The following is a 72,089-nucleotide window of genomic DNA, read 5'->3' on the forward strand; positions in this document are numbered from 1 at the left end:
TTATAATTGACAGGAATGAACATCCAGATCTCAAACCATCCATGGAGTTGTCCGTTCTGGGAGAACAGTCCTGAACGTAATATTTCTATTATTGAAATGATATCAACTGTTGCAATAGATAATAGAGTTACATTTTGAATAACTACGAGGGAAGCTTTCACGTATTGTATGGTCCACATGACGCATAACAAAGACAGGATACGTGAATGGAACATTTCTGTAAAGCTGTGTGATGTTTTTAAGGCACTTAACACCACGTTTTGAAAGAAGAATTGTGCATTCAAGGTCAAAGATATCGTTGTGCAGAACTTTGGATCAACTCCCTTGACCAGTCTGTAACCTGGAAAAGAATGTGTCCAGCTCATTTCGGTCATATATTGTTCTTTGAAATCCACTGGCAAGATTTACACAAGCAATTGAAATAACAGTTTTGCCTTAGAGACAAAACTATCGTTGTATAGAGGACCAGAATGATGACAATGAACATTCTGAAATTGAACAATAATATGGATAATAATAATACCTACAGCGAGCCTACATCTCCGATGGTAACTTCTTCAATGGATTCAATTTGATCGAAGTGAGGTTTGCTTTATAAAGTATAAATAAATATTACGTTTCATTCTGATCAGATATAGTAAGTCAGATTAAATATTTGTGGTGACCAAAGAAATTGAGCTTCAGTGGAATTACCGTACTACTTAAACAACAACGTCATCATGTGTTGTCAGTAAAACTTGCGTGAATTCTGAAGAGACAAACAAATGTAGATACTTGTACTGGGTGCTGCACCAGCTCAACTGAACAGAACATTGCCTCTTTAATCAGGCAAGAAAAGTATAAAGCAATGATTCTGTGCTCATTTCGGCACAAGAACTAACATGATAACACGTTCATATGAATCTAGTTGTAAATAACTGTCTTTCATTATGCCAGATAATTGCCTGAAAAGGGCAATATCAGCCACAGCCAGGACAGGCTATTCAATCCGTGTCCACTGCAGCAGGCTCCCGATATAGGGCCTGGGAAACGTCGAAACCATCCTCTACTCCCTAGCGATCACTATGGAAATACCAGAACATAACGTTTACTATCCATCGCTGGCGAAGTCACATTGTGACGAAGACGAGGAGCCTCCGCTTCCATATACAGCCGCCAATACCCTCATCGTGGATTCAAGCAAGCGCTTTCAAAAACCAAGAACCTCACTGCCACAGAAGAGAATTCAGTTTACGGAAATGGAGGAAGATGAGGGCACAATTGAGCAGGTGAGGTTTCTAATCGGTGTTAAATACCAACATATCCTTGATCTGACAAACCTGTTGGTAATATTCAGAAAATTGATAGATATCGCCGTGCATGTTTTATTCATGTTATCACATCAACTGATAGCCTTGTTGATAGTGTAATCTCATTATTTCTTATGTAGAGAGTATACGTAGGATCAGAATAGTGGTATGAATCTACTTGTAATTGCATGTATGTCATTATATTAGGTACTTAAAATTAGTATTGCTAGTTTCACTAATGATGGTTGGTTTGATGCCTTATCACTGTAGACACATTGCGCAATGCAAGCCTGAGTTTAATATATTCTGAACATAGACTGTGGAGGATGCTCGGGGATGATGATGCAAGATGATGACAGCGGTATTGATAGTGGTGGCATTTTTTGGATTGCCAATCCCTTAAGTAAATGAATTAAACAAAGAAGATCACTGATCTTTCAAGCCATGACTTTTAACGCCGCTGTTTTCATTGTCACCATATCAGGGCGTGATATTCAGGCCACGTGCCTGTGTAAAGTTAGAAAACATATTGATTACCACAAAACAGCGGCGTGTACAAATATTGTTTCTTGTCTAGAACGGTGTATATTTGGTGGGAGAATATGCTTCCTATTCACTCGCACCTTCGACCTATAGTAATGTCAATATTGACAGTCACACGCAGCCACATACCTTTTGTCACGGTGAGTCATGCAGCCACAGATCTAGAGTCACGGTGGGTCATGCAGCCACAGATATAGTGTCACGGTGGGTCATGCAACCACAGATCTAGTGTCAGGGTGGGTTATGCAACTACTGATCTAGAGTCACGGTGGGTAATGCAACCACAGATCTAGTGTCACGGTGGGCCATGCAGCCACAGATCTAGTGTCACGGTGGGTAATGCAAACACAGATCTAGTGTCACGGTGGGTCATGCAAACGCAGATCTAGTGTCACGATGGGCCATGCAGCCACAGATCTAGTGTCAGGGTGGGTCATGCAAACACAGATCTAGTGTCACGGTGGGTCATGCAGCCACAGATCTTGTGTCACGGTGGGTCATGCGACCACAGATCTAGTGTCACGGTGGGTCATGCAACCACAGATCTAGTGTCACGGTGGGTCATGCAGCCACAGATCTATTGTCATGGTGGGTCATGCGACCACAGATCTAGTGTCACAGTGGGTCATGCAGCCACAGATCTAGTGTCAGGGTGGATCATGCAGCCACAGATCTAGTGTCACGGTGGACTATGTAGCAAAAGACTTGGTGTCACGGTTGGTCATGCAGCCACAGATCTAGTGTCATGGTTGGTCATGCAGCCACAGATCTAGTGTCAGGGTGGGTCATGCGACCACAGATCTAGTGTCACGGTGGGTCATGCAACCACAGATCTAGTGTCACGGTAGGTCATGCAGCCACAGATCTAGTGTCACGGTGGACTATGTAGCAAAAGACTTTGTGTCACGGTTGGTCATGCAGCCACAGATCTAGTGTCATGGTTGGTCATGCAGCCACAGATCTAGTGTCATGGTGGGTCATGCAGCCACAGATCTAGTGTCATGGTGGGTCATGCAAACACAGATCTAGTGTCACGGTGGGCTATGCAGCCACAGATCTAGTGTCACGGTGGGTCATGCAACCACAGATCTAGTGTCATGGTGGGCCATGTAGCCACAGATCTAGTGTCACGGTGGGCTATGCAGCCACAGATCTAATGTCACGGTGGGCAATGCAACCACAGATCTAGTATCTACGGTGGACTATGCAACCATAGATCTAGTGTCACGGTGGGTCATGCAGCCACAGATCTAGTGTCAGGGTGGACCATGCAACCACAGATCTAGTGTCACGGTGGACTATGTAGCCACAGCTCTAATGGCACTGTGGGCCATGCAGCCACAGACCTTCGTGTCACGACGGGTCATGCAGCCACAGATCTAGTGTCAGGTCGGGTCATGCAGCAACATATCTAGTGTCACAGTGGGCTACGCAGCCACAGATCTAGTGTAAGGGTGGGCTACGCGGCCACAGATCTAGTGTCAGGGTGGGCTACGCAGCCACAGATCTAGTGTCACGGAGCCACAGACCTAGTGTCACGGCGAGTCATGCAGCCACAGACTTGGTGTCACGGCGAGTCATGCAGCCACAGACTTGGTGTCACGGCGAGTCATGCAGCCACAGATCTATTGTCACGGCGAGTCATGCAGCCACAGACATGGTGTCACGGGGACTCATGCAGCCACATATCTAGTGTCACGGTGGGTAATGCAAACACAGATCTAGTGTCACGGTGGGTCATGCAAACGCAGATCTAGTGTCACGGTGGGCCATGCAGCCACAGATCTAGTGTCAGGGTGGGTCATGCAAACACAGATCTAGTGTCACGGTGGGTCATGCAGCCACAGATCTAGTGTCACGGTGGGTCATGCGACCACAGATCTAGTGTCACGGTGGGTCATGCAACCACAGATCTAGTGTCACGGTGGGTCATGCAGCCACAGATCTATTGTCATGGTGGGTCATGCGACCACAGATCTAGTGTCACAGTGGGTCATGCAGCCACAGATCTAGTGTCAGGGTGGGTCATGCAAACACAGATCTAGTGTCACGGGGACTCATGCAGCCACAGATCTAGTGTCACGGGGACTCATGCAGCCACAGATCTAGTATCACGGCGAGTCATGCAGCCACAGACTTGGTGTCACGGCGAGTCATGCAGCCACAGACTTGCTGTCACGGCGAGTCATGCAGCCACAGACTTGGTGTCACGGCGAGTCATGCAGCCACAGATCTAGTGTCACGGCGAGTCATGCAGCCACAGACTTGGTGTCACGGGGAGTCATGCAGCCACAGATCTAGTGTCACGGGGACTCATGCAGCCACAGATCTAGTGTCACGGGGACTCATGCAGCCACAGATCTAGTGTCACGGCGAGTCATGCAGCCACAGACTTGGTGTCACGGCGACTCATGCAGCCACAGACTTGCTGTCACGGCGAGTCATGCAGCCACAGACTTGCTGTCACGGCGAGTCATGCAGCCACAGATCTAGTGTCACGGCGAGTCATGCAGCCACAGACCTAGTGTCACGGCGAGTCATGCAGCCACAGACTTGGTGTCACGGCGAGTCATGCAGCCATAGATCTAGTGTCACGGTGAGTAATGCAACCACAGACCTAGTATCACGGCGAGTCATGCAGCCACAGATCTAGAGTCACGGTGGGTCATGCAGCCACAGATCTAGTGTCAGGGTGGGTTATGCAACCACTGATCTAGAGTCACGGTGGGTAATGCAACCACAGATCTAGTGTCACGGTGGGCCATGCAGCCACAGATCTAGTGTCACGGTGGGTAATGCAAACACAGATCTAGTGTCACGGTGGGTCATGCAAACGCAGATCTAGTGTCACGGTGGGCCATGCAGCCACAGATCTAGTGTCAGGGTGGGTCATGCAAACACAGATCTAGTGTCACGGTGGGTCATGCAGCCACAGATCTAGTGTCACGGTGGGTCATGCGACCACAGATCTAGTGTCACGGTGGGTCATGCAACCACAGATCTAGTGTCACGGTGGGTCATGCAGCCACAGATCTATTGTCATGGTGGGTCATGCGACCACAGATCTAGTGTCACAGTGGGTCATGCAGCCACAGATCTAGTGTCAGGGTGGATCATGCAGCCACAGATCTAGTGTCACGGTGGACTATGTAGCAAAAGACTTGGTGTCACGGTTGGTCATGCAGCCACAGATCTAGTGTCATGGTTGGTCATGCAGCCACAGATCTAGTGTCAGGGTGGGTCATGCGACCACAGATCTAGTGTCACGGTGGGTCATGCAACCACAGATCTAGTGTCACGGTAGGTCATGCAGCCACAGATCTAGTGTCACGGTGGACTATGTAGCAAAAGACTTTGTGTCACGGTTGGTCATGCAGCCACAGATCTAGTGTCATGGTTGGTCATGCAGCCACAGATCTAGTGTCACGGTGGGTCATGCAGCCACAGATCTAGTGTCATGGTGGGTCATGCAAACACAGATCTAGTGTCACGGTGGGCTATGCAGCCACAGATCTAGTGTCACGGTGGGTCATGCAACCACAGATCTAGTGTCATGGTGGGCCATGTAGCCACAGATCTAGTGTCACGGTGGGCTATGCAGCCACAGATCTAATGTCACGGTGGGCAATGCAACCACAGATCTAGTATCTACGGTGGACTATGCAACCATAGATCTAGTGTCACGGTGGGTCATGCAGCCACAGATCTAGTTACAGGGTGGACCATGCAACCACAGATCTAGTGTCACGGTGGACTATGTAGCCACAGCTCTAATGGCACTGTGGGCCATGCAGCCACAGACCTTCGTGTCACGACGGGTCATGCAGCCACAGATCTAGTGTCAGGTCGGGTCATGCAGCAACATATCTAGTGTCACGGTGGGCTACGCAGCCACAGATCTAGTGTAAGGGTGGGCTACGCGGCCACAGATCTAGTGTCAGGGTGGGCTACGCAGCCACAGATCTAGTGTCACGGAGCCACAGACCTAGTGTCACGGCGAGTCATGCAGCCACAGACTTGGTGTCACGGCGAGTCATGCAGCCACAGACTTGGTGTCACGGCGAGTCATGCAGCCACAGATCTATTGTCACGGCGAGTCATGCAGCCACAGACATGGTGTCACGGGGACTCATGCAGCCACATATCTAGTGTCACGGCGAGTCATGCAGCCACAGATCTAGTGTCACGGGGACTCATGCAGCCACAGATCTAGTGTCACGGGGACTCATGCAGCCACAGATCTAGTATCACGGCGAGTCATGCAGCCACAGACTTGGTGTCACGGCGAGTCATGCAGCCACAGACTTGCTGTCACGGCGAGTCATGCAGCCACAGACTTGGTGTCACGGCGAGTCATGCAGCCACAGATCTAGTGTCACGGCGAGTCATGCAGCCACAGACCTAGTGTCACGGCGAGTCATGCAGCCACAGACTTGGTGTCACGGGGACTCATGTAGCCACAGATCTAGTGTCACGGCGAGTCATGCAGCCACAGATCTAGTGTCACGGGGACTATGTAGCCACAGCTCTAATGTCACTGTGGGCCATGCAGCCACAGACCTTCGTGTCAGGTTGGGTCATGCAGCCACAGATCTAGTGTCAGGTTGGGTCATGCAGCCACATATCTAGTGTCACGGTGGGCTACGCAGCCACAGATCTAGTGTAAGGGTGGGCTACGCGGCCACAGATCTAGTGTCAGGGTGGGCTACACAGCCACAGATCTAGTGTCACGGAGCCACAGACCTAGTGTCACGGCGAGTCATGCAGCCACAGACTTGGTGTCACGGCGAGTCATGCAGCCACAGACTTGGTGTCACGGCGAGTCATGCAGCCACAGATCTATTGTCACGGCGAGTCATGCAGCCACAGACTTGGTGTCACGGGGAGTCATGCAGCCACAGATCTAGTGTCACGGCGAGTCATGCAGCCACAGATCTAGTGTCACGGGGACTCATGCAGCCACAGATCTAGTGTCACGGCGAGTCATGCAGCCACAGACTTGGTGTCACGGCGACTCATGCAGCCACAGACTTGGTGTCACGGCGAGTCATGCAGCCACAGACTTGCTGTCACGGCGAGTCATGCAGCCACAGATCTAGTGTCACGGCGAGTCATGCAGCCACAGATCTAGTGTCACGGCGAGTCATGCAGCCACAGACTTGGTGTCACGGCGAGTCATGCAGCCATAGATCTAGTGTCACGGTGAGTAATGCAACCACAGACCTAGTATCACGGCGAGTCATGCAGGCACAGACTTGGTGTCACGGCGAGTCATGCAGCCACAGACTTGGTGTCACGGCGAGTCATGCAGCCACAGACTTGGTGTCACGGCGAGTCATGCAGCCACAGACTTGGTGTCACGGCGAGTCATGCAGCCACAGATCTATTGTCACGGCGAGTCATGCAGCCACAGACTTGGTGTCACGGGGACTCATGCAGCCACAGATCTAGTGTCACGGCGAGTCATGCAGCCACAGATCTAGTGTCACGGGGACTCATGCAGCCACAGATCTAGTGTCACGGCGAGTCATGCAGCCACAGACTTGGTGTCACGGGGACTCATGCAGCCACAGATCTAGTGTCACGGCGAGTCATCCAACCACAGACTTGCTGTCACGGCGAGTCATGCAGCCACAGATCTAGTGTCACGGTGATATTTTTCCGTGCTAGCCCGCTGATATACTATGTCAAAGTTTAACATGGATACCCCATTCACTGAGACACAGTATACGGACTGTGAGACCAGTACTCGTCTTATACCCTCATTGCCCGGCGCCAGGCAGGGTATACAATAAGTGCCAGTTTCTAACGTATTTTGTTGTATCCGGAGTGAAGGGAGTAGTATTTCGGTACCGTAATTTGTGCTGTATCAGCAGAGATCTCGATAAGCGAAGGATCGGTTGGGTGAAAAGCCTTGTATATACGTTTATAACAGGTTTATAACTTAGGTCGTTTGTTCCACGTGTAATAAAAAAGAAATTATTAGTCCGTTATTTCCCAAAGGGGCATTTTCGAGGGCTTTTGTGTACATGGAAAGTTTCAACAGAGCAGCGAGGGCCCATGGACACACCATGCGTATTTTGACATGTATGAGTCAAAAACTTTGGAGAATAAAACATCAGCTTTTTTAATGAAACCAGACGGTTAATTTGGGAAACGGTTTACATTCCATGCTCTTTGTTCCTGTGATACTTGAAACGTTGCCATGCATTCTTCTAGTTTCTATCTGAACCAGGTCTCTGTTTTGTTAAAATGGGTCAGACAGTTGAGGTTTAAGTATAGGCAATGTGTTGTTTTAGAAAACAGACAATAAAAATACTCGGAATCAGTTTATTTAACACAAGGAAGCAAAGTAGGGCACAACCGTACTGACGGGGATAAATTGTATATGTATCATACTCACAGATATGAGTCTGGACAGAATGCATCGATGTTCATGCTGTCAGCCATCGGTTTGTGTAGCCCAGATTTGATTATTTATAAGCCTACATGGAATGATGTTACCTGTGATGTAGAACCAACTTTTCAAACTGTTTTGCTTATTTTTTTCGGTTATGGAGAATAGTATACATGTAACAGCTGGTTCAGACCGACATAAAGCGCGGTCAGCCTACAACTCCTGCTCACGACAATCCTCGGACCGCTATTGCCAAGAGACGTGTTTTTAAACAAAAGTGGTTTATTGAACATCAGATACAAAACATGATAACATAAAACCTGCACTCATTTCACGCAATGAGATTTCATTTGCATTTCATTAAGTTTATAACATTGAATATTCATTATTTGACATGCATTGTGCCATATGCATATTTTTAAAGGTGAGTAAAACACAACAGGATAATATTACTACAGCATTATACGTTTTATTCATGCGAAAAATCAACTCACGATCGAAAGCTTTAGCCACAGGGCAACATCATATTATTTCATATGTTTCTTGTTTAACACCGCACACAGCAATATTCCGGATGTATAGCGCAGGATGTAAATAATCGAGTCTGCACCAGATGATCCAGTGATCGATATTGTGAGCAAACGATCCACGCCGTCGGGATTCGTTGACACGCTGACAACGCTGTGAACCCATCAACCCGGAATACCCTCGAGGGCGTTAAGTTCCTTGTGCCCTTATGAGGTAAATGGTGGTTTAACGTCACGTTGGGTGTTATTGTACTTATATATATCGACATGCATGTACTCTGTGTGTGCCTGTTTGTACGAGGGCTGGTCATAAAGTTCTAAGCCTAACAAACAAACAATTGTGATAGTGTTTTTGATTTCATTTTTCAACATGATCTCGCTGCTTTTCAATACACTTCTCATATCGATAGTGAAGCTTTTCAATTCCAGTAAGGACGAAGTTTTCTGAAGCTGCCCTAAAAAAAACATTCACGGCAGCTTTGAGGTCGTCGTTGTCGTCATAGCACTTTCAACGAAGGTGTTCTTTCAGTTTACGAAACGGGTGGAAATCACTTGGGGCAGGTCTGACGAGTATGGAGGTTGAGGAAGCTCTCCGAACCAACATTGTCGCACGCCAGCCTTTGCAAGTCGAGAAGTGTGAGAAGTTATCCAAGGATCACACCCTTTGCATCCCAGAATACAGTGGCCATAACTTTCTTCACTGATCTTGAAGACTTGAATTTCTTTGGTGACGGGGAAGTGGAATGGTCCTCCCCAATTAGCTCTCAATTTTCTCTGGCAATGTCAGTTCCTTTTTCCATAAGATCAGAATGTAGAATCTTTGGCACCCAACGAGCAGATACCTTATTCATCTATAAATGTACATGAATAATACTCTCAATAGACCCATAGCTTGGTAATACAGCAATGGTAATAGGTCTATCTGACAGTATTTTCTTTCTTCTTGATTGAATCTTCATTAATGGAAGTTAAGGGACGTCCAGACCTAGGGTCATCATCAGGGATTGTTCCACCAGCCTTAACATAAGTACCCAACGTTTATCAGTGGAACAGCTGTGGCACTTATCCCAATACACTTGTGACATGCGGTCATGAATTTCTTGGGGAGTACTTTTCTCTGAAGTAAAAAAACTTAATGACTGCAAGCCACTCGTTCTTTTCCATTTCTGTGTCCATTTGGACCCCAATTACGTTCAACCGACTGTCACTATATACACTTGCAATGAACTACTTAAACAATGAACTACATAGACTAGTTCACTTTGTTATGGCCAATAGTTCGCTAGGCTTAGAACCATCCTCGTAAAAATCCCAGTTTTATAGCACAAGCCCATCGAGATATCATGCTGCAGTTTTGACTCCAAGCTCACCCGTCCTTGTTGTATCCCCTAAATGCGTGTGCCGGGCAGGGTAACTACATGTACAAATATCATATTTTAACGTCTTTTGGTACCACGAGGCCTGAGATCAAGCCACTGACCTTCCGATCTGCGGACAGAGCTCTATCCACTGTGACCATATATATCACTGTCAACTCAAGTAATGGTTTCCTTACATATTGGTATCTAACATGTACTTCGATGTTTCAAGAAGCGACTAATGTCACAAAACTTGATTATGGTAGCAAATGACAGTATCACGGCAGCTTAAAGGATTACCCATCACCAGCAATATCGGTAAATGTCAGATGGTGCTATGTAGAATGACGTGCCAAATGGGAAATCGAAAGGAGAGGCGTTTATTTGTTCTATTAATAGCTATCCTCTAGGTAAGATGATACGTATTGAAATGATATTTCATAAAGATTAACATGAAGGAAATTCTGGCTGTATCTCGTTACACCATCTGTGATCGTCAAAGCCGCTCGTGCATACATGTAGCCGTGAAACCTTTAGTTTCTTGTAAATATGGTACTGTTTGTGTATTTAGCGTTAATATGTTAGATTTGACAAAGTTCAACTCCAACAATCCGAAGTTATGTTTAATAACGAAATTATATGACATTGCGATGTACTAGCGATGGTACTACGCGTCGCGAAAAGACGAGGTTATCGTGCTCCACCGGTGGCACCCGTCATAAACACACGCAAAGACAAGTCAAGTGTTCACCGGAACAAACACGGGAACATATGTAACACATTAAACATGGACTAGGGGACATCGGACATGATTTTGTCACTGATATGACAAATGTCGAAATGTCCTAGCTTTACATCATCATATGACATTACAAACCTTTACGAAGGCCTTGAATTTTGTAACCCAGACATGCTAAAGTTAATTTTGACACTATTCAACCCCAAGAAGCTGAGTTCTGATTAAAATAATGAATATATCACTCTATATAAATACACCAGTAGTAAATAGGGATGACAAAGGAGTGTACTGATCCGTCCCACTAGCATTCACCGTGTCGTATTTCAATGAGAAATCAATGCAAACTGGATTATATTGTAGTACGTTCTCGTTATCCGGACGAGTACTCATGCGAACGTCTATACACAAATAATGGAATATTACTACCTACATATGCTAAACTTATCAGAAAATTTAAAATCCGGACGATTTTGCTGGGAACGGTATTAATAGGATTAACGCGGTTTTACATGCCAATAAGGAACAAAAGTGTCCACAATGTGATTTCTATAAGCGTCCTTATTCACAGTAAAAAAATCAATAAGTTTCATTTTTAGAAAGGACATTTTGTATGCATGATATAATATAGGTTACACCAAATGTTCTTCAGATTTCAAATTTGAATTGTCTGTTTATTTGTTGTCGGAGTCAGTATATATCCAAGACGAACGGAATTACATTTGGTTGTAACCATTGAGGAAAACGAAATATTTGTCAGGTCGATTAGGATGTCAGTATCCCAAAAGTTGCAGAATATCTGGGAATTATCTAATTTACAGTGAATGTTATTGTTTTTTTCACAAATGACACCCTGGGCGTCGGCAACATTTACGATCACCGTAGAATAGCATCGAGTGATGTAACCAGCATTTTAAATGCACATATATCCACAACATTATCCACGACATATATCAATTGGCATTTACAGTCCCTTGGTTATAAATGAAGGGTTTGTGGAGCGGAAAACATAAAGAGTATAAACCGAGCTGTGGGTAGATGAGCATGCAAGTGTTATGTTTAGAGGGAGCATCACAATCGATGGTGTGGTTTTTTGGTACCTGTTTAGTATTATTTTAACTCTGAGGTACTTGTGAATGATAACATAAACCTTGAGGTACCTCTATGTGATACCATAATCTCAGAGGTACAAGTAACTGATAACATAAAAGTGCCTGTGAGTGATAACGTTAACCCCGATGTTCGGATGAATAATAACATTAGCACCGAGGTAAATGAGAATAATAACAGAAAATCAGAGGTACCTGTCAATGATAACATAACTCAGAGGTACCTGTGAGTAACAACATGAGCTCAGGGGTACCTGTGAAAGACAACATAGCTCAGAGGAACTAGTGAATGATAACAGAAACATCAAGGAACCGGTGAATCACAAAAAAAACTCTAAGTATCAGTCAGTTATAAAATAAACTCTTAGAAAAGTATTGGTATTCCTGAGGATAAAGAAACTGTGGTCATGGCTAGGTGTTTTATGAGTGTTTCCAGAAGACGCAAGGATATTTCAGAACAATGCCACACATCATACATAAAGATTCACGAAGGATTATTCTGGGGAGCAACACACCTTTAGCGTGTTTTCCAAGACGTTCAGCCTTGATATTCTGACGCAGTTGCATGAGCAGATAAGCATGATAATATCGGCCATTATTGTCCTGATCTTTTGGAAGGCAGTCCACCAGTAGCATTCTTTTGGAATCCCAGAAAACCGAAACCATTACCTTGCCAGCTAAAGGAACATACGTTGCCTTCTTCGGAAGTCCACGTTAGATATCCACTAGTCTGGCTGAAGGTGGTTAACCCATGACTCAATCCATGAACACAAATCGCTTAACAAAATCAGCTGGTTATGCTTCAACATGACGAGATATCATGAACATGGAGTGTTTCTGAACATGTGTCAGAAGCCTTGAAACCCAGCGTATTAATCATACCTTTGTCATGCAGAGTTCTCTACTCTCTCGTGAGGTATGCCTACTGCATTGGTTATGTGACGTGTGGTGAGTCACCGACCATCCATAATCATAGCAAGTAATTTATCAACTTTTTCCTCAGTGGTGGCAGTAGAAGGTCTTTCTGATCTTGGATCATATTCGATGATCTTTCCCTCTTGAACCCCGCTGTCCACCTCCTAACAGTGGCAAAGGAAGGAGCATCATCCCTTAAAGGGGAAGTGTACACGCAAAAATCACTTTCTTTCTTTTTCTAAACAAAACGCAATTTTAGAATTAGTTAGTATCTGTGTTTGAAAATATACACTCATTTTTTTCACAGTGAAAGTAGGAAGCTCACAATAGTACGAAAGTGATATGCCGTTATGAGGCCTTCGTTTTACGAGCAAAATAGGCCTGAGTTATCCCCCTTAGATTATGACGTAATTGGTGCCAGTTCAACTGGGTCCCTGTCTATTCTCAACGCAAAAGATAACAACATGGTCTACGACACACTCCGGCGCAGTGGTGACTCAATTCTGGCACAATTCTGGCATCTGAGATGCTAGAATCACAAAACTCTACCTACACCACGTGAAGCGGCTCTAACAAAGCATGATGACGTCATAATGTTTATCAATTGGCACCAATGACGTCATATTGCAAGGGACATAAGCCATGGTGTTTTTGTTATGGAAATAGAACACTTGGTAAATGTGAAAAATATAAATCGTTTTAGTGCAAAAAATATGTTAATTAAAGATGATGTTTTTATATTTTTGTCTATGACACTTCTATGTTAACACTTTTAATGTGGAAAAAGTACAAGAAAAAAAGGTTCATTTCCGTGTGAACTTGCCCTTTAAAGTTGACACCATGTCCGCATGAGAGGTTGTTTGAGTTAGCCCTTTCAGCTGAAGATACTTGATAACAGCGCGGAAGCCATTTTGTCCATTTTCATCAACAGAGAATACCTTGTCACTTTGATGCCTGCAGAAATAGGCTGCCTGGCAGTGCATCTTGTTGAAATGCAACCTGTAAGAGCTGAACGTTATGTAAAATATAGTACCTAATACATTCTATGTTTAAGTAAGTGACTGAGTACGGTTTTACGCCGCTTTCAGCAATATATCACCAATATCATGGCGACACCAGAAATCTACTTCACACATTGTACCCACTTGAAGAAACGAAACAGGGCTTTCGGCGTGACGAGCGAACGCTTAAACCACCAGACTAATCTATCGTCCTTGGATACTGTTGAGGGTGTACTATACGTGGGGGGACGGGTGGCCCAGTCGTCTAAGGTACCGGATTTCGCTACCGGAGTTGCGTACCTTGAGTACACGAGAAATTTATGGTTGTGGGTTCGAATACCTGTTCGACCCAATAATGTTTCTTGGTTTGTCAGTTTGTGTGTTAAACTAAAGTGGTAAACGTCTAAAACCTGTATCACTTGGAGCTTTCCTTCCACATGAAGCTGACACACGGTACTATAACTGGAATATTGTAACAAGGCGGCATTAAACCAAACTCATTGACTCACTCGTTTATCATACAGACCTGCGTCACTTTAGGCATCCTTCCTACACGACACGCCCTGACGTAAATGGAATACTGTTTAAAGTGGCGTTAAACCCAACTCACGCCTAATTTTGATTAAGAGATAAGCGTTTCTGATTCTTCTTTACCCATACTGCAACAATTAGCAACTCCTCTGTGAACTTTAACCTTCATTCTATTTTACAAATGAGTTTCGTTGATATCAGCTGCACTGCCACAAAAAGGCATAATCACTGTTTCTTGATTTATCAAGTTCAACGTTGATACCTTTTAAGATAGTTTCCTTAATTAACTTTCTTAATATTGACATTTGTTACGAAACAGTCTTTGAGTCTGGGATTATTTGACAAACTACGGCTATTAAATCCCTCTTTTTGATGAAAGAAATGTAATTAGTTGTATTTAGAATGATACTACCGTTTGATTCTGTGGTATGTTCTAATATCCTAAACACAGACAGTTAATTGCTTTGTGAACGCTCTGAATCTATTTCTGGCATCTGGTTTGTTATAAGCAGCTGGTGACATTTGAAACGTGGATATGGAGTCACGCTGAAGCAAAAGAAAACTGATATCTATCTGGTTTCTCTCAAACTAATCTATACATTCTACTTCTGTACGAACAATGGATCTGAAACCCATTGGATATACGCAACGGGAACTAACTTCATAGAAAACAACACGTGATAAAACAAACAGTGCATTTTTTTAATAACATGATGATGTACATTTCATAAAAATATAGATGACTTGATCAGAAATTTCTTTTTCTTGATTTTGTAAATTTAAATTGATCGTTTGCAAATGTATAGACGTTCTCAACATTAATCATCCAGATGGCCGGTATTCCCGAATAAAGAGGTTCCGATGCTCAGGCAAATCTAAACAAATCGTTTTATTATAATTCATCATGGTGATCCCGGGTTAGGATCATGATTACGAAGTGTCCGGGAGGAGGATTTTCCGGATTAGAGAGGTTCCGCTGCAGAGGGTAACAGTTGCCACATACTGTCAGCAAACACTAAATGCAACGAGGGGCAAGAGTCAACTAAACTACTAAATCAAAAAGTATATTTAATTTGATATGATTGATTTTGATAACAGTTTTACTTATAATACATATTAATAAAATATACTGTTGGAATTGTACATTGTTCTGAACAAAGTTAAGTCCCTTGATCGTGCCAGGATCTGCTGGTTGTGGGCAGATTCGGCCCTGTTCTGATTTCTGGCTGGTAAGTCCCGTACAAGTGAAATTCATCAAAATGGTAACCATCTAAAACTTGCATCATTTCAGATTTGCCCACAATTTTTTTCAACACAGCGTCGTGGGCGTCGTTGACATACTGCTCGGGTGGCGTTAGGGCCAGCTCCCTCCCGGGTCTGCTTAAGCTTGACTAGAATACCAAAAGAAGCAAAGCCCTTTCCATATTCATAAGAAAAGCCAAACGCAGAGTCGATTGTTCGATTCCGACTATATCATGAGCATGTGTTTATGAATCATTATCAAATAGTGGGGATACTAGGTGTTCGCGAAAAGATGAGCGTATTCAGCCCAACCGGTAGCACCCGTGACAAACACATGCAAAGGGAAGTCATTTTATTTAAATCTGAAATAACACGGGAACGTATGGTACACGTCAAAATAGGGAATTGCATCATGTCCATCCCTGATGTCAAGTTTTGAAATGTCCTCCACATGTCCACCATAAAACTCTTTGAAAGCTTTACTGAGGCCTTGAATGTTGTAACCTTTCTCAAACAAGTTGTAAACCACTTGATCAAACAACTTGTAAACCACGTACAAGTGTAACTGTATTGCAGGTGAGGGTTTACATTCGTGTGGTGTTCCTAAAGATCGGCGAGGTGAACACCCTGAAGGAGAAATATGCTGCTGATGTGTTCTTGCAGGCTCGATGGGAACAGCCGAAACACTACAAACAGCTGGTAAGTCATTGTGATATATGCAGAGGATAAGCCATGTGACATGTCGTCCACTGGTTTGTCTGCTGGTAGAGCGAGGCGCTACCATATGCCGCCAGGTAGTGTGCTATGACGTTGTAATATTGCTTTTTACAGCATATCAAGGTCAAGGGCATGGTTGGTCTAGACGTCAAAGGCGCCTCAATTCGATGGGATCGAACTCAAACTCAACCTGTACATGTTTAGGTTTGTCAGCACCATATCCGAGCTCATGGGTTTTACCGGTGTAGTAAAGGTCTAAATTCACACATCTTCTCACATCAAGCTGACAGACCTTGAATAACTGATATGTTGTTTCAAGCTGTTTTAAATCAAACTCACTTGATATAAGAATATTGAACAAGGTGAGAACCTTTATCCTATAACGAAAGAGAAGAGGGAGAAGGAGAAAGAGGACAGGTGAAGGAGGAAGTGTCTACTATTGTGTTCATAATAAAGAAGTTGACATCCATAAATTCTCGTCCTCATGTATATCACTTCTGAATGCCATATCCGGGGTAGAATAGGTCTTCAGCAACCCATGCTTGCCATAAAAAGGCGACTCTGCTTGTCGTAAGAGGCGACTGACGGGGTCGGGTGGCATGTCATCGTATCCCAATTAGATCGATGCTCATGATGTCCCTCACTGGATTGTCTGGTCCACACTCGATTATTTTTCAGACAGCCGTCATTTAGCTAGAATATTGCTGCGACGTGCAGCTATAAATATCAATCAATCAATCAATCAATCAATCAATCAATCAAAGACTTTATCCAATGGTCTCTAGTAAATGTCTGCTCCACGAGAGACTACACTTCAGATTGCATGTGATGTATTTTTTTTCATTGTATGCTTTCTGTGGTTTGGACAACGTTTACTCACTCACGCTCAACAATAAAGGCAGGATGAAATTGTCTTCCTGTTGTTCAGTGGTTGTCTAATCAACGAGCGACTACTTTGCTGGCCGCCATGGTGTGCACGTAGTTTTCTATGACATTGTTATATGGCTTTCTGTTGATTGAACAATAATTCTTCAATGCTGGGCAGGACGAAAACGGGAAGGAGGAAGAATGGGACCCCCAGCTACAGATCGAGAACGTACTAGGGGATGCAAAGGAAGAGGAATGGCGTTATAAAGAGGCAATAAGTCCAGATCATTTCCGTGTGTTTGAATGTCGCCGTATAAAGGGAGTCTTTGTTGAAAACCTGGAGCTACAACATTTCCCGTTTGACACACAGGTAATCAATTCTATGTTGTAGTCCGAATAATCTAGTTACGAGTAATGCGTTTCTGTACGAATTTAATCTGCTCTACACATGCAGCTGGTATTTCGACGTCAGTAAGCGACGTCATGTTCCACAGGATGCTTATTTTTGTTTAATTTGAGATGCAACAACTAATGCAACATTATCAGATGTTGGAAAAATCATGATGCATTAACGATGGAAAACTCAGATAATGTCACTTCTGATCATGCATTTCGTATCAAAGTTTTGAAAATAATTTTGAAGGTTCAACTTGTAACTTTACAAACAAGGATACACAAATACTGGCAATGTACAATCCGACCTTGTTACCGGTTGGCATAACTGAATTAACACTTTCCTAAAATACCTTACTCTGATTCTTGTTTTCCGATAAAATAAGTTGAATACTACAACAATGTGACAAACCCATCACATGAAAGTTGACAGCAAAGACCCCAATAAAACGAAGGCTGACACAATCAAGAGAAGGCTAACACAATCATGAGAAGGCTACAACTGAATCACCTGGTTTTTTCTCCAACATTAAACTGTCACGCCGTGACATAACTGTGCACTTTAAATAACGTATACACAATAGTAAAGGAAATTTAAGGGAAATAAAGACAGCTGAATATTTTCCAGTATATTTCACGAATAGAAAAACCTCATTTTTGTCTCCGAATTCATGTAACTTCCAAAACACCTTTCGACAGCATGGATGAATTTGACATGTCTCGACCTACTCGGTATATTTTCAAAAATTCCAAGGACCTGAACATTTGGTTATAACTTTTCTAAAATGTTTTGAAAACGAACCAGGGTGTTGGAAAATCTCAGTGTTTTGCTACCAATGTACAAAACGTACAACACCCACTCACTGTTAACAAGATACAAATGATTAGGACAAATAGTCAGGGACTGTACAGCCTTCAGCTATGTACTGCGGAATACACAATGCCAATGACCGACATGGTAATCAATGCCAACATCCATCTTCAACATCCAGTCAACAAAGAACTTCAAGACTCAGTTCTGTGGAAGGTCCGGAGTTCGATCCCCCTGCCGCGTCATACCAAAAGACGTTACTTGTTGTTACCCTGTCTGGCGCTCGGCATTAAAGTGCTAAAACAAGGACTGGTCGGCTCGGAGTCAGTATACTGTGTTTTAGTGGGGTATTCATGTTAAACTGTGGCATGGTATCTCAGTATGCTAGCACTAAAAATCGACACTAGTCCGGCCTAGTACAAGCAGCCACATACACACGTGCATACACGTCGCTATATAAGTGCAATAATTTTGAACGCGACGTTAAACCCAATTTCACCTCACCAAAAAGTGGTACACCAGGAACACCCCAACACCTTGTATTAGCCACCTTAAGTACAACAGTGTCCCTCTGTATTTCTAGGTTGGTGTCTGGTGCAGTTGTTAGGCTTTCAGGAGCAGACTGAGGATGATAGGGTGTAAGCTACCTTTGCTCATTTCCTCGTTGATCACGAATTTCTTGTTCCGCTGGTTTGAGAACGAAGCGACCTCAGCCAGAGATTGTTTCTCTTGCAAGCGTCTGAAAGTTAGCGAACTGTTGTAAGGCGAATCTCTGTACATCGCTTGCAAGCGATTCGCGCTTTGCAATGCAACCCTAGATCACGTACCTTGTGTACCCCTCTGACAAGTGAAAATTGGCACGGTTTCCATGGACGAAAGCATGAATACACAATGCCATTTAGAAAGTGGTTAAGAGTAACAAATGTTATATTTACACAATGTCATTTAGATACTGCTTAGATAAGCGGATACTGCTTTTGAAAATGAACTTACCCCCTAAGAAATCAGAGTTCGACGATCCAGCTCTTGCTGCACAATGGCACTTGGATGTAGAGTAAACTTGAACTGATGATGGCGGGTGCAAAATATGACGTAATAGTGTGACATCATTCAAACGTCATTACACGAGACACAACACTTGTCACAACATTTTAAAATTGTTTTCGAATCGTTTCTGTAATATCAGTTTTTACAAACGTTTTAAGAACATATTTGTGATATATTTTCAAAAATGTTTTAAGACATTTTAATAACTAGTCATGTAAAATAATTAAATGTGAGAGAATGCGTCTTTTACCATAGATTTATATTTATTCACTTCTCAACGGTCTCTCTCACATCCCCGCAAATTATGCGCGACCAAATGTAATTGCCGGTGACACTATCTGTGATCAGCAGAAACAAATCATGAGAGGGTTTTGTCTTACCCTTATCTGTTATATTTTCTTTAGACATATAGTCTACAGATTAAACTGCAACTGTTGTAAAAACGTTCTGTTACTGTAGAACCAATTCACAGCATTTTGAAAACGGAGTGTGCAAGCTTGGGAACTTGTGTTAAACTGTAGGCTGTTGGGATCGTAATCAGTACTCACTTTCATACATGGTAATAACTTTTCACCAAAATATGTTCCAGCATAACATTTCTGCAATTTGTTGAAAACATTGCAATAATATGTTATAAAACAGTTTCACCTATGTTATAGCATGATGTTCAGATTGAATAATATTTTAAAAACATTTCAATAACATTTCAAGAAATAGTTTCTGGCATAACATTTCTGCCACGCGTTGAAAACATTGTAATAACATGTTATGACATAGTTTCGCCTATGTTATAGCATGATGTTCTTGAATAACATTTTGTAATCATTCCAATAACATTTTAAATAATTGTAAATCATTTCAAAAACGGTAATAAAATATTTTGACGAATCTTTTATTGAATAACTACAATTAAACCTTTTGAAAATGTTTTGACAATGTTATGTGTTAGCTGGGTTGTACAAGTCCGGACTGATACCGTTTTTAAATGTTAGCCGACTGAGATACTAGTTTAACACTCAGGTACAGTATACTGACACCGGGCCGACCAGTTCTTGTTTTATTCCCATAATTCCAAAGCCAGGCGACAACAATTACTCTTTTGTAACGTATTTTGGTACGACTCGGCCAGAGAATCGAACCACAGACATTCAACTCACCGGACTGACGCTCCATATATTACACCAAGAGGGCGGTCCCAAGGACTTGAGAGTTAACGAGGTCATTGGAGGATCCCTGAAAGGATTCCCAAAAATAAGATTAACTGGAACTTAGATTTCCAATAACATGCTGATCCAGTTTAACTGACAATGTCCGTCTGTTGGCAGCTTGGATTTAAATCAGGCCCAGTGATATGTCCCTACCCATGCTAATCCAGTGTGCCGTGCATGTACATCTGCTTCAGGATCTATCCCTGACGATCTCCTCTGAGTTGACTGAGTGTGAGGTGGATCTCCTGGAGGACAAGGAGGAACTCAGCAGTGTCAACAAGCAGAGCTTCGTGGACGAGCAGGAGTGGGCACTGTTCGAGCATGTGGAGATGTTTCCCAAGGTGTCTGTTAAGGAGTACACCAGCTCCAGAGAGAGACACCCTACAATGATGGTCATGTGCCATGCGGCTAGACGACCTGGCTTCTTTGTGTGGAATATATTTCTGACAATGGTGAGATAGTATGGAATGCATTTCTGACAATGATGTGGTGGTATCAAATATATTTCTGACAATGGTGAGACAGTATAGAATATATTTCTGACAACGAACGGACACTATGGAATATATTTCTGGTAATGGTGAGATGGTTTGAAATATATATCTGAATGATGCGATGGTATTCAATATATTGTTGGCAATGGTGGTATGGTATGGTATATATTTCTGACAATCGATAGATGGTATGAAATATATATCTGGCAATTGATGAGATAGCATGGAAAACAATTTTGACAACGGAGAGATGGTATGAAATATATTTCTGACTATGATGTGATAGTATGTAATATATTTTTGAAAATGGTGAGATATATTTCTGACAATCAAAAGATAATATGAAATATTTTTCTGACAATGGTGAGATAGTACGGAAAACAATTCTGACAATGGTGAGATAGTACGGTAAACAATTCTGACAATGGTGAGATAGTATGGAATTATGTTTGACAATAGTGAGATGGTATGGAATATATTTCTGACAATCAATAAATACTATGGAATATATATATGGCAATGATAAGATCGTATGGAAAACAATTCTGACAATGGAGAGGAGGTAATGAATATATTTTTGACAATGATATGATGGTATATAATACATTTTTGACAATAGTGAGAGAATTTTCTGACATTCAATAGATAGTTTGAAATTTTTGGCAATGGTGAGATAGTATGCAGAACAATTCTGACAATAGTGAGATGGTGTGGAATATATTTCTGACAATCAATAGATAGTATGGAATATCTTTCTGGCAATGATGAGATCACATGAAAAACAATTCTTCCAATGGTGTGATGGTATGCAGTATATTTTTGACAATGGTGAGACGGTATGGAATAGAATTTTACTGTTGATATGGCTATTACTGTTTTAGATATTTATGACTTCGTCTTCCCTTAATGGGATATTGAAACGGTATAATTTTCATTGATTTGGTTTGATATGAACAGATGTATTAGATTTCAATTTACTCAGTCCCTAATTCAAAACCTCATGTCCCGTTGACGCATTGTCCATGGCTGATAGGCATTCTATCATCTTATGGTTTGTGATTGTAATACCCCTAAAACCAAATTTAGATTTTTCATGTCAGTACCAAATTGCTCTAATTGAATACAATATTGTCATAATGGATTACATTGTAACTATTCTGGTTGCTTTTTAGATGTTGATAACGCTCTTGGCTTTCACGACCTTTGCTGTTGGTGTGACTTTGACCCAGAACCGCCTTCAGCTGTCTTTCACCCTTGTGCTGACCGGGGTGGCCTTTAAGTTTGTCGTCAACCAGTCTCTGCCAAGGATATCCTATCTAACATATATGGTAAGGCATTCATATGCCGTTAATTGGCTCTGTTATTGGCTTCGATGAACATCAAACCTTGATGTCGACTTAATGTATTCAAACTATTGTTTTCAGGAATAATTGGTATGAGGTTGCATGAATATTGTTTTGCGCCACAATCAGACATATTCTACTGTATCACGATGCTTGTACACGAAAGGAATCGAATTTGGGACAGGCAATACCCGTGAATTGAATTGATCGTCAGCAACCCATATTTGTCGTAACTAACGGGATCGGGTGATCAGGGTCGCTGACTTGCTTGATGCATGTCATGGTATCCCACTCCTAATGTCAATCACTGGATTGTCTGGTGAGGACTCAAATATTTACAGACCGCCATCATATAGCTGGAATGTTGCTGCGTGTGGCGTTAAACAACAAACAAACAAACAAAAACAAGGAACAACTGTTGGAACATATTACAACCGGATGGTAGCGAGTTCGAATCCGATATCATCAAAGACAACGAATCGTAAACGTGTCTGTGCGTTTCATGATATTGATAAAGATCAATATAAAGATGCAAAGAGTGTTAAACACAAACCATCACCCAGTCAGTCAACTCTGTTGTAACTCCCATGTGTCATACCCCAAACGTTATGGTTGACTGACTGCGTAATCCCATGCCTGACCTCTGCCAGACCCTGTCAATTGCTTAGATCGGTGCACCTGATGTGAATCACTGGATTGTCTGGTCCAGACTTCAGTATTCAAGGACCGCCCTCATATAGCTGGAATATTGCTGAGTCTAGCTTTAAACTACAAACAAACGTGCACATAAGTGACACTATGTGCCAAGGCGCCGCAATTGCGCCCCTTTTACGTGCCAGAGCCTTAAGGATCGTGGGTTTCCAGGTTTGTCGTCACCCGTGTTACTGGGATTCGCCAAACAGACAAACCTCTAAGACCTGCGTCACTTCGGGCTTTCCTCCCACATCAAGCTAACACTAAAACAAAGCAGCGTTAAACCCAATTCACTCACTCACTCTAATTGACCGTGTGGTTCATTTCTCTTAATCGGACTCAGTAATTATTGGGAATTTATCTTGTATTTCACTGAAAATGACCTAACTTTTCAAAGCTGTGTGTACATACGTCTCATGCAGCATCACGTTAGCGGAAGAGCTAGCGAACATGTGCATGTATTCCATTGACGGCATAGTGTTTGATCGCACGGTGCAACGGTCTCCATAAAGCGGATCTGCATTAATCTATTGATCGTGAAGGCGATGCATTCCGGGCACTGTATTTTCTTTATCTTTTCCTCTTTTATTTCTCATTAGATCGAATAACATACTCAGAATGAGAAAGGTTACTGGGATATAATATTTTATAGCCTTTGAAATTGCATACTGTCGCGCGCATACAGCGTTTCTCGTTCGCTTCATCATGCGATGCATTTCTGTGTGTGATAACGTCACCTTGACGTTAATCAGACTGGTGTGCTCTTAAATCAACTGTAAATTCTAAAATGCAACTGTACAATGAGAACCTGGCATCAAGTCTCATTTAATATTCCAAAATATCACCATCTGTTGCTTTCTCAAAAGATCGCCGTCAGTGTTTTCTAATGTTCACGTGATTAACCGAATGTCAGAATGGACTGTGTCAATATATACGTGACTCACTCGGATTAATTCGGCTTATTCCGCTACCTAGTTGCATAATACCTCGAGTGGTAGTGATATTACCGAATTCCACTGTTATTTCAGTTGGTTAAACACCGTTGTGTCGAACTTTGATGTGTCGAACGTACGGTTGTCTCGAAGTAAAAGCATTGACCCTCCGTATTCCTTCTTTATTCACCATTTTCCGGTTGTGTGGAACCTCGGATAACTCGAAGTATTTACGTGGGTCCCTTTAACTTCGCAACAACGATCTTTGACTGTACATAACGGTATGTCGCTTCATGTGGGAGGAAGTGATAAAGGTTTTAGACGTTTACTGTTTTGACGAAACTCACGAGCACGGGAATGATGCTGACCTAGGAACATAATCAGGGCGTACAAGTATTCAAACCCATGATCATAGTTTCCTGGCACTCATAAGGGACGCAACTTTGCACAACGAATTGCGGCGCTTAAGCAAAATGTTGGTCCACTAAAAGTTTTCTTGTTAGAATCAGATCTTATAAATGTACATGTGGCGCATAGAATTCCCAGAAATTAAACTACGCTAGAGAAAATGGGTCATCCCTTCCTTCTGTCGGGTGGCCTAGTGGGTAAAGTGTTCGTTCATAACGCCGAAGACCCGGGTTCGATTCCCGACATGGGTACAATGTGTGAAGCCCATTTGTGGTGTCTCCCGCCGTGATATTGCTGGAATATTGCTTAGAAGCGGCGTAAAAAAACATATTCACTCACTCACTCCTGTCAGGTTAAAGTTGGAACCCATATTTGAGGTATTTAAGATCCTTGATAGTTCAAAACCATCTTCCCGATTGACTAAGAAAGTTCAGTTTCCACCCTTGCCATCTTGGATGGAATTATGTGGCTTGATCGTAGCCTAACCAATGGCAGTTATGTCCCTTCTATGTCCCTCTTATTGACCAATCAGATTTCGCCTCTCATATCACTTGCATTTGCATCAAACAAAATGGCGTCGTCCAGTCAAAAAGATCTGATCTATATTCAAAATATATACTGTAATAATTATAAAACGGGTCTTACCTCGCGAAGTGCATCAAATCACCAGGGCACTGGGATTGAAAACATGAAAAGATTTTGAAAATATTTGTCGACGCCCAGTTGACGGTACACATGCTTTACCAATCCTGCAGTCGACCGAAATCTGCACTGCAGTTGGCATGCTGTTTACGAACCGGATGTCGATTTCGTTCAGCGATTTTTGATTGGCCTATGCATAGCCTCGTTAATGTAACTCATAAATTCTAGCCTAGTTTGGCAAGAGAAACTGGACTTTTAAAATCAGTTAATATTAACTTCCTTGCCTAGTGGAAGATTTACGATACTGACTATGTCATAAGTATGTGTTTTTGAATACTATCGAACTTTGATGATACTAAGTGATCGCGAAAAGTAATTCTGGCCTACCGATGGCACCCGTCGCGTACACATGCAAAGGCGAGTCAATTGTTCACATGAAAAAAGCACAGAAACAGAAGTCAAAATAAAGAATAGGAAATAGCAAAGTAAACCTCTACCTCAATTGTTTCTTTACCACTCTCCCACATTGAACTGACATGTTGTCAATACTGAACTACTGAAAGTGGCGTTTAAAATTTAAGTAACTCACTCACTCACTCGAATATGCACCTCTTAATCTATTGCGGTATTGATGTATATAACATTATCCATATGTGGTTGAGAACACGTAAGAAATTACGATCTCATTTTATAAATTGTTTGTCATTAGAGTAGTATAGGTGGTATCTATGTGAAAGACTTAGCGTTGACGGTAAACGCTCTATTATAGATGTCATATATATGACATCAATATTTATATTAAAGCTTCAAGCCTTCAAGTCTAAGATATCAAACAAAAGGCTATGACGGTGATGGTTATGTGTAGGCGAGGTCGTGATGATGAAGATGGCGTAGTGATAGTGGGGATGGTGATGGTGATGGTGAGGATAAATAGACATTTACGTCAAGCATGACAATAGTCACATTCCCTCTTTGCGCTACAATATTTTCCCAAACCTCTACGAATTATTTTGAACAAGGGAAAAGTCGATAATCTTCACTTATGAAGCAATCTTACAATATATTTGACGGACACCGCGGTGAACGTATTGTCCCCTTGTGGTTAATTATAGGATATTTGTCAGAAGCCAGAGACACAATGGCGCTTATTAATAGCAATTTCCGCAACACTCAACACTCGATGCTAATGTAACCAATACTTCCTGAATGAGCTAAGTTTCATGCTTTATATATGACGTCATGTTGCCAAGCAACGTTCAAACACCTAGGTGTGCAATACCAGCAGACTAATAATCTATTATAAATCATGAAACCGTCGGTTGAGGACATATGACTGTAAGAAAAGTGATTCAGGCAGATTGGTTTCTGGAAAGAGAATAGAAAGTATTAATTATATCTGAGCCAGACTACTTTGAATATATACTGAATATCCAGAAGGCATCTCAAATGGAGATACAGGGATAATATAACGGTAGTCAGGATAACGGTAGTAATCAGCTGTATGTGTATACAGAACAGCAAACAACAGAACGTTTGTGGCATGTTTTTTTCCCTATTAGATTCAAGAAGACGTAATTTCTGTAGATGCTCGTGACATCATATTATGAGTTAGTATCAATTGTACTTTAGGCCATATGGCCACAATACTGAATAAACCTGAAAATTGTATACTTCCTCTAGCATATTAATGCCAGTGTTTCAATGAAGTTAATTTACCGGTATCTCATGTAATGCCAGAGTTATACTTATGTCTGCCGTTAGGTGGCGCACCATGTAAGCATTTTGCGACAATCCGTGTTCTAAATATACGGCGTCTATAGATATGCATTGTAACGTCATGCAGTGTTCTAAAAGTGGCAATAACGTAAACTATGACGACTTTATGGTGACGACAGGTGCTGAAATTGGATCAACGTCATCATGACTGATCAAAGGCTCGGATGTACTTTATTATCTCCCTTTATCAGACCTGTCAATCACGGGTCGGTGTTTATTGCAAGAAGACATAATTGAGCTACATGTCGCCATTGATATTAAATCTCATCAGATTATCTCTCTACAGCCTGGCGTATATAGACGAGCATTAGACGCTGGTCAAGGCAGACACAGTTGATGAGGATGTTGTTTGTTTTTTATACCTGAAATATATGCTTTTTATATATGAAAATAACAACCACCGAAACCGAAATAAAGTCCTTAGGGGAACAGGGGGGTATGTGTTCAGAGAAATGGTTTACAGGGTCCTTTAGAGAAAGTGAGTGAGTTAGGTTTAACGCCGCATTGAACAGAATTTTGATGAGTGTTGACTTGATGTGGGAGGAAATCCCAAATTGGTGCCTGTTTTAAGATGTTTACTACTGTGGTGACATCCACGAGCACAGGTGTGGTGCTGACAAACCTAGAAACGTAATCACGACGAACTAGGATTCAAAGCCACGATCATAGGTTTCCGACTAAGGGACGCAACGCAATTGGTGATCAGTCAAAGTGAGTGAGTGAGTTGGGTTCAACGCCGCTTTTAACAGTATTCAAGTTATATCGCGGCGTGTCAGCTTAATATGGGAGGTCTCAGACGTTTACCACTTCAGTGACACCCACGAGCACGGGTATGGTGCTGACAAACCTAGAAACATAATCGGGGCGAACCAGGATTCGAACCCACAAGCATAGGTTTCTGGCGTGCCCAAGGGACGCAACTCTGCACTGCGAATCGCGGCGCCTTAGACGACTGGGCCACCCGTGCCCCCGATGATCAGTCAGAAGACATACAGCATCAGACATACAGGAGTTAACGTCGTCATAGTGTGCCTGATACACTTGTTCTTGTGCCTCTCTGAAATTGAGCTGAAATGTTGTAATATGACTGAACTACTGTTCAAAGTGGCGTTAAAACTTCAGAGACTCACTCACTCACTCAAGTGAAAACAAATGGACATGTTGGAATACCCTGTGTTCCTGTGTTTGTTCAGGTGAATAATTGACTTGCCTCTTGGGTGGCAGGATACGTTCACTTTTTCGCGAACACCTGATATCATCACTATTTGCTTATGGTATAGCTGGAATCGTATGATTTCTTGTAGTCATGGAAATAAGTTTGTCGTTTGTATCAATTAGGATACGAAATACGTTATTGGTTCTTGGACAAGGCGGACAATGTACGAGCATAGTGCAAAACACCGTGCAGTAGAGATATATACACTACAACTCAAAAATTCTTTTACTATATTTCCGCAGGAATTTTGTAAAACTTTGGCCTAGCTAGGCGTGGACTCTATAGACTGTCAAATTTCCACGGAGCGGAGTATCTGCGAAACTAATTTCTCCTTGGTGTCAACATTTCACAAGACACAAGGTTCTAAGACAATATTCCAGGCAAGAGTAAAGATTTCAAAAGGTTTTATGGTAGACATGTGGCAGACATTTCCAAATTTGACGCATCAGTGACAAGAATGTTATCCGATGCAATTCTCTATTTTGACTTGTTTCCGTGATAGTTTTCACGTGAACAATTGACTTGCCTTTGCATTTGTTTGTGACGGGTGCCACCGGTAAGGCAGAATAGGACATTGATATTGATTCATACACACATGCTAATGATATTGTCGGAATCGTACAATCGACTCTGGGCTTTGTACGATGAGATTTCTTATGAATATGGATTTTTGTTCTGTCGCTTTTAATTCATTATGAACTCCGGTGTGGTGCTGAAAGGCATATTATACACGTAGGAGGCAGAGATTGTATGTAATGTAACTCTTGCAAAGTTAAATTGATACTGAGATCATATGACCGTATAACTGACATTTATTTATTTTAGTGAAATACGACATGGCGTGTGAAAAGTGAGACGGCAACTAATGCCTGTAGCTTATTATATATACTAATATACCAGCTGACTGTTAACGAAAAAACTGGCACGATGCGGATGTACGAATGAAATGAATGTACGAATAAGTCGAAGTTTGCACCTTCATCCGGCGACACGATCATAGCATAAACCCGGGCTGGGCAAAGTTGCGTCCCTTGCCAGAAATCGATGACCGTGGATGGGAGTCCCAGCGTTAACCTGATTATGTTTCTACATTTATAAGCCACATACCCGAACCCACAGGTATCACCAAAGGGATAAACATCTAAAACCTATATCACTGTTCAAACAGCGTTAAAGCAAACTCACTCAATCTCTGTGTTGTTATTTCACTTTGTTGCTGTGTGATGTTGCAAGTGTTTTAAGTGATTTAAACCGTGTTGCTACAGGTTACCCTTTGTAGCCATAGATACCATCTTGAATAACATATTACAAAGGGGCCTTTGGAAGTAACAAGGTCATGTTCATTTAATGACATGAACATGAAAACATGACTAACATTCTCGTGGGACAGTGAGGGTGGATATAAGACTAATTCACGCACATTCAGTGCCATTCACATCTGCAAACATGGCAGTCATAACTATGATGCCCCTTACAACATACACAAAATAGAAGGGCTAGTCCAACCGAAGTTATCTCCCCTTATTGCAGATTACACTAAAACACCCCAGAAGGAATTATCTACCTTGGACCAGGTTTAAAAACAAATAATGGGATTATTTTCCCCAATAGTCGAATAATTGGCTAACAAGTTATGTGGATTTTTGTGGCTGTCATGTGAGTTAGTATAGTTAAAAGTTCAGGTGGGCTCTTTTTTTCTGTTTGATGTAAGTAATGCGTTATATACATTCAGGACAAATACATCCTCTCTTCCATGGTGTATCTTTGCCTGGTGTGTGTGTGGCACTCTGTGATTGGTCGGCTACATGACACCGGGCACGATGATTGGGCAAAGGACTATGACTGGAAAGCTCTGTTGTGCTTCGTGTGCACCTACGTTTCCTTCCATTTAGGATTCTCTGCATGGATATATAAATATGTAAGTATTCAGATTTCAAATTTCTTATGCGTTCCTTCGTTTAACCATAGTTTAGGGGATTCCTGTTTGTAAAATATACAAAAATGATGTTCGCATGCTTCGTTTTGTTAAACTTGTAGTGAACAATTATGTATTACCTCTTAATTGACATTTTACGCTGAAGGATGAAGGACGTTGTTTTGTCTCTTGTTTGACTTAGTTACATGTATGTAAACTCAGTTGATATTATCCTATGTTTAATTTTCAGTGGAAAAGGTCTTAAGTTTGCTTTATTATATCCAAAACACGAAGTTTCCTGGCGCTTAGTCAGCACTCAATGAATACCTAGTTTCAACATTTTTTTATTTTTTTTTAAATTATGTATTATTTTTCAAATTAAGAAAATAAAAAAGCATAATACACAATTGATGATAGGTATCTTAGACACCCTATCTTTGAAAATCAATAACTTTGCGTTTTTGGCACACATTTACAACATTTTAAACCTTGTAGGGGTCATGTGTCTGCAAATTAATTTCTTACCCCAGTCCCCAATGAACCAATTAATGTTTACACAAAAATGCCCAGCCGCAGATAACGTTTTACAAACTGTTGCGGGATTGAGTCCTTTCAATGTTCAAGTACATACAAACGTATACTTTCTTTTGCCCCTCAGTGTATATCTGCCGGAAGGTGTTTGTCAGCCTTCCAGACAAATGGTAGTCTTGCGATATGACATATAACATTTTCCAAACTGTATCAAGTTCTTGTTTTGGGCATCAGTCAATGGCTTCACAGAATACATATGTCTACATTCCATACAATAACTCTCCAATTGCAACTACGGGCTCACTGAACTGTGTTCGCAGAGGTGATATGGAATGGAATGGAATGGAACAACACTCTGACACATTTATTTATTTATTTCGCGTTGTTGGTTAAGTAAAATATGACAAGTGTCCTGGACCTTTGGTGGTTGTTCGGTTGGTTTAGATTTTAAGGCCAACGTACACCGTCTAGAACATCTTTCTATAAAAATCAACTCGTTTGAAACAAGAACAACATGTATGATGTAGATATGGGGATTAACCAATCTTCTTCATGAATTGTTTAAGGATTCTAAACCGCAAGCAAACACAACAATATTTCTGAACAGTGAACGAGTACCCATTTAACAAAAAAATCATGACAAAAAGAAGAAAATGTTTAAAAGGTTTAAAAGTCACTGCAAAACGCACGCATGTACTGGTCTTCTACATAATATCACTTTTGCCCGATTCAGACTCGCAGTCTACAAGTGCCCTCTGAATTGAACCGTAACAGAATATGATATTAGGGCCTAAGAGTGTACCAAGAAGGAATGTGTTCACTTGTTCAAGAACTGTCTCTTAAATTTGTCATGATCTGATTGTGACTCAAGCATTCAGTTTAATATTGTTTAACCGGCCGAGGACTTTTCTAGAGTTGCTATCCTTTGAACAAAACGTCTTGTAAACGTAGATTGTATGGATCACTCCCCACTGTCAAGTTGCTGTCACATAAAGGTGTTGTGAGTTATTATACAACTTTGAGAAGAAATATTTATTCCCTGAAAGAAATTTGATATTTTCCAATACCTCGAGGATCAAGCAAAACCCTTAGCCATCGATCCAATTCAACCATGGTCTTTAAAATGGGGATGAAAAAAGGCTTATGCCACCGCTAAGTGTTGAAAACATCTGATCCTTGTTTGTCTTCGCGCATTTGTTTATCTTGTCGCTCGAATTCCATTCTAGTTATTAGTTTGGCAACCACAATTAAAAGTTACCCGCACTAACATGTGCCTTAAAACACACTGTGTTTATTATATGTTGGAGATATGTATCGCTGCAGAACACTAATCAGTATGATTTATTATCAAATGTAGAATCCTATTAAAACGGATTGAAACACAGAACTTGGACTCTTTCAAGAAAATGTGAGCAAGGACCATAAGGAAAATAAATATATTAACCTTAAAATATGTTATAATAATTTATATAATTCCATGAATTCAATAAACCACTTAAAAACAAAATGTATGACATGTACAAATTAACCAAGACGCTTTATATTATTACTAGTTTTATATATCACGTTCACATATTATAAACAACGTCCTTCCTAACCCACAGATTGACGTTTCTTCACAATATCATTATTGTTAATACCATTTGAAGAAACATTGTTACTTTCAATTCGTGCTTTATGTTTTTCAATCTACAAACAATTCTTTATCTCAAAAACGTATTTCCGACCACAGTGTTTGAAACACCACCGTAAAACCAGAAAAACAATACCTCAATAATATGTCATGTTGGTTGCAGGCCTGGCGTCGACGTCGTCTCATGGAGAAGAAGGACGAGGCATACAGGGTGAGTCCATGTCTTAGTGGGGGTAACCTTGTGTATTCCAAGCTGGGTCTGACTGTGCATGTTCTCTACAATGGGGATAAGAAATCTTTAAGATTAATAGTTTTTCGCCTCCATGTATACCCTTGAAAATCCGCTACGGCCTGGCTTACTGCATTGCTTATCTGCATATAGGCTACAATGTATTAATTGACGCTGGCAGTTGTTGCGACCAGAAGCGGGATAACCGCCACCGAAAATTCTACGTGTCGCATGCAACTACGTTTTTAATCCACAGACAGTTAATATGAGCAAAGGAGGACAGTTGCGTTCTGTGCCATCTTAGAATGACCAAAAACAGCAGTAAAAACTTTGAATATTACACTATCTTTGTAAATAGATGATGTAAAACGCATCCAGATACATTCGACTGTACAATATTGGAATATTACATGCTCTATGGATAGTTATCATGCATAGTTCTCCGGACTGACTTGAAATATAACATCCTCATTGTATTTCCAAAACGAATAACACACCATAATGAATGGGAAGGCTCGAGACCCGCTTCGAATGTCCACTATTGGAATTGCAAACGAACAATATCATGGAATAATTTATGTACTGGCATATTTACTTGTACAATAAACTGACTATGTCATGTCTCTTAACGATAGTTAACGTTGCATGCGATTTGATGTTCTGCATCAATTCCATTGAAACGTATTTTACAGTTTGAAAAGCTAACAATGTTTTCAGTAGAACTGATTATAGCTTGGCCTTACATTATTGAGAATGAGAACATTGCAAATAATAAATTTAATAAGTCATAGACCAAGGGATACGTTTGTCCAACAAACACTGCTCACATAAAGCTACAAAACAGCAGACCGTTCAATATTTTATCAGACCACCTCTTTTCCTAATAAATGCTTCAATGCGGCGAGGCATAGTGCCTATCAAGCTAGTTAGAAAATCATGGTCATACTGTCCCAATATCTCACCACCTCTGCTTTCATTTCACATATACTTTCGAGATGTGTTTATTGTTATTGTACTTCATGATTTCCCAAATATTTTCAACTGGGTCAGGTCCGGACTTTAGCTGGGCCATTCCAGAAGTGTAACATTTTGCTCGTTAAACCATTCTTGAGAATGCTTCGATCTATGTTTTGGATCATTGTCTTGCTGGAATACCCATCCGTCCCCATACAAAACTTATGCTGTTGGAAAGAGATGTTGGAAGGAGATCAGTGTTCACGGCACTGATCATGTTACCTTCAAATACACATAATGGTGTGGCACCCAACACAGACACTCAACCGCACACATGAATTTGAACACTGGAGAATTGTTTTTTCTGAACCTTTGGTCCACATTTTTAGGCAGTTTGGATAAAGCCACGCTGATCGCAGAACATGACCTTTTCCAGATTAAAAAAGATTCTATGCTCCAAACTCTAGTTCAAGCGTCATTCTTGATGTTCATGGTGATGGAATTCCTCGTGATTTCTGCCAATCCATTGCATGCAAATGCGTTCGTATTGTCTATATAGAAAAACATGAACTGTTCATCTATTAATATTTTTTATGTCTCATGTCGTCCGTGCTCATGCGTCTGTTTTCGGTCACCAACAGTAATGTCTTGGTACTCCCCGCTCCCTTTTTTGTGCTAAATTCCATCTCCACTCACAACAGTGAGTGAGTGAGTTCGGTTGAACGCCTTTAAACATTATTCCAGTTATATCACGGCGTGTCAGCTTAATGTGGGAGGAAAGCCCGAAGTGATGCAGGTCTCGGACGTTTACCACTACGGTGAAACCCACGAGCGCGGGTATGGTGCTGACAAACCTGGAAACATAATCGGCGCGAACCAGGATTCGAACCCACAATGGTAGGTTATCAGCGTACAGCGAATCGCGGCGCCTTCGACGACTGGGCGGAGATATCTTACGATTAAGGAAAGGGTTTTGTCTTTTTTACACACGTGCAAAACTCGGGGCTTCGGTAACAAGGAGATGAGCCGAGAAAGAAGGGCGTTCGTGGCAGATGCTTTATTGCTCTTGTTTGAAAGTTTCAGATAGTCGTGGTGAGTAATTTTCTTGCAATACGTAGAATTATCTCAGTAATCGCTGTCACTGGATATCTTAGGGGTCAGTGTGTCGTTTGATATTTGCAGTTTTCATATCTCGTTTTCATTTCCGATCCTTTACCTCTGATTGAAACACTAGACTTTGAAGGTAATGCTGTCACTGTCAGTTCATTGATTAACTTTCAATACATGGGAAACGAATAGGATATATGACATGCTTACATTTTAGTGCTCAGGATTCTGATATGAAGGACGCGCGTCTTATTCAACCAGCATAGATTTCTGCGATCACATCTTGTATCCTTCAGGTCCCAACAGCGGACGGAGCCTGATCCGTCAACTACTGCTGTGTTTGGGAGTGAACCAGACTGCAGAATACGCTCCATTTGTCGTGGCTGATATTAGTTTTAAATGATTGCATTGTATGGTTTAAAATAAACTTTTTCAATCCAGTGCCATATGCATGTTAGACAGTAATTATTTAATTTGTGAGGTTTTCCTTTAAAAACATGCGTGTCTGAAATTAGTTTCAACTGATTGCATTTTATGGTTCAATATAAATGTGGTCAAACCCGTGCATTTTTCATGAATGTTAATTTGTCTTCTATTTGCGAGGTTTTCCTTAAATATAGTACTAGTTTCCATGTTTTAGCAAATACTTCCTTAACAGTGGCAATGACCCACTATAGGTCTATAACACGGTTTCATGTGTCAATAATGTGAGATCGATGAACCAGTGTTATGGACTACACGATTCAAAATGCAGTCGTCAAACTGGTTACACGAGGCAAGGTAGTGTGGTGTGATTGACCAATCTGATTCGCGCATTCTAGCCATTTTAGAATTCGATCGAATATATTACGAGTGTTACACTTGATGTTGTAGTGAGTGAGTGAGTGACTGAGTGAGTTGGGTTTAACGCTTGGCGTGTCAGTTTAATGTGGGAGGAAAACCCGAAGTGATACATGTCTCAGACGTTAACCACTTTGGTGAAACCCACAAGGATGGTGCTGACAAACCGAGAAATATAATTCGGGCGAACCGGGATTACAACCAAACAATCATAGGTTTCTGGCGTTCTCAGGGGACGCAAATCTGCACAGCTAATTTAATTCACTTTCCTGGCGTTTTTATCGCAAGAAAAAAATTATCACTTGGTTATCTCCCTTTGTATACACCAGTCACTTCAAAACTTTACTGTCTGCATACATATCCGGGTCTGTTGTATGATACATTTCAAAGTTCATGTATGCATGAGGGTGGTTTAGCATCATTTAACCTCTCATGAGTATAACTTAAAATGATGTTTAATTCATTTGTTCACTTGGATATCTTTCATGAATTAGAACCTCATATTTCTTATGGTTGAAATCAACACGATAAATGTTTCTGATGATTGTCCACGATGTACAAAGACATAATCCAATGTACATATACACTAACATGTACGTTAATATTGTCTGTCTGGTACTAACTAGTATTACTGGCATAATATATTTATTATTGTGATGGGGTATCACACACGTGTCTACGTGTGAAATAATGTAATGATATAAAGTTCAACATATGTCCGAATGTAATTTTTCAGAGACATTTCTTGGTTTTACTTTATAGAACGTTCGCCAAAACGCACCCTGTGTTTTGAGATCTGGTCGCGTGAACGCACCATCGTGTAAGTTGTGATAGCAAGGGAAAGGTGAGACTTTCGCAAACGATTAGAGGCCAGTTATTTAGCTTTGCACTGTCGTAGGAGATAGATGACCCGTTTCAATAAGTCAACTATTTATTTGCGTTATAGTATAGCCTCTTCAGTTCTCATAATCCATCCTCTTTTTTCAATCTTCTTCTTTCTTAACCTTTAGCATAATTATGCTTATACTTATAGTTAATCACTTTTGGTTCTTTGGTAATAGTCCCAAGTTGTTCCCATTATAAATTGGTTTACTTTTTGAAGTTCCCTTTAGACCAGCTCTGCAAATACTTAGATCCACTGCGAAACATTACACTCACAATATTATTGTTGATCATTAGCCCATAATAAATTTCAGTATAGTCGAAGTTCCTAATAAAAGCCTGTGGAACAGCGCGCCACTTTTGTTGAAGAGCCAGGAACAACACTCGCTCAATGTCTGTGGTTTGGTGGCATATCCCTAATGCGACGTCTAATAGCATCGCTGAGGTGTTCAATGGGACTAATGTCTGGACTCTTGGTGGGCCAGGGGAGGACTTTGACGTTGCCGAATTTGAGAAAGTAAGGTGACACATATACACATGTGAACGAGCATTGCCTTGTAGAAACTAGAAATTTCAGCTGACTCTGTGATACAACCACTGTCTGTAACACATCACAGTAGCGACGACCTAGAGTGAATGAGTGAGTTTGATTTTACGCCTCTTCTAAGCAATATTCCAACAATATCACGGCGGGAGACACAAGAAATGGGCTTCACACATTGTACCCATGTTGGGAATCGAACCCGGGTCTTCGGCGTGACGAGCGAACGCTTTAACCACTAGGCTATCCGATTTACGTTATCCTATCTTACCCATACTGACACATCGCGGAGGGGGTAGTGTGTATGTTTGTGTGTATGTGGGGCAGTCGTCTAAGGCGCAACACATGCCCGAAACCTATGATTGTGGATTCGAATCCCGGTTCGCCCCGATTATGTCTCAAGGTTTGTCAGCACCAAACCTGTTCACCAAAGTAGTAAGCTTCTGAGACCTGCATCGCTTCGTGTTTTCCTTTTATATTAAGCTGACAAGCCGTGATATAACGGGAAAGCAACTCACAATTGCTGTCTTGTTCGGTCAATGAGTAGGCCAGTGATTGTACATTTAGAATACTTATCTTGAATTGATTCACGAAACTTGCTTATTGATCCTTATATGTAATCATAACGGTCCACTTCTATTCACGTCTGTGAAGCATCTTGTAAATACTGACCATTGTGACTGCTCCGTTCTGACACCACACACGCCCGTGTCAGTTACAGGTAAGGAGCTCATATCCCCGTCAACATTTGTAGTCCGACCCACTGCCAATTAAAGGTACCAGAGCACAAATAAATACTCCTGCTGGAACGCACTAAGAAAGTTTGTAACCTCGTTAATTATACACCTGGGTACTATCACACGCCGGTAGACATGCAGTCATCAAATAACGGTTATAGCTTCAAAGGTATATACAGAGGCGAAAAAATCCTGAAGAATTTTATACAAACTTGGAATAGGAGAATATGCCAAGATTGTACAGGAAAGACCGCAACGTGCTTTTAATCCCAAAATTGCACGTAACACTTACACATTGAAATGTTCATTTGTGCTGCCGTCCGTTCTGAAGGAGATACACCACTATCAGTAATGTTCCAGCCATGTCATTGGTTTCAGTTTACGCTTAAATATGTAGCCATGTAGTCTACCCATCACGTCCATATTCAGTGGATTTGACGGTGAAAATCTGCGCAATATGTACTCGAGACAATAGTTTGTGTATGGAATTACCCTCTGACTATGGGTAGATTGTAGAGGTAATTTATGAAGTAGTCGTGTGATCAAAATCGCCCCAATTCGCTTTGCAGAGTTGCTTCCCTCAGCCGTGTTTGGATCCGCAGATTATAGGTTCGAATTCTATATTCGCCCTGATTATGATCCTCGTAACAGTTTTAACCGCACTATTCCTGTGAGCATGGGTGCTGTCAAGGTAATAAACGTTCACCACGCTGATGAAGACCACGTGTACGGAAATAAATCTGGGCGAACTAGGATTCGAACCCAAGATCAAACATAGGTTCCTGACACACATATGGGATGCACAGCAAATTGCGGCGTTTTAGATGACTGGGCCAGCAGTGCCTCAGGTAGTTCCAAAGTATGTTAGTGTAAATGTAAATAAATCATATATTCTTTTTGTGTGTTGCAACAGGAGAAGGTGAAACTCATTTGCCGAGAGGACACAGCAACTCTCTTAAAGCGACGTAGAATGAGCGCCTGGAGCCCAGCCGTTACTATGAAGAACCACCTTCAGCCCACGTGACACACTGCCACCTTGTACAGAAAGGGAGATAACCCTGGCTACAGTGACTACATTGAGACCAACATTGATGACATTGTTTAAGAGTCAAAATGATTATGATTAACAGCAAACTGTGATCCCTGATTATGCATTCCAGTAGGAACACACCCCTGCACCTTTGATGCTTCTCTTCACCAAATGTCTCACGCAGGCTTTTGATGTCCATGATGTATTTGACACTCCACATGGTGATGACACTACAACACCAATGATGGCGATGATGGCGATGATGATGTGAAAAAAACTTTGGAGTTTCTTCAAAGTTGATCGGAATTCTTATTTCATTCATGATGTTAACGAGTGAAGAAGCACATAATGTTTGTTTGAAGTAAGGTTTTCAAAGTAACATAATACACCTTTTGATGTTGTTTTTGAAACACGTTCTTAACCCGAGAGGGACCAGCTCTTAAGAAACATGACTTTTTGTGGACCATTTTGTATAATCTGCATCACCTTCAGGACCAGAAAATATGCTGATAACGAAGCATATGCTTTTTAAGTGTGAATACTCTTCAGATACCAATGCCTCGAGCTAATATCAGGTGTATAATATATGTTCCAGGTTTACCATTGTTCTGGCAACATAATGTTTATTATATATGTCACTCTGTGCTATGTTAACCTATGGCTGTTATGTTATACATGCTTGGTATACAGCTTTAGGTGTTGTTGTAAATATGTACGGTTATCATGAAGTTAACCTCTTAAAGATATGAAATCACATCCCTTTGAGATATAAACCTTGCACATAATGCTACAGATGAAAGATTCATGCGTTTCAAAGTTGAATTTGAGTGTGAATAAATGCATGCACGTGTTTTGTAGTGTATGTTGAAAGTGTCCGCACGTGAACCACGGGAAGGCATGTGTAGAACAATACCCGACGCTTGCAGAAAGAACGATCACTTAGGATCTGGAAATGGGTGACCTGGTCTGTACGTGTCGTCCTGCTCGAGACTGCTGAAGAGAAGATAAGGTTGTTTCTGCTTTTCCGCATGTAACTCTCCGGACAGAAGCCAGGTTGGGGCTTGGAAATGTCATTATTACACGTGCAGATTTTGACACTTTGTTCTTGTTGAAGAAATCGGACGCACAACACGATGCGACGACAAACTGATACAGACTATATTCATCAGAACTACACATAGAATGATAAAGTCGCACACGCGCGCGCGCACGCACACGCACCCATCCACACATTGTAGTCAGGATTTACACAGGTGTTGCAGAATAGGTCCCTAATAGAGAGAGAGGGGGGGGGGGGGGAGAGAGAGAGAGAGAGAGAGAGAGAGAGAGAGAGAGAGAGAGAGAGAGAGAGAGAGAGAGAGAGATTGTTTGGTGTACTCTCACCCTATACATATAAAATTAAACATATACAATATCATAACATGTACAGGCTGCCCAAGGGTTCTGTGAGACTCAATCAACTTATGTATCTTAATAAAATAACATAAAATTTAACATATTACATATGGACAAACATTTGATTTCAGTATAACACCATTACACACATACCTACAATGTACGTAAGCACATGGATGCACAATACACGCGCATTCTGATACATATAATTACATACCAATCATGCATAATGATGTAATTAATATTCACACACACAAATACGTGAACATGGACATACATACACACACCTAACAGACAGACCACCGCTATATATAATTCTGTCTGTTCACTTTGTAGTTACTCATCTTCGTGTTCTAACATAATCAAGTGAAAGTAATCGAGCCTTTCCGAAAATGCTTTGTTGAATAAGACAAATAAATGACATTGATAATAACAAGTTAACCGCATAGCATTCATAACATTATTCAACCTATAGTCAGACCCCGGGAAAGGTCAGTTTCCCTTTTAATGCTGAACGTGACGTGCATAACACCATCTTGGGTTTTCTATGCTTTACCCAGTCGAAATATTGTCGAGAAAGGGGACACCGACGTCAAATCAGGCGTCAATATACGTTGAGCATTGGGGGTGTTGGGGTAGCCTTATGGTTAAAGCGTTCGTTCGTCACACATTGACGCGGGTTTGATTCCCCACATGGGTACATGTGTGAAGCCCATTTCTGGTGTCCCCGCCGTGATATTGCTGGCAAAATGCTAGAAGAGGCGTTTCTCACTCTCCATTCTCACTCACTGGGCATTGTATGCCTCTGTTCATGTTTACGGATGCTTTTTTCATCATTATTTGTCCACGAAGTGCAACGAGTAATACGACCAGGGCTCAGGAATGTACACAAACCCTGGGTACTTCTGTCTGAGGACAGGATCGCTCCACAGATACGCCACCCACAGCACTATCAGCACAAAGGTCACGTTGAACGTATGGATGAGGAACAAGCCGTTGACGTCGAGTCTCTCTCCCCGCCTTGCTTTGATGGCACAGCTCACCAGCATACACCCCAGTGTTAAAACGTAAACACTGAAGATTTGTCCCTCTGTTACCAAATACCTGAAATAAGATATCCACAGTTAACTGTCTACTTGTTTGGGACGACAAAATGAGTGAGTGAGTGAGTTGGGTTTAACGCCGATTTTAACAGTATTCCAGTTATATCGCGGCGTGTCAGCTTAATGTGGGAGGAAAGACAGAAAAGATGTAGATCTAGAACGTTTACCACTTCGGTGAAACCCACGAGCACGGGTATGGTGCTGACAAACCTTGAAGCATAATCGGGGCGCACCGGGATTCGAACCCACAATTATAGGTTTCTTGCGTGCCCAAGGGACGCAACTCTGCACAGCGGCTGGGCCATCCGTACCCCCGGGACTACAAAGAATAAACTTAGAAATCTCGTAAAAGTAACTCTATCAAATCGATACAGTGAACACCCGTGAATAGGTCTTCAGCAACTCATGCTATCCGTCAAAGGCGACTATGTTTGTCGTAAGAGGCGACTAACAGGATCGGGTGGTTACACTCGACTATTTTGGTTGATGCCTGTCATCGTATCCCAATTGTGTAGATTGATGCTCATGATATCAATCACTGGACTGTCTGGTCCAGACTGATTTGCCGTCATAAGTGTGGAAACATTGCTGCGTGCGGCAACAAACAAACAAACAAACAAACAAACAAATGATACAGCGAAACCTCGTCTATCAGGACGGTGCCGGTCCAGTATTTCAAAGCTGTGATTTGCTTCCTTGGTTTCACATAACGACTACACTGCATTCGTCTACACATGTATTCATGTTTGATGGAGGAACGTTGTGCATACAAACCTTGATAATACTAACGGGGGTCCAGAATTAATGAGGTTCAGCTATATTTGTGTGTATATTTAGCACGTCGATTAGTATTCTAACTACTGCATCGATCAATATGTACCAGTCGATAAAGCAAGCTTGCGAGACTGTATGAAACGGACCGTCTCCGTGGTCTAGTGGTAGAGCGTCCGCCCGGAGAGCGAAAGGTCCGGGGTTCGATCCCCAGCCGCGTCATATCAAAAGACGTTAAAAGATGGCGCTCGGCACTAAGGGGCTAAAACAAGGACTGGACGACTCGGAGTCAGTTTTCTGTGGGGTATTCATGTTAAACTGCGACATGGTATCTTGGTATTCTGTGTGCTAACACTATAAATCGGCATCAGTCCGGACTAGTACAAGCAGCCACACATACACGTGCATGCACGTCGCTATATAAGTGCAATAATCGTAGACGCGACGTTAAACCCCATTTCACCACCTGTATGAAACGGACATGTCAATAAAAATCGCATTCATATAGATATAAATCGATATTGAGCATATTGCACCGAATATATTATACGAGGTTTGAGACAATTTTTAACTGTATATGCCCGTGTAATGCACAAATTAATTTGGTATCATGTTTTATTTACTTCTGGTTACATATTGATAGGTAGTTCAAGTATGTTTCAAAATTGATAAACATAATTGGAAATTGGAAATATTCTCATACTCGACTGCGTATGAAATCATATCACAATGTATTATTAAAATCTCACATCATCTAACACGGATAATTCGGATAAAAACATGTGACAGCTTGTTTAATAGTTTCAGTTTTATATATTCGAGGTCAATTACAGTTCAACCTGGGGGAAACATATGTTCCACAACACGCATAACTGCTCTCATTAATATACATGCATGCTTCATTTAAAACTGTACAGTATTCCAGTCCAGTTATACAAATGTTTTTAATGGTTCATTCTGTTAAACAGACTGCAGGTTGAGATAGTAATGTGACTGTTAAACTCACAGGCAGCTGTGGGTACCGCTTTGAGCATGGTCCTGTGTGGTTTTGAAATATAGCGCAAAATAAATTACATTATTATTTTATACAGATTAAAATAAAAAAATGTAGCAAAGAGAGTTTGGGTGATCCTGGCACAGTCAGGTTGATTAGGTTCATCATCAGCTCAGGGCCTTTTCTCACTCTACACGCAGCCAAGAGAGCGAATGGGACTCCAACCAGGAAGTGCTGCCTGGTCGAAGCCAACGAGAACATTTCGGAGAATGTGGAGGGTATGCCTTACCCAGATTGTCAGAAGGGCTGTATTCCTGGTAGCAAACACGGGGACTCTCCCAATGTCAGTCAGCAGATTGGGAGGTACCAAACCTAAGGCACCGAGAACAATGGGGAGTCGGACAACTTGGTACTTGGGGTGCAAGCGTGACATTTCGAAAGCGAGGTCCGCATATTTGCCATGTTTTCCCTCAATCTTACCAATCACATTAGTGTCAAAAGGGACAGAGAATTTAATGATATAAATGATCATTGGGTTTATCAAAAAGGACAAGATCAGGTTTGTTGGCCTGGATAGGTCTAAGGCTGTATATGGGCCATGACACCTCGGGGTTCTGGGTCGTAACATGGACACCTCTGTGTCAAAACCACAAGACGGCAAGTGTTTCTTAGAAATAGTACACTTGACGACAAGTATTACTTACCAGTTGCGTTCGAGAAGGCAAGTGTTGCATACTGATAGTACATGTGTCGGCAAGTATTACTTAACAGTTGTGTTCGAGAAGGCAAGTGTTGCACACTGATAGTACAGGTGTCGACAAGTATTACTTACCAGTTGTGTTCGAGAAGGCAAGTGTTTCATACTGATAGTACAGATGACGACAAGTATTACTTACCAGTTGTGTTCGAGAAGGCAAGTGTTGCATACTGATAGTACAGGTGTCGACAAGTATTACTTAACAGTTGTGTCGAGAAGGCAAGTGTTGCATACTGATAGTACAGGTGTCGACAAGTATTACTTAACAGTTGTGTTCGAGAAGGCAAGTGTTGCATACTGATAGTACAGATGACGACAAGTATTACTTACCAGTTGTGTTCGAGAAGGCAAGTGGTGCATACTGATAGTACAGATGACGACAAGTATTACTTACCAGTAGTACACAGCACTGACGAGCATCAGGAGCCACCATGACAAACCCAATTTTCGACCAGTGGGTTCGGTTTTCCGGAAGCAGCCAAGAAAGTAGAGGAATAAGGTGATGAAAAACGGAATATACCTGAAATGAAATCATTTGTTAACGCGTGAACGAAATGAAATCACTCATAATACAATTTAACAGAACAGTGTGATAATATTAAGAAATCCCAGAGTTAACATAATGAAATCATAATGTCTGCCACAGCGTCTAATGCAATTAAGTAGAATACATTAATTGTATAGTATGTAATATTGTACAAGATGTACAAGGATAATGTTATCTTTGTGTGTAAACAATGAAATCATATTGTTTAAGCAGGGTTGAAACGTGTACAGACATGTTCACGCTTTTGGTTTAGCACACTTTACTTGTATAAAGATAACATTATAATGTATAATTATAATTTGTGACCCGTTTAAATGTGATATATTGTTCTTACCACATCAAATGACCTATTTCTTCATCGTATGTGTAGAGGAGTTCAAACAAACTAACCTGAATAAATGAAATATAAATCGCATAAATACATATAAGCGTTTGCAGTATGAATCATATTAACGTTCATTATAAAGTTATAACGCCACCTCAGCAGTATCGCACTAACAACAGTCAATAGGGTGGTTGTCGCTTTACGCAGCTATCGACAATACTCCAGCTATACCACGACGAGTACTGGCCACACAATCAACATACGTCGTCCCTTATGGCAATAATTGGATACTTTGTAACCATTCTGACCCGGAATCCGTTCGGGTTTTAGCGGACGAAAAAATGGTTTTCCACCAGGTTAGCCTAATACTAAAACGTTTTCCGAAATTGGAAGAGTAAATATTAACATATTTTTGCAAATAAATAGACCAGTTTCGTAATTATGAAAAGTCAGTTTTTACACAAGTGATCCATATATCTAAAAATGTTTAAAATGATTGTTTATCACAGTGGCATGAAGATAACATAATCGTTAAGAGAATGCATTGTTTGCTGCCTTGTTTGTGAGCTATGCTAAACATATATGATAGCCTTTCTTACAAGTTTCTGTGGTTTCAGCTGTTGCATGATGGGGTTGTCTCTGACCGAAAGATGCAGCTCATACCCCACGTGTGGAAGTCTGTGGTTGACGGAGTCTCCGACCAGATGAATGCTGGCCCCCATCACGAAGGTGATGACGGAGAGGTATGATACGCTCGGGGAGAGCTTCTGAGGGCTACGTTCCTGGAGCTGGGGGTGAATAAGCATGTTTATTACCTACGAGGGCAAACATATCGGGGTTCATAAATACCATATGTGCCCTGGGGTCATATCATATCACGACACAACAGTGTATTGTTTCCGTCATCCGGGTGGCATTGTTGACATCATTCGAATCTTATTCTGACGTGAGGTCGGAATGACGTCACATTAGAAATGACGATTGTTGACGTCATTCGACAAATTTTCCGCTGCTGTTGCTGTCCTTATATGCAACCACTAAAATTCGTCTCTGTTTGGAGTAAAAAGTAGAACATTGTATTCGTGCTGATGTCATAGTATGTTTACGACAGTCGTGCCTTATACCGGAATTGAGATACTCGTGTCGTAAACATAGTATTACATGTACACTCATATAATATCCTCTCTACACTGTACTGCTACACCAATAACACAGTCACCTAAGTACATGTAGATGAGCTCAAGGATGATTTGGTCTCGTAACAATGCAGCACTATGACGCTATATTGTCTCAGGTGCAATCAGAGTGGCATGTGATATACGAGCTGTGATCAGGGTCACCCACTGGGGATTTTAATTGAAAAGTTGTGGAACTGTTTGTAATATTGTTATCAACATTGATAATAGAGAGTAGGTATGGTTTTAACCCATTTTATCAGCATTCCACCAATATCACGGCGATGGACACAAAAGATTGTCCCCATGTGCGGAATCGAACCCGGGCCTTCAGCCTCAAGACCGAACGTGTTTACTATGCCCGCTGTCCCTGTTCATAAGAATGGCACTTCTGTCACATGCAATAAGTTTGGACTAGAAACATGAACAAGTACAGCCGCCCGTCTAAAATGAGTGACAAAGGTCGATATCTCGAACTTCAAAAGTACAGCTAACTACGAGAAGAGTGACCAAAGGTGAATAATGCTTCAACTATTTTCCTACATCTCGAAATAAATGCAGTTTATTATCAAATATTATATCCTTCCTGAAAACCTCTAGAATGGGCCTTTGTTCGTATTTTGGCACCACCCCTTCAAAGTTGATACTGTCATAGCAATAAATGAATATAGTCAATTCATATTAACACATCTTAAAAAAAACGTTTTCTTAATCGCATTTGTTTTGTTTTGCACATTTCGTAAATTATGTAGGCCTACCTGACATATTTTAAGGTCATTGTTCTTTTAGAATGAGATCATCTCGATCATGCGACCATTATAGGAAGCATTAACCATTTCCGAAACAGTAGCTATAATTTAATTTGATCACAATATTAATGATTCTGATATGTTGTTTCTTGTACCAAGACACATCAGAGTTCTATTACAGGAGTCATTATCATCGCATTCTCATATGTATTAATAGAAAGAGTGATGATTCACATTTCAAACAGAGACCAATATCATAAATTGGATCCATCAGATGAGAAACATAATAAACAATTCTAATATAGGTGAGTCTAGGTGTGCAAGGTAAATGTTCCCATCAAGAAATAATATATGTCTTTCTATATCGAATAAGAGCCCGAAATGTACCTGAGACTTTTTAATGGATATCATCTATCGCTGAGATTCTACACGTCTACTGAAATTTTGTCTGTAAGCTTAATGTTTCTGCCAAACTGAGATACCTCGTCAAAATAAGTTACATTGCTTATGGTAACTGAAGGTAGACGATGCTTATTTAAACGTCAGAAGATCGGAATTTATAGTAAATTAGAATCATTTAACTTTTCGGAAGCACTTTCGGGTCAGGTGTTTCATATAAAGGCTTCCCGTGAATGTGCACATGACTGTAGTGTATAGTAATTGTGGAATAACCTCTTTGAGTGAGTGAGTTGGGTTTAACGCTGCTTTGAACATAATTCTAGTTGCATAGCGGTGTGTCAGCTTAATGTGGGATGAAACTCCGAAGTGATGCAGGTTTCCGACGTTTACGACTTTAGTGAAACCCACAAGCACGGGTTTATCCACTTTGGACATTTTAATGTCATATATGAACAGAAAGCCAATGGTGATATAAGTAAGAGATCATTGGTGAGATACTGGCGATCATGGGCAAACATTGTGCAGGATTCGCATTCACATTTTCAAAACCAAATGAATGTTCTTAAAGTACATGGTATTCATCCTCGTTGCAGATTCAGAACATGTAAAACATGCGACCCAATATGGGTCCGATACCTAGAAACAGTCAGTAATTGTAAAAAGAAGGATAAATATCTATGTAAAATACTAAAATGTACCTTCAGTAAGCAGAATGGCGTGATGACGTTGTAAGCCATATGGAAATAGTCACCGATGCTGGGTCTATTCAGGGGAGACCACTCTAACGGAACATACCACTGGAAAGCAACAATAGCCATACTTTCATGAGGTGTTAAATCATTGTCCCTAACTTCAGTGTAACAAACATTGTTGTGCTGCCCATACGTTAACTTCTGCTGCGTCTATTTCCCCAATGACAACTGTCATTAAATGTAAGCTCTCTATAAAGCAGAGAAGTTGATGATCTGAAACACAATCTCATTTATATAATATATATTTTACTTTGATAGATGCATCTGTGCGTGAAGACATGAGCACACCTCTATAGGAGGTCGAGTCAGGTGAACTTTCTGATCATAGTCGAGGCTTCTAAACTTCCGGGACGAGTGAGAGGCATTTGAACCAGCATATCTTATTTCTGTATCTCGAAAGCGAGCTTTAACGACCTATTCCAATTGTTCCTAATGAGCGGTTGGGTAAGTTGGGTTTAACGCCGCTTTTAACAGTATTCCAGTTATATCAAGGCGTGTCAGCTTAATGTGGGAGGAAAGCCCGAAGTGATACAGCTCTCAGACGTTTACCCCTACGGTGAAACCCAGGAGCACGGGTATGGTGCTGACAAACCTAGAAACATAATCGGGGCGAACCGGGATTCGAACACACAATCAAAGGTTGCTTGCGTGCCCAAGGGACGTAACTCTGCACAGCGATTCGCGGCGCCGTGCCCCCTGCCGCGCCATTATATTGTTGTACATTTTATATCCATTCCTTTTAACTCTGTGTGGCATCTACTCACAAAAAGGGAGTGTCATCGAGGGCATATTTGTGTTCTGTGTCGGTTTTCTCCTGTTCAAATCGAAATTTCCGAAAAGATATAAAGAAATGACAGAAGAGCTCAAGAGCCCACGTATCTTTAATTAAATTAGGCGGTCAAAGGTCTAATAAATCTAAAACATATACTGAAAGTATCATTAACAAGCTCACTATAAAGAAATATTAATGTGAACGCCAGAAAATAATCGGTCTCGATTATCTGCTGAAACAGATTTCAATCTGCCTCAGAGGCAAAATAATGGTAAAATGTATGAATGGATCACTGAAAATCAGTGATGACACCAGATGCTCCCAAAAACGGTAAGCATGGCCTGCTCTACCTGCAACACCCGCCACTCACACAATTTATTTAAACAAGTAAATGGGGTATTTTTTCCCAAGGCCCCAATTCCATCTAAAGAAATGGTTCACTTTAAATACAATCATGTAACCATGGAAGTTACTTTTACACCATAATACTATATGAGAGTCTTATATAGGTTCCCTAATAATGAAAGCCGTTTGAAGCCTCAAAATCACAAGTACACATTTCAGGACCTTCCTGAAAATAAATTTCATTTCTGTTTTAATTAAATGGGACATTGACATATGATACGGAAAACGTCAAATACCACATAAAGATTGTTATTGTTTTCATACAGTAATATAAAGAGCATTTTGTTTTATTTTAATTGAGGTTAAGGGGGAGTCTTCCAATATCACCAACATCCACTTTTGCCTACAATGTTACATAATAATTTCATGCTATGGTGATCTTAGCTGTTATTTATCAGTGAAGCTGACACCCTGTCAGAAATGTGATTCAACCTTTCCTCTCTTTGGAATAACGCCTTCACTCTTGTAAGACTTGTATATATATATATAAACAATTCATTTGATTTTATATACTTTTCTTCTCAGGTAGATATTATTATGATATGTAATATATGACATATTGATCAGAATTATATCAATACACATGTATTACCTTTAATATAACTTTTAAATAAATATGAATATACATGTGATTACAAACTTACATGTAACTACTTCATGTATAAGTTATATGAATAAAGTATTTTAAAAAGTCCATCTGGCCATCTTAGCGCTTAAGTGCTGGTAACTCCCATACTTTAACACTGGCTTACGATAGTCGTAGCGTTAAGATCGCTTTGTGGAACGGCGCCCTGGTAACATAATTTTATCATTCGCATGTATAGTAATTATACACAGGAACATTTGTTTGTACATATGAACCTATTTCATACAACCCACGCTTGCCGTAAAAGGCGACTAGGCTTGTCGTAAGAGGCGACTAACGGGATAGGGTGGTCAGGCTCGCTGACTTGGTTGATGCATGTCATCGTATCCCAATTACGTGGATCTATGCTCATGATATCAATCGCTGGATTGTCTGGTCCAGACTCGAATATTTACAGACCACCGTCATACCGCTGGAATATTGCCGAGTGCGGCGTTAATAAACAAACAAACAAATCATATAGTTATGACACAACACACTTAACTTCTTCATAAACGGATGTAGGCGAACGTTGACCGCACCGTTAGGGGCTGACCGGTTCATCACGTGTATATATTATTTTAGGTAATGTTGAAAGTAAAGTGAGCGCTTTGTCTCTTTATGATAAAATGGTACAGAATACTTTAAATTATCAAAATCTATCTCAATCTTTAAAAACATAGCATATCGCTTCTTTGCATTGGAAAAAATCTGCTCAACTTATATTCTGTCCATGTAATTGCTGTGTTAAGTTAGCACTGTTCCTGGTATATGAAGTCGGTCTGTAAATAATCGAGTCTGGACCACACAATCCCCCCCCCCCTCTCCCCCCCCCCCCACCCCCCCCCCCCCCCCCCCCACCCCCCCACCCCAAACCCCGATTGGTTTAGTGTGACATGCAATCAACCAAGTCACCCAGCTGGACACGACAAACAAAGGCTGCTGGGGAGCTATGTTCTCACCCGGAATCCCCACTGGTCTAATATGTTTGTTCCACACACAGAGGTAAACAGTAGTTGGCATCTGTTTCAAACAGTTTAACGATTTCCTGCCAAATACCCATTGGTATGATCACCACTCACGCCAGCAATCGGTCTCCCGAAGTCAAAGATCCAGTTTACGAGTGCCAGTGTCAGCCATATGTCAAGGTGGAAGGTTTCACTGGGCGCCTGTTTCCCCCGGTGTCTGAAACCACATAAATATCGAGTTGACAAGTTCTGTACATTCAATATGTCTAGAACACAAAGGAGTTATCATCACTGCATTGTTGTTGTTTACCTACATCACTGGGTTCCGAGGATGCGGTTCTTTGGGATACAAACTGCAACTGAGTGATGCTGTATGACGTACAATATTCTTCTTATCTCAGACGTTTATTGCAAAAAAAATTGGGGAGTTCGAATTATTTTAGTTTTCGTGAGAAAATAATAGCGACAAAAACATTTCAAAAGTCATTAGAAATATCGGCTAACAGCAAAGCCCATTGTACGGCATCGTTCTTCGCAAAATATCACTGGCGTACTGAAATCTCATTTGTTGAATTCGAAGCCCGTCAAGCTGAACTATTCACAGCGTATGAATACTTTTCTTGCTAAATTAGAAACAAAACTACCCCGTGGCATTTGGCATATCGACACGCAAATCGTTTTTATGTTGGAATGAGTTTGTATTAGAAAAATAATCATTTCAGATTTGTTTGATAACACCAACGCATCAAGTGTTAAATGTAGCGCGGTTAAATCGACAGGTAAACTAGCTCTACATGAAAACACAGTATATTTATCTCCATTCTACCATGACGAAACAAAACGCGAATTCGAACTCTTTGGTGTTAGCAAATATAGTGAGTGATTTATAACCTGTCGATAAATTATAAATCTGTTAACAGATTACGTGCATGGATTGCATAAACAAATATAAGTACATAAATCTGTATTACTAATCCCTTATCGACTGCTTATGGTCTCCATCGAGCAACCAGGTATTACATGTGCTGTACGTTATAATCGATATCCAAATAACCGAAAATAAGTTTAGAAAAAAGCAGTATTAGAAACGTGAATTTGATTTGGTTTGATTTGATTTAGTCATATTTTATTGGAAAAGGGATAGAACGAAAGTTGATCACCTTCTTGGTCTCTGCTTACATACAATTGTTAATATGGTTCCAAGGTAATAATACATTTCATGTTATTAAGATATGGTATACAAATAACGTGTATGTACAAGAAATGTAAAGTGTGCATTGCCTTTTAAGGTCGATATAGACCTATTAATGTTTTCAATACATTTATTATGAAATATTTACAATTATAATTGTTCCGACATATTTCTGTCTCTTGAGAATAGTTTTCAAAATCGACTGCCTCCCTCTCACTGTAATATTTCGAATCAATTCTAATCCAATTTGTCTGTGTACTTAACATTGTGAAAACACATTTCGTTCAACTAAACAGCTACATGCGTATCGGTATGATCTCCCAGTGGGCATCCATCGCAGAGTAACATCGACAGAGTGTGACAGTGAAGTACGATGTATGTGCGTATGCGATGCGTGTTAGCAGATCAGTGTAACTATCTTAATTTACACTGTCTTGAGTGAGTGAGTTGGGTTTAACGCCGCTTTTAACAGTATTCCAGTTATATCGCGGCGTGTCAGCTTAATGTGGAAGGAAAGCCCCAAGTGACGTAGGTCTTAGACGTTTATCACTTCGGCGAAACCCACGAGCACGGGTATGGTGCTGACAAACCTAGAAACATAATCGGGGCGAACCGGCATTCGAACCCACAATCATAGGTTTCTGGCGTGCCCAAGGGACGCAACTCTGCATAGCGAATCGCGGAGCCTTAGACGACTGGGCCACCCGTGTCCCCTACACTTGAGAGAATACACGTAATACACAAAATGACCCATACATGTGGATGTTGTTATTGTTTAATACTCTTTTATGACAACCCGGTACAATGTCTACTGCTATTTGTGTCATTACCGCAGCAGCTGTAAGTTAACTTGCCTTACAACGACAGCTAGACTACACTTAGTCTCTGAAAATATACAATTTTGATAGAAACAAACAACTCCACTTCCTGAACCTGTGGAAAAGCTAGACTTCACTTGGGGCTATATCATTGCAGTAAGGGCTGGGCGAAAGGGTAGGTCATATGGTTCAGGGACTGTGAGACAGACTAAACGACAGCTTGAAACGTATGTTGACCTAGAAGCAGAACACTCTACTCCACATTAACCGTCAGGGTGCACGTATAACATGACACACCAGCTACTTCGCCTAATAAACCTGCCAGTGCTAGGATATTAAATGTACTGTTAAGTATAACTACCTTACGGCTTGTTTGTCAATCGAATCCCTTTTATCTTCTTTTGATGTTGCAGGGATTCTATTTCTAGCGGTACTCTTTTTCGTCATGGCTGCTGTATTGATTTGTCGCGTGTGCCGCTCTGAGCCACGCGAGGGAGTAGATACGCTACACATTCACATAGCTATCAGTAAGATTAAATGGTAGTTTATTCGGTCAGGTGACACAGTTCAGCGTATACCTGTAACAATACACTGAACCAACCTTTGCTTATCGAAGGAAATGTTTGTTGGCTTACACTTCGAAACAGTTTCTTATCCCGACATAAATTGTACGTTATGAATGTTGGTGATACGGTTGAGCGAATTTGAAAATTTGTGTTTCGGCTTTCGTGTTCCAAATGCATATCTCAAAAACGTATGTGGGCCAATAGTCATGCATGGATGCAAAGCGACTATGGGTGTGTCATGAGTACATCTATTAACCTGTCGCACACACTGCCCACTTGAACACGGATATCTTTCCTCAACATATCGTAGAGTGAGTGAGTTGTATGTTGCTTGGCACAGTACTTCAGCTTAATGTGGGAATATAGCAGGACCTTAGAATGTAGGTCCGAAGCTACCTATGTTTGTCGCACGAGGCGACTGAATTCGAATGGATCGGGTGGTCAGACTCCGTGATCCTCGTTGAGGCCATGTCATCGTACCCACATAAGTGGATCAATGCTTATGATGTCAATCACTGGATTGTCTGTCGCAGACTTAATTATGTTCAGACCGCAGTAATATAGCTGAAATATAGATGAGCGTCGTTAAACAACATACACTCGCACGCGACCCCCCCCCAACACACACACACACACATAAGCCGACACACACACGCACGCACGCACACACACACACACATAAACCGACACCCACACACACCCAGAGTGTCGAGAAACACAAGGCTAGTGTCATTATTGTATTACATGGATGTATCGTTGTGTTCAGTTACATGTACATCTCGAAATATCCGTCTTTGAAATCATATAAATCAGAAATACGAAAGGTGTTATGGAGGTTTATATATGATTTAAACATCAATAATAATAAGTATTTAATACGTTTATTGCAATTGGGTTTTAAAATCATTAATATTATTAATTATTTTTCGACATACCGCGAAGTTATTCTCAGTATTGAAGTATAAAAAACGGTACAATCCTCCGATTGGGCTTTGATTTACCCACACCTGGCTTTATAATTGTTGAGATGGCGGTGTTGTACATTTTGCACAGTTCGTTGTTTAACGCCGCACAAAGCAACATTCTATGCTATATGGGCCATCTGGACCACACAAGCCATTCATCTGTATCGCGGCGGTTCGCCCCGATTATGTTTCTAGGTTTGTCAGCACCGTACCCGTGCTCCTGGGTTTCACCGAAGTGGTAAACGTCTGAGACCTACATCACTTCGGGCTTTCCTCCCACATTAAGCTGACACGCCGCGATATCACTGGAATACTGTTAAAAGAGGCGTTAAACCCAACTCACTCACTCACTCACTGTATCGCGGGGCGGTCGGGTAGCCTAGTGGTTAAAGCGCTCGCTCGTCACGCCGAAGGCCCGGGTTCGATTCCCGACATGGGTACAATGTGTGAAGCCCATTTCTGGTGTCCCCCGCCGTGATATTGCTGGAATATTGCTAAAAGCGGCGTAAAACCATACTCACTCACTCACTCACTCATCTGTATCGCGTGAACAAAGTCCCACTCCGTTGGGTTACGATGACATGAATGACTACCGGTGCAGGTTGCTGGGGACATTTGTGTTCTAAACTCGAATCCCCTCAGATAACAGTGGCTGTGGGGCTAGGTGAACTGGGGTTGACATTGCGAGGTACATGCACTCCCGACTTAGATGCCGATCTTATAGTGCCAGCCCACTGAGATGCCATACTGCAGTTTAACATGGATATCGTATAGGATACAGTATAGTGCAATGGTCGACCAGTCCTTGTTTGACGTTTGAACTAAGCAACACTGAGATGAAACATATTGGTTGGTATTTACTTATATGAATAATATTGGCAGCGTAGATCAACATTTACATATCATAAATTTAATAAAATGTTCTACATCGCTTTAAACATTTAAACACATTAAGCTAACTGCACCTAATACTAGTTATAATAATTCAATTGGAACACGTACATGTAGAGAAGGGATTGTATTTTATTGAATTTTATTTTGAAACAGCAATCAAGGATTATGGATCGTGTCATCATTCCTATGAGGGATGTGTTACACTGTAAAGTAATGTGTATTGAAGACCCGTGAAGATCCGGGGTAGAATAGGTCTTCAGCAACCAATGCTTCGCGCAAAAGGTGACTATGCTTGTCGCAAGAGGCGACTAACGTGATCGGGTGGTCAGCCTCGCTGACTTGTTTCATGCATGTCATTGTATTGCAATTGCGTGGATGGATGCTCATGATGTCAATCACCAGATTGACTGGTCCAGACTCGAATATTTACAGACCGCCGTCATATAGCTGGAATATTGCTGAGTGCGGAGGTAAACAACAACCAAAGACAAAGTGTATTGGAATATATTCATAATCATATGCATGTTATATTTAACAATAGCTTAATTCATGCAACGCCATAACAAGAACTTCCCCATAGAGCGAGGACCTATAAACTTCTTGAACGTGACATTATTTGAACCAAAGTATATTTGTTTATAAGATTACTTCCTCAAAATGTCAAACATTGACTTATGTAGATTATGATACCCATTCAACATTGTTACTAGTATCATTACTCGCTCGGAAAAATAAAATTGTGCCCCGATCATGTTACCTATTAAAACCTACCTTCACACATTTCTATAATAATTAAAACTCAATAAAATGCAGAACAGGTAAATTTTATTGGCATCCTTTTGGAATATGGGCATAAATAAGCCGTCAAGTCAATCATATGGGTTATACGTTTGTCATCAATAATCCTACACAAATATAGTGTCAATTAAACACGCCACATAAACAACAGACTTAACGTTATTGACCATAACAGGTATGGTGTGTGATGTTTCTAGAGTGTACCCGCCATGCCCCACACCCCCCCCCCCCCCCCCCCCCCCCCAACCGAGATCTGTTTACAGGGATTTGGGCAGTTACGATGGGGTCAGATGACTAGCAATAGGGTAGGGGATTATGTTGACGAGTGGGTTGTTCACTGACCACCCCCCGGGGGATACACCTACAAAAGGCCCACAAACGACAGACCAGGTACGGTATTCTGTTCAGCCTTCTCTAGCGCTAACCATCACTCGCTGTTGAGCCGCGTTCGCCAAGAAAGATAACTCGTGATAGCTTCTTGGTATCGAGACACGAATTTGGTCTGTATTTCTCGGCCACAATGTTGTTCAAGCTTGTATGCATCGTCGTCTTCGTTGCCAGCGCCACTGCTGCCTACTACGACGATGCTGACGCCGACGTCAGAGATCCAAATGCTACGTTTATCCTCTACGACGTCACTGCACATAAAGGCGTTGGGTTGGACCTCAAATCTGCGTTCAGTCAACTGAAGAATGTGGAACATGCATTCAAGGTAATATAATCTTGATTTAATTATAATGAAATTTCTGGTGTTAAGAACATTAATAATGAGACGAAGTTACAAACATACCAAAATCTGTCTTTTTGTTCGAGTATGTTTCCTTGAAAGGGGGCGACGAAAGATTTAAACTTTTTATCACTCACCATCCAACATGTCAACCGAACGATTTAATTGCTTTTTGTAACATCCGAGTCAATATATTTTCCCAATATTTCTATAACAATTATATTTTTCACAAACTCCTAGTTCGTCAAATATTACATTCATTGTCTCTCTCAGGTACTTGGAGAAGATAGAGCTTTTTTCGGTAAGTATAAACTGTTTTATCCGTAATTCCTGAAATGTTTACAACCTGTGAATTCTATTTATAACATTTATAATAAGCAGCAACCGCCGCTCTCACCTCCTCATCAGACATTTGTTGTGTTGAGGATCCTGCGAGCAGCATAAAACTAATGATAAGGTTATTTATCAGCAATACAACACACGCACTCTCAAACTAATTAACGGATGGCGTAATCTTGTGTTTCATGTGCTATAATACTTGCAATACTATTTCCGGGCGCTATTAAGCAGGTGATATTTCATATACGTAATAAATCATTCTCGAAAAGTACTTGGGATGCCGTGATCCCCAGCGAGGTAGCCTAGCTTTGGTTGCTGGTGGCTTATAACCCGTGTATTGAACAGTTTTAAATAATATTGTATCATGAAATATGTTTGACAAATTTGTTTTCAAACATAACCTTGTATTCATGACTCAATTATATATAAATATATATAGCAACATGTTCTCGTCGTTATATGGCTTTATGTCGATGCGACGTTAAATCTTAACTCAATTACTCGAAAAGTACTTTCTGTGGACATAATTGATAACTTTACAAGTGACCCAACCTTTAATTCAAGCTGAAATAAGGCATACCGTTAATCAAGATGTCTAGACTGAACTTAAGTAGCGCCGTTGCGGACCGGAATCCTCGTCCGATTGGACGCAGTTGACTTTCTCCTTGAGAGAGGTATGCATGTCCTGTACTTTAATACTTTGCATATTTTGGTCCTTTATGAGAGGTGGAGTAGCCTTGTGGTTGAAGCGTTCGTTCGCTAGTTGGTCCGGGTTCGAATCCCTGCATGGATACCTACTTTTCTGGTGTCTTTCGCCGTGATATTGCTGGAATATTGCTCAATTCGGCGTAAAACCCATCTCACTCACCCACCTTTTGTCATATAACATCGTGTCATAGTGTCATAGTGTCAAATTAATCATAACATTATGAAATGGAAAAAAAAGAATTGGTGGGTTTCTCTTTATCATATCGTCTTATTTAGAAGCCCAAACCGAAAACAAGATTAAAACACAAATGTTTTTCCAAGATTAAAATATGCTAGTGTTTAATTGGGATGATCATATCACCATAAATGCATAAAGGCTTATTACAACTTGTTTTTAAATTTTCATTCAAAATTTGAAATTTTAATTTTGACAGACCATTTTTTTATGTGAAGACGTATTAATGATATATGTCTGTAATATAATGTCATGAACTGATCTTTTTTATAAAATAAATATTAAACGTCAATAGCCATTCTCCTTTAGCCGTGGAAACAGATTCCACTGGTCGTAAAAGGCAAAAATAGCGGTGTCTCTAGCAAACATGTCGCCAGCCAATATTTAGTTCATACTCCTGACAGTTCCTGTTTCTGTCTTCAGTCGTTCCTGATGATAACAGATGTGAAACTCTTACCACTGATTTTTCGGGATTCAAAGTGGATGCTCAGCCAATCAGAGGTCTGAACACCAGCGACGTTCAAGCTTCTTTCAACAATACCGGTCTCTTCATCATCACCATCCATATAACAGGTGAGTTGATCAAATCGATCACCGAGAAGCCCAGACTTGTTAAGTTGAACAGCGCTGCGCAGAGTTGCGTCCCTTGGTGAGAGATAATCCAAAATCTTCGGTTCGAACGCCTGATTATGTTTCTTGGTTTGTCAGCACCCTACCATTGCTCGTGAGTTTCACCAACGTTGTAAACGTCTGAGACCAGCATCACTTCGGGCTCTCCTTCATCATCAAGCTGGCGAACCGAGAAATAACTAAAAACTGTGTTCACCCACTCATGCATGTTGACGTTTCTTAAGGAAATAATCCTTCAATGGCATATTTCTTCTCATGTAAATAAATTTTAAATCAGATGTTAAAACAGCCCCTCTCGGAGGGTGTGTGTGTGTGTGTGTGTGTGTGTGTGTGTGTGTGTGTGTGTGTGTGCTTGTACTTGTTCGGACTGGCCGGACTGAGATACAATAATGCCGCAGTTTAACATGAATAGACTTCGAGCCGACCAGTCCTTTTTTTAGCCCCTTAATGCCAATTGGGTTTAACGTCGCGTCCAAGATTATTGCACTTAAATAGCGACGAGCATGTACGTGTGTGTGTTTGTGTGGCTGCTTGTACTAGTCCGGACTGATGCCGATTTATAGTGCTAGCTCACTGAGATACCATGCCGCAGTTTAACACGAATACCCCACTCAGACAAAGTATACTGACTCCGAGCCGACCAGTCCTTGTTTTGCCCCTTAACGCCGAGCGCCAGACAGGGTAACAACAAGTACCATCTTTTAACGTCTTTTGGTATGACGCGGCCGGGGATCGAACCCCGGACCTTCCGCTCTCCGGGCGGACGCTCTACCATAATACTAACAATGAAAGTAATTCTCAGGACAGACACAGGTGCTTATTTCACACTAATACATAGTTAAAGAACCATATATATTTTCAAATTCTCTGTAATGCAAGGGCACCAAATATAATAAATTACCATGGACAATTTGTTCCTATAGTTTCATAAACAAGCATAATCAATCCTCCAATAGGAAATTTTTCCCTTCAGTAAATAAAAAACGCATCTCAATAAACTATTTCGTATATAAATGTATATTGACATATATTTTCCTTTCATGATTTGTATTTTTTTTATATCTTCTTCACACATTGTGTATTTTGTATTTGTGATAATTATAATGGATAATTTTATCGATACGATAACCCAATCCGTACCTAGCAGGAACTACTTTTTATCTCCATACATTGATTCAATGTCTGCTTACTCAAAAACTGTTTGCAATAAGCGTAGATGGAGGTGTGTTGGGGTGATTATGTTTCAAAGATTTCAAAGAGCGTCATGCGACTCTTGCTCAGAAGATGTTTGATCGGTGGTTGCAGCATTCGGGGCCTCAATGGAGCTTTCAGGGGTTTTTTTGGTGGGCGTTTGGGGGACGTATCCAGGTTTGGCGCGTCTGTGCCAGAAGTGATGTTCGATGCGAATCCCTGTTTTGAATTGTGTCATGTGTTCCCGTGTTTTGTGAGGGGTTTGTGACGCGAACACTTGGTATCATCACTATTTCATAGTGATTCATAAACACGATCATGATATGGTCGGAATCGTACAGTCGATGCTGCTCTTAGCAGATATATCTATATATTGAATATGGAATGTGAATGGGAACACACATTGCTGCAAATCATTTGGCACTCTATGACAAAATAGGCGGTTCGACTTAAAGATTTCATTCGTACTTGGATTCTAAGGTTGATGACACTGAGGGAAATTACGACTCAAACATCGATGCTTGTAAGAATGACATTATATGATAAACTGATTACAAACCTAATAATACTGCCAAATAATCATCACTATAAACTTGTCTTCCCATGATATTTACGACATGTTATTTCAGGGAATATGTCTATAAAACTTGATGTTAAATTAGGGAATATGTATAATACCTGATTATACATATTCCCTGATTATACATATTCCCTGTAACATAGACAAGCTTGTCCATCACCACTTTTGGTCCCGTGTAACTAGTTTGGTTGGTTTCAACTTTTCAGTCCCCAGTATGATTCCAGTATACTTTGACGTGCAAGTTATTTTCTCCTGAAATATGCAGCTGTATTATATTGTACAATATCCAGTCTTCATGTAGCCTTCTTCTTGATTCCTGGTGACAGAGCCAATAAGAAAGGAAGTCGCGCTAAATGCCACTGAGCTTGGGTTCCAGGACTGTCATTAGTCAGAAGATTCAGCTTGGGAGAAATATCAGTCATCTCCGGGAAAACAGGACAACCATTAGCTTGGCGGTTCAGAACAATATCTTTCATCTCACGCAACTGATTGCAGAGATTTATTTGTCAGTTGGACAATGCAAGGATTTCACTCAATATCACTGTAAACAGTCGTTCTGTCTTTGACGGTATTGGGAATTATGCAATCTGTGATGAGATGATATGTCACTGATATTATCTGATGGTAAACTTGTCCTTAGGCTAGTGTCATGTCTGTGATATTCAAGTGATGTGCGATGTAGGATATATCTGGGAACATTGGGATGTCGAAAATACACTATCATCGATTTTATGCTCGTTTCTCCAACGTCATGTTAAAGAATACAGTTTATTCCAGTAATACTCTGTTCCGTTGTCCTTAAAACACTGTAAGAAACAGTTCGTAATATAACTGGATATTATATTACCAGTCTGGGCAAGGGTATAGATGAAGTATTTCCATTCATTCTCATAAAGCTTCATAATGTATGCTTAAGCTTCATGCTGATTGACTAGTTCGTTTCAATTGTTCCATTGTTTCTTTGTTCCTGAACAGGGGCCGTAAATGATTTTATGTGACATCGTTCCAACAATAGGCCTACTGACATATATCTCCACTTCAGGAACCCATTTCATTACATTTTTCGAGAACAATATAGACTATTGGTTATAATAGAATTTGCTACGAGCTACGAGGAATTACAGATTATCTGTCAGAAATTAATTCACTCACGACATATGATTTATAATTCATTGTAGCTCTTAGGTCCATGCTCAAATTATTTTTACAAACCACTTGGATTGAGAACATCTTCTTTTTTAAGAAGAATATAACAGAATATGTGATTCTTGTATATTCCCCAGGGAGCTGAAAATGAAAATCGAGTGCACACTGATCCATTGGTAATAATAGCGTAGCGTTATGAGCATCGACTTGGTCAATGTTACTTGGCGAAATTATAAATGCACATAAATTTATTATTTTTTGTTTGTATCCAAGTGTAATCATTCAAATGTTATTTTACAACTTTCGTTCATTACACCATATTCAAGTTTCATATTACATGCTTGCAGGTGATCTGTTCCCTTCTCCAGAGATTTCACATATGTCTGAATGAAACTAGAAAATAATCGGTTTCGTTAATCATGTACGTTGCTGCCCTGGGTCCACTTTTTTCCTAAAGGAAAGGATACATAGGAACTCCTGATTTAAGTTAATACGACTTTATACATAAATATCCACCTTGGTCATTTACTATCCACTGATAATGTTCCTTAATGTGTATACGAAACAGAGCGGAACATATTTTGACACAGATAATACGATGTTATCGATTTTCTGCCAGTTTTGCCGACTTCATTATGTAGGATAATGGTGTACAGTTCATTCTGTAGTTACCTTCTTCAGGATTCATTGCACACGGATTTAGATCATGATTTCAGTGTCAGACAATGGGACGTATATAAAAATGGAAACATGGACTTTTCTACGTAAATTTATATTTATCTTTTGTGCATTAATTTAGAAGGTTTTTTAAATTAATTTTTGTATCATATTTCTGTCTAGATATTGGACTAGATACCAAGTGAAAGTGTATATGTGTAATTATAAGGTAGGTCAAACAAAAAATGAGAAAATCTTTGGCTCTTCTGTATTGGTACATTCCCAAGATACACTGCACATTCATGTACACATGTTCTTGTTCCCGCTCTCCGACGATTGGAAATGTGTGTTAACGGATAAAATTATACATGTATGGAACAAAATGTAATCTGTTACATGAATTCGGTACGTTAGTTTTCGTGGTCCCAATGAAGTCATTATTTTGGTAGATATAATCTCATATGTAAATATCATGTATATATCATTAGTGTCTATTCATAAATCGTGTTCTTTTAGGTGAAGTTGATGTCAGTGACCTCCTGAGTTCTGTCCAACAGAACTGTAGTACCTGCCTCAGAGCATTTGAGGTCCTTGGTTCGAAACCAAAAAAGGTAATATCAAAATAAGGATATATATTAGGATCATGTCATAGTGGAGTGTCATATATGTGTGTAAAATAATGATAAGTTCTTGAGTCACAGTGGTGGTATGGATAAAACAGATCATGTATGGATTTTGTTAATGCATTTTGCATTTATTTGCTTATAATTTTATTTCCTAACGTCTGTGACGTAGAGGATGTGATATGCACTTGGTCATTTGAGTATTTTCTTTCAGAATATTATCACCGGACCATAATTATTATTGTCGTATTATCAAGGGGATAAATAAATGATGACTATAATGTTGGACTGTCCTATTTTGTGTTATACAGTACGTCCTTGTCGGTAACATTCCCTTGGACCAACTTGATGACATTGTCAGCTCCTTGACCCCCGGTCAGGACGATACTGCTACAACCAAACGTGTCATCGACTTTAACACCTTCGCTAAGGATCATTCCACAGGCTGCATCGACGTCCACAAACAGCATGCTGAGAAAACACCTGTCCATGTCGACTATAAACCTGTCCATGTCGACTATAAACCTGTCCATGTCGACTACAAACCTGTCCGTGTCGACTACAATTCCGTCCACGTCGAGCACAAACCCGTCAAAATCGACTACCAGCCTGTCAATGTGGAATATAAACCTGTTCCTGCTCCAACTCCAAGACCTTCCAATGGTCCCAGCAAGTCCGTCTCTCTTCGTCAGAGCCACGAGCCAAAGGCCCCCACCCGCTACATCCCTGAGGCTCCAGAATCCCCAAAGGTTAATTTCCCCAAGATCGAGCAGAACTTCTACGGCCAAACAGAGCAGGACAAGGTTCAGGGTGATCACTTCAAGAACATCAACTTCCCCAGTACAAGGAAAAGTCAGACCGGTTATGCTCAGCCAAACTTCAATGGATTTGGAGTTCAGGCAAAGAGCAACAGATTTGATACCAACCATCCAGGATTTGGTCTCAGTCTACATGATAATCCAAGCTCCCGCTATGTTTTCTAATCATACAACAAAAGTTGTTATTTTCATCATTCCCATCATGTGGAATCATTGAGAATTGTGGGCAGGGTTTGTACTACTTCATGCTATTTATTGTAATCATTGTTGTTAATCAATGACACGTGAATAAATTTATAGATCATAAAATTGATAGTTTCTGTTATGCGATGATAATGAAATTACGAACTTAGATGCAGATTCCTGCATGATCCCTGATTGGCTCAGAAAGTTAAGCCACATGATCATTCATATCGGCGTAAAACAACCCACTCACGCTTGAGTATCCGAACTAAAGTTCATACGTAACTTTTGTATCTACACGTACAGCAACTCACTCACTAGTACAGCCATGAAACTTTGGAATGTGAAACCATACCAACAGAGGCCTACTCATCTGTCACTGAACGAACGTCATCCAATTAATTCTAGCACTTCCTTTGCCAATTTGTTACACAATACAAATTGAGGAAACTGTAGGAAGGTCAGTGAAAGGCGGCTATGTGCCAGACAGAGAATTAGGATGTAGGCTAAACAATCCCTGTGGGTGTTTTACATAACCAATCCTGACACAGACATCAACTACCAATACCCCATGGGCATCCAGTGTCAGGTTCTGGTATAGCATTGAAGGGCTGTTTAGCTGATGAGGTACATAGAGAAGTGAGTGACATGGTTACTGTCGCGGTTCTTCAGACCGGATTGAAGCGCCCAAGACCATTAGGCCAACCATGCAACTGCCTTGAAAGATAAGCATTATTTGTGTCCCCTATGTGAGTATTAACGTCACATAAGTAAAGAAGCCTTGGAGTAGCCTAGTGGTTAAAACCTTCGTCGTCACACCGAAGATCCGGGTTCGAATCCCAACATGTGTACAATGTGCGAAATCCATTTCTGGTGTTTCCCCCGTGACGCTGCTGAAATATTGCTAAAAGTGGTGTAAAACCCTAGTTTATTCACTCACCTTGATATGTAAACAAATATATTTAAAATATATAAAACCCTTTTATATCCATAATGAAATCTCTTTGAGATTTGTGTCACGACCCCTTATAATTACAACTATTTAAAAAGATAAATAACTGTTCTTCATTGCGTCAGCACCTTGACTGTTAGATTCGTCCTCGCTATTATTCTCCTGTCTACATTTTATGTAGTATTTTTTAAGTATTTCTCATAATGTAAAGAGAGCAATGACGTGGATACATATATGTATAAGGTGTCATCTTCTAAATCAAACATGGTACATACTAGCTACTGCTGCCGATATAAAGAAATAACGTTCAGTGTTGATTTAGACAGATTATGGTCTCTATTGACAATCATTCATCAAAGGAACGCATGGAAATCATTACACCATATGGATATGTATCAAAGTGCAAAACCATGCTTTAATCAAGCAGTTTTATTGGTAAACCCCTTTCCCTGTAAGATTGTCCTAACACAAATGCATACTATCATGTATCAACGTGAAGGACTATACCTATCTAGCAGTATCTCATTCTGGTGCACTGTCCTTGTATTGGGATTGCTCTTGGCTGTAATCTGCAATACAGCCGACATCACAAGAAAGCAATTTAGGTCTTAAGATGTCGAAGATAATAAGATGTTGTTCCAATATCATACAACAATGAAGATCATCGGGATATGAAACCTTTGTAAAGCTTACAGGTTCTGGCATATTATTGATAATTGATAAGAATAATGACTTTTCCCAACAATGTTGCACAGTTCTAAGGTTTCTTTTTGTCCACTATTCACACACAGTGTAACGAAAGCATGACGATCGTTCACATTCACAAAACAATACAATGCTCCTGAATGTCCAACAAATATGTTGGTGACATTGTGTACTTCAATCTTCGAGCAAGACCTTGTCCAACTCCTAGTGTTGCTTATTTTGAGATTCCACCATGGAATCACTTGCAATGTAATTATTAACTCCAACCTTTACTCACTCGCTACGAGGTTCAATTTTCAAAGAGTGAGCTGATAGCTGTGTTTGAGGAAGTTCAGATAATCTTCAGCACAAACAGTACTTAGTGCAACAGGATCAGCTTACACGAATACATGCAATGATATGAGGGGGAAATAATCAAGAGATAAGGGACCTACCTTATTGGTGCGAGGATACAAGTGTGCTGTGACGTCAAAAAGAAAGACGTTTAGCGTCAACTTACTCATGTAAAAATTGCTATTTGTGCGGAATGTACAAACATATCCTATTTCTCTCTCGTTCGTTCGTAATGTAATAAAACCATTTCAAACCATTTGAGCATACATGTCTACATTCAATTAAGCAGGTATCATGGATAAAAACTGCAACCATTACACAAACAGATATAAGTCTGAACACTGGACTTTACAGAAAAAGACTCCAAATGTTTAATGCCATGCATCCCAATAATATATATAAATTGAAGCTTATGAATTGTATTTTTAATGTCCTAAGATACTAGTTTTAAAATTTATCAAGAAGTCAAAATGTATTTTTTCACCCATAAAGTCTCTTATCTCATGGTTAGTCACATTTATGCATTTTAGAACAGATTTTGTTCCCTCAGCTCAACCTGTAGTTGGCAGAATTAGAATATATGGAACTATTAAACCGGACGTACTTTCTTACGAGTTCCCTAACTAGTTATAATCCACGTCATTTGATTTAGTCTCACGTGCAGTGTATAGTATAATGTGTAATTGACTTTTTTCAATAATTATCAGATTTGAAATATATTTTGACAACCGTATCAGACTGCTGGGCTGATATAACAAAAACTCCTTTTTTACAATAACAACAATATATTCCGTTTCAATGATTTGTATATCAAGTAAAGCCTATTTGCAAATTCATTTGATCCCCGCACAACGCGATCAGTTTACCGCTATGAATACACGTAGGAGACCAGTGAAGATTCCGGGGTAGAATAGGTCTTCAGTAACCCATACTTGCCGTAAAGGCGTTTATGCTTGTCGTAAAAGGCGATTAACGGGATCGGGTGGTTGATACATGTCACCGATCCCAATTGCGTTAATCGATGCTCATGATGTCAATCACTGGATTGTCTGGTCCAGACTCGATTATTTTACAGACCGCCCTCATATAGCTGGAATATTGCTGAGGTCGGCATTAAACAACAAACAAAGCATACACTGAGGAGAAACCCTGCATTACTCTGGTGAGTCCTTCCACATTGATAATATCGACACAAGCACAGTTATTCCACATAAAAGGATTACTGTGCATAAGTATGTTAAAATGAAATAACCTGACAGTGTCCAATACGCTTTAGCCATAATGACCAACCATTCCCCTATTCAGTCTACCCTTATGAGAATCATATGATATATAATATAATATAATATAATAGGACATACTTGTATGTGACGTATATGTATGCTCACGGACTTATCACAGAGAATAGTTCTGGAGCCTCGCCAATGCATTTATGGGACCCGTGCAAGACAGGAGAGGTGAGGTAAAATGGGGTTTAACTAGCCCTGACTAATGCCCGTTTTATAGCGCTAGCCCTCTGAGATACCATGTTGCAGTTTAACATAGATACCCATCTCAGATACAGTATACTGACTCCTAGCAGATCAGTGCTTGTTTCATTGCCTTAATGATGAGCTCCATCTAGGGTAACAATCTGTACCATTGTTTAACGCCGTTGGTGATACAAGAAATGGAAGTGTACAATACGACACCTCCTCATCTTCAGCAATTATACATTATGATGCGTCCAAGGTACTGACACTGTTTTATGTCATTAACTATCAAAATAGAAAGCATTTGATATTTCCAAAAGGTCGCCTAGTCCAATTTGCAGAGAATATTTCATTCTACTTCATAGACGTTTACATCTTTCATGAGCAGCATTAGACAACTACGTATAATATGTGTGATCATATGTTTGGAATAGAATACACATGCAGTACGTATTGAAAGATTTTAATTATGAATTTACTCTAAGTAGAAAGTGTTAATCATTTCTAAACTAAACTGTATTACACTCACTGTGAACCGTTTTCATAATTAAAAATGAAACAGACATGAACTATTGATTCCTTTCCAAGCGTAATCATTCTATGTTGAAGTCAATGCAAGCTGACACGTTGCAATCTGTCTGGCCTATGTGTGGTAGCAGCTCTCTCGAGCGCAGTTAACCAGGTGGAACATGGTTCATGCTAAGCATGTATAGGGGACCAAAATAAATTTTATGCATGGGTTTTCTAACTGTTGGTTTATGTTCGTAGCAATCATGGCATTCAAGCCTCATGGGCTGTTTTGAACTGTAAGTAATTGCATTGTTTTTGTGAAACTGTCTGTTTGGCAATTATGATAAATACTCTGCAAACAAAGAAACGCAAAAGTGATCTTAGATGTATGTTTCATTTATCATATAAATAATCAACAGATGGTACTCGATCGTTTAAAGTTTGCACTCATCATAGTATTACTCATTGACCCAGGTCCCACATGGCACACATGGAACAGTAGATTTTCAAGGTGATGGTCATCTGTGCTCAATATATCTTGAATGACAACCATGTGAGTCCAAAACTGACTGGCATCGTTGTCCCATGGAAGCAATCTGATTCCGAATTGTGACCTGGGGAATGTTCACCCACTCTTTCTGCAGAGCTTGTGCCAACTGTCGGAGTCGTTGATCCAGTGCATACCATAAATGTTCGACCTGGATGACCTGGAGACCTGGATGGCCATGGCAGGACCTGGATGTTGTGATTCCTGTAAAAGGCTGTTGTCAGTCTTGTTGTGTAACGTCGGGCGTTGTCTTGTTGGAAAATGGCGTTCGCTTGTTGCATAATGGGAAGGACGACTAATATCATCCGTGTAACGATGTGCCCTTAAATTCCCTTGAACTACCAGTGAAGGAGATAGCTACCGTAGTTGGTTCTTTAGGGTAAGTGACGTATCCGTAGGAATCTGTCTTGTAATCTAGTAGTGATGCGTGCTCGACCGGGTCTGGGAAGGTGGCGTGTTGTCCCGTGTGTCTGATAACCGTTCCACAGCCCTGTTATGGTGCTTGGTGCTACGTGGAAAAACCTGGCTATGACCAAAGATTATTCTCCTGTTTGCAGTCGGCCGATGGCGTTGTTGCGTTGGGGCTTCTGTCAGACGTGGCAAGTTTTTGCTGTTCACTCGCTGTAAGATTGTGATGGAATGTAAATAAAAACCCAACGTTTTTCCCATTTTCTTTTCACCAAATATCTTGAGTACCTCACTTTCTTCCACACAAATCAATCCCAATCCAGAAAGTATATATATTTTGTGATTATAATTGCAATCATGGGATACTGAATATGAATGACTTGTTATTATTATGTGCAATTATGCAGTTAATACTTGTTTGTATAACATTTCCTCAAATATTTGAAAAACTCTGATTTGTGTATGTATTGACTGTAAAACATACTTGACTACCCTCGTTGAGTCAGATTTCCTTTAATGAATTTGCGCAAGGTAAACGGTGTTGTTGTCCACAAAATGCTCAATACCACAATTAGCAAGCTGTGTAGGAAGTTCCGTCCAATTAGTGCTAATAACGCGCTCACTATTGTCCATGAAAAAAACCTATGAAAGTTCCACAGCTTCGGTAGGAAAATCGGTCATTTGGTACTTTGGCAAGGTGTTAATAGATGGCATTAATTTTACAATGTTAAATGACAGCAGGTATATTGATGTTATCATTTCACGGTCTTGGTTCTTCAGTTGACTTACTTGGTTCATCACGAAGATAAGGAAAATTGCTGTCTCGTGACAAGGCATTTTGTGTCACTACAGACACTTCATCACCAACAAATCTGGTGCCTGACTGTGTCTGGGGATGTAGCAGGTGGAAAAAAAGTCGTAAGATTAGTAAGAAAGTAGCTGTATACAGAAGTTGCAATCTATATCTGTAAAACACATTTATGTACAGTAAACTACGGTTATAACGAACACGCTTATAACGAACTGACGGATATAACGAACTTACTTTTTTGGTCCCGACTATTTGCTGTAGTTATGCTGTATATATACTTATAACGAACTACGGTTATAACGAACTAAATTAGTCGTCCCCTTGAGTTCATTATAACCATACTTTACTTTATATGTGAACGGCAATCGTATTGGTTAAGAAACGTTAAATGGGATTCTATGACTCTCGGCTTGTTTTTGATGTAGGAAAGTATATCTTTCGTGACAAACCGTTGTATTCCACACGGGAATTGTATATCGTTTGTATCATTTTGATTCAATGATAGAAAAGTCGCTATGTTTGATCTCTTTCTGCATTATGTTACCAGGAGACTATGTCGTCTTAGGGCCACATCGTGTCGGGTTTTGTTTAACCCGCTGGAGTTTTCTTATGCACATTTTCCAAAAATCGGAAAAGTGAAGGTTGTGCGAGAATTGCGCTCACGCGGCACTGGATCTACCTCTGGCTATAAACTCGATACCATCCATCATCAAGGCCTGAGGCTTTGCCTCGGAGCTTTTAGAACGTCTCCCATTCACAGTCTCTATATAGAAGCAGATGAGCCTTCTCTTAAACAACACCGTTTAAAATTATCTTTACAATACATCACTAAATTATATTCTAATCAGTCCAATCCAGCTTTTGAATGCATATTCAGTCCTCTCTACGAAGATCTTTACAATAAGAAATCAACACTTACTCCACCACTCGGAATCAGAATAAAATCTGCAATATCAGCTTCTAATATTCAACTTCAAGATATAGCTCCTACTAAACTTTTCTCATCTCCTCCTTGGCAAATGGTAAAGCCAGAGGTAGATCTTACATTAACAAAACTAAAGAAATCAGAAACTAACGAATTAATTTATCAACAAGAATACAGTCAATTAAGAAACAATTATGACACTTATAAATCTATCTTTACAGATGGATCCAAGGATGGTGGCGCTGTTGCTAGTGCCACCGTCATTGGATCCAGAACAATATCTTCACGTTTACCCGATAACAGTTCCATATTCACTGCAGAAGCAAACGCCATTTTTACAGCACTTAAATATATCAGTAATCAAGATAAACATAAACAATTCATACTGTTTTCAGATTCTCTTTCATGCCTTCAGGCGATTAAAAATATGTCACCTAAACATCCACTTTTAATCGAAATTCTCGAATTATTTAATGATCTTGCTACTGGCCAATATGACATCGTCTTTTGTTGGTTACCAAGCCATGTTGGTATCATTGGTAACACAATGGCCGATGCTGCTGCAAAAGCAGCACTCAACAAATCTGTGACACCACTTCTGATCCCATACACTGATTTTAAACCCATGATTCGATCTTACATCCGAGATCTTATGCAACAGAAGTGGGACGCCCAAGTAGGTATCAATAAATTACATGAAATTAAAACAAATATCGGTTACACCTACTTGGGCTGTCAGTCCAGATTTGAAGAGGTCATTATGCGACGATGTCGTATTGGCCATTCAAGATATACACATGAGTATCTTTTAAATGGTGAGGATCCTCCGTTTTGCATCCCTTGTGATGAAAGAATCACAGTCAAGCATGTCCTGCTTGATTGTATTGATTTTTCCATCACAAGGGATAAATATTTTAGTGTCAAAACAGTCAAGGACCTTTTCAGTCAAGTTAATTCTCATTTAGTATTGCACTTTTTAAAGGAAATTGATTTAATACATAAATTTTGATGTAAATAATATGTTTTTATATATTGGTAGTGCTAATATATAACTTAGATTGTTAGTGGCTGTACCCTCGAAGGGGGTTGCAGTAGCGTAAAATTATTGTCCCCCTAAGAGGGTATGTAAGTCCCACTTCATTCAATGTATTATTATGCATACCAGAATTTTAAAACGTAGTATTTTTGTCATTTTAATCTAAGGCTTAACTGGTAAACTATCGCCAGTGACTGAAGGGATGATATAAATCCAGCCAGGGCGCATGCAGGAAGCAAAGGCACTGTAAGTCCCCATGGTCCCTGGTATGGTGATCTCCCTTTAGTTACTGACGATCTCTAGCCCATTTTTATATTGTGTTGTTAATTCTTTCTGCTTTTATATGTTCCTCAACTAGTTTTAATACACACTGTGATATTCTAGTTATTGTACTGTCCTTTGCTGACAGGTTTTTTTATAAAGTATATATACTTTTTTGTTATTAATGTATTAATTCTCGTCACGATATGGCTGAAATATTGCCGATGTGACGTTAAATATTAACTCACTCACTCACTCACCTCTGGCTATAAAATTACGGAGAGGTGGAGAATATTAAATTTCCTATTTGATGGTGCAAATATTCAACCGGTTTTAAAACAAGACGCTTCTAAGTGTTGTCCGAGAATTTATTCTGCGTTGAAAAACAGTAAATGTCTCCGCTTTTTATCGTCCATCGATGAAAGTACTGTGCGACGATTTTGTTTTTTTAGAGTGAGTGAGTGAGTTGGGTCTAATATCGCTTTTAACAGTATTCCAGTTATATCACGGCGTGTCAGCTTCATGTGGGAGGAAAGCCCGAAGTGATGCAGGTGTCAGACGGTTACCACTTTGATGAAACCCACGAGCACGGGTATGGTGCTGACAAACCTAGAAACATAATCGGGGTGAAACCGGGATTTCGAACCCACAATCATAGGTTTCTGGCTTACCTAAGGGACGCAACTCTGAACAGCGAATCGCGGCGCCTTCGACGACTGGGCCTACCG

General features: G+C 40.6%; 2 protein-coding genes across 2 annotated transcripts; one reads left to right on the forward strand and one right to left on the reverse strand.

Moving 5' to 3' along the window:
- The first annotated feature begins 240 nt into the window (after positions 1–240).
- On the forward strand, positions 241–39,394 carry LOC139465608 (cys-loop ligand-gated ion channel-like). The gene is made up of 9 exons (XM_071247317.1): positions 241–580; positions 937–1,268; positions 16,225–16,347; positions 17,411–17,602; positions 20,886–21,143; positions 22,358–22,513; positions 29,928–30,113; positions 32,438–32,485; positions 38,478–39,394. Exons 2-9 carry the CDS (start codon positions 1,065–1,067, stop codon positions 38,586–38,588), a joined length of 1,278 nt encoding a protein of 425 aa, XP_071103418.1. The 5' UTR covers positions 241–580; positions 937–1,064; the 3' UTR covers positions 38,589–39,394.
- Positions 39,395–39,754: 360 nt separating this feature from the next.
- LOC139465620 (ceroid-lipofuscinosis neuronal protein 6 homolog) lies at positions 39,755–52,851 on the reverse strand. The gene is made up of 7 exons (XM_071247326.1): positions 52,703–52,851; positions 50,446–50,548; positions 47,508–47,606; positions 45,086–45,274; positions 44,496–44,551; positions 44,009–44,134; positions 39,755–41,093 (listed from the first exon to the last, which is right to left on the reverse strand). Exons 1-7 carry the CDS (start codon positions 52,786–52,788, stop codon positions 40,826–40,828), a joined length of 927 nt encoding a protein of 308 aa, XP_071103427.1. The 5' UTR covers positions 52,789–52,851; the 3' UTR covers positions 39,755–40,825.
- Between the last annotated feature and the right edge of the window lie 19,238 nt (positions 52,852–72,089).

The sequence above is a fragment of the Haliotis cracherodii genome, unplaced genomic scaffold, assembly GCF_022045235.1.
Source record: "Haliotis cracherodii isolate W230 unplaced genomic scaffold, xgHalCrac1.p SCAF_1, whole genome shotgun sequence".
Taxonomy (NCBI): domain Eukaryota; kingdom Metazoa; phylum Mollusca; class Gastropoda; order Lepetellida; family Haliotidae; genus Haliotis; species Haliotis cracherodii.

Excerpts from the sequence above, each read along its gene's own strand:
- LOC139465608 (XM_071247317.1), top strand. The coding sequence starts at position 1,065 with ATGGAAATACCAGAACATAACGTTTACTATCCATCGCTGGCGAAGTCA. Across the intron at positions 16,348-17,410 it reads CGAAACACTACAAACAGCTG|GACGAAAACGGGAAGGAGGA; the intron begins GTAAGTCATTGT and ends AATGCTGGGCAG. Across the intron at positions 32,486-38,477 it reads AGAAGGACGAGGCATACAGG|GAGAAGGTGAAACTCATTTG; the intron begins GTGAGTCCATGT and ends GTGTTGCAACAG.
- LOC139465620 (XM_071247326.1), bottom strand. The coding sequence starts at position 52,788 with ATGACGAAAAAGAGTACCGCTAGAAATAGAATCCCTGCAACATCAAAA. Across the intron at positions 47,607-50,445 it reads TCGGGAGACCGATTGCTGGC|TGGTATGTTCCGTTAGAGTG; the intron begins GTGAGTGGTGAT and ends GTTGCTTTCCAG. Across the intron at positions 44,552-45,085 it reads AGCTGAAACCACAGAAACTT|GTTAGTTTGTTTGAACTCCT; the intron begins GTAAGAAAGGCT and ends TCATTTATTCAG.